Source organism: Ictidomys tridecemlineatus, chromosome 6, assembly GCF_052094955.1.
Source record: "Ictidomys tridecemlineatus isolate mIctTri1 chromosome 6, mIctTri1.hap1, whole genome shotgun sequence".
Classification (NCBI taxonomy): Eukaryota; Metazoa; Chordata; class Mammalia; order Rodentia; family Sciuridae; genus Ictidomys; species Ictidomys tridecemlineatus.
This window is the reverse complement of record NC_135482.1, coordinates 194,676,090-194,747,983: the sequence shown is the minus strand read 5'-3', so window position 1 is coordinate 194,747,983 and position 71,894 is coordinate 194,676,090. Positions and strand designations below refer to the sequence as shown.

General features: G+C 45.5%; 1 long non-coding RNA gene across 1 annotated transcript; it reads left to right on the top strand.

Moving 5' to 3' along the window:
• The first annotated feature begins 30,040 nt into the window (after window positions 1-30,040).
• Window positions 30,041-63,672, top strand: LOC144365213 (uncharacterized). The gene is made up of 3 exons (XR_013423516.1): window positions 30,041-30,379; window positions 46,588-46,717; window positions 61,190-63,672. It is a non-coding gene; the product is annotated as an uncharacterized LOC144365213 (long non-coding RNA).
• The last annotated feature ends 8,222 nt before the right edge of the window (window positions 63,673-71,894 follow it).

Genomic DNA, 71,894 nt, shown 5'->3' with positions numbered 1-71,894 from the left:
CTAAGGGACAGAAATGTGTTCATTCCCACTTCTGGAGACGGGAAATCCAATATTAGGGTTCTGCAGTCTGGCAGGGTCTTCTGCCTGCATCGTCACACGACAGGAGGAGAAGGAGAGAGAGAGAGCGAGAGGGAACAAGAGCGTGCCCCGGAGGGGTCTGACTTGTCTGTTTAGAACAGCACCATTTCCATCTGTGAGGGCAGAGTCCCTATGGCCTCCCCGCCTCTTCAAGGTCCTCCTGCTGCTATTACGATGGAGGTTGTGTCAGTCAGCTCTCCATCACTGTGACAAATAACTCTGACAATCAGCTTATAGAGAAAAGGGTTTCTTTGTCTCACTGTTTTGGAGGATCAAGCCCATGATGACTGTCCCTCTTGCTTTGGGGCCTGTGTGGGGGCAGTTCCTTATGGTGGGCAGTGCAGGGCAAAGCAAAACCTCGCATTTCTTGGCTGGGAAGTAAAAGAGAGGAAGAGGAGAGGCTGGGCCATTGGCTCTTCTTAAAGGGCACATCCCAATGGCCTGGAGACCCCCCAGTGAGCTACATCTTCCCAAAGCTCCACATCTTCTGGGGGACAAGCCCACATGGTCCTTTGGTCACACTGCAGATCTAAACCATAACAGCAACTAAGTTTCAGCATGAGAGTGGGTGGGGACCAGCACTGGGACCATGGTGGGCCACTTCCATTCTAGGACTTATGTCAGAACAGATCATTTTAGTAGACTGTATTAGTAAATAATACAGAGGAAGGCCCCAATGATTAACCAGGCTCAAGGTGGCAGGTCCAGTGGGACACTGGAGCCTGGCAGCCCACCTGAGGCTGCCTGGGCTGGAGCCGGTGCCCAGGTTGGGCACTGGGCACAGATCAGCCAGACCACTGGCAGACATTTATGTTTCCCAAATAGGGAATGTGGGCAGTCAACACTTTGAATATTTTTTAGGGGAAAAGCAAACTTGGGCAAAATATGCTAAAAATTTAAACTTAACAACATAAACAAAGTGATCCTAGTTTTGAAGAATTTCAATAAACGTAATTCAGATTTTTAAGCAAGTTACAGAAGCCCCTTTGCTAAAGGAATAGGACTGGACATGGCATGGACACAGCCACCGCCCGCCTCCTCTCCCCCGTTGGCTTGTTCCCTCTGCAGGGTGATGGTGGGGGCCAGCCAGGGACTGGCGTGGGCCGTGACGCCCGTGGTGCACGGTGTGGTCTTGGGCGGCTGCACTGCTCTGAGCCTCAACGCGCTCCTCTCTGGAGGGGAGGGCTGTGCTGGGTGCTCTTGCAGTTTCTTTCTGGATTTGAAAAGCTGCAATTTTTTTCATAACCTTCATTTATGTCTTTGCTTTCTGCTCTGTACCTAATTTCAATAGAAGAAGGGGAAGAGAAAAACCAGAGAAAGAGAATGAGAGAGAGAGAGAAATATTCAAATATTCAAGAAGCATAGATCAAATACTAGCCGCATAGACCAGTTATTTTATCTAATCCTAAAATATATGTAGGGAACAGTGCTGTTGTCACCATTTTACAGATGGAAGTGCAGAAATTAAATGCTTCTCCAGGCTGCACAATGAGCAAGCTGTTGTCTTGGCCCATTTGAGCAACTGCTGCAGAGTACCAAAGACTGGGCGGGGTTCCTAACAGCAGGAATTTATCCCGCACAGTGCTGGAGGCTGGGAGGCCCAGATCAGGTACCAGCACAGTGGGTCTGGCGAGGCCTGCATCCTGCTCCACCACGGTGGTCTCCTCACTGTGCCCCCCATGAAGGAAGAGGCATGGGGTCTCTGTGACCCTTCATAGGGACACCAACCCCCCTAGGAGTGCCCTGCCCTGGTACCTATTCACCTCCCGAGGCACCTCTCCTTGGCACCGTCACTCAAGGGCTAGGCTTCAGCATCTGGATTCGGAGGGGACACAGCCACTTAGTCCATGGCGGGACTCCAGGGCATCGTCCCCACCCAGGTCTGAGAGACTTCAGATGAACGACTTCCCCAGGCTCTGTCTGCTTGGCAGGCTCACTGTCTACCACGAGGGGGAGAAGAGGAAAGTCGGAAGGAAGAGGGGAGGTGGCAAAGGATCAGGGGAGACACCTGCGCTGCAGACAGGTGACTGCCAGCACAGCAGGGGCCGCAAGAGGCCTCCAGGGACCTGGCCACTCCCCTGCTCCCCCTCCTACCTGGTGGGCTGCGACACGCACTTCACTGGCCAAGGGGCTCACCCATGACAGGCTTGTGCTCCGGGCCTCGGGAGCTCTCCAGGGAGATGGGTGGCATTTCTTAACACCTTCTGGGTGCCTCTGGGGTGCCGCTGGAGAGGATCCAGGGGGAGAGGACGCTGAGGGAAGTGGGAGACAGTGTCCACCTGTCCTCCCCTGCCCCTGGAATCAGCATGATAAGGACTGTTCCCAGAGGCAATCCCAGCCTGAGGCGTGGCCCTCACAGGCTGCTCAGGTGCACACTGAGGCTCAGCTGCTTCCTGCTTCCTGCTCCCTCAGGTGTCATTACCACCATCCTGAGGTGTCTGGTCTCCGCCCTTCTTAGCTCCCCAGGTGTGAGAGGTGCCCATGGCTGGGGCGCTCAGGGCCGTGGGATCTCTGCGGGACGTGGTCCTGCCCAGACAGGGCTTGGCCCGGTTCCTTTGCGTCAGTCAGGAGCCCATTTCCGGAGCGCTGGGGTGGGTGCTGGAGGCGGAGTCTGAAGTAGGACCCTGACCGCAAACTCTCAGGGCACCTCTGTCAGGACAGGGAGGTGATGCCAATGTGCTTCCTCCGTCCCAGTTGGGGTCATCGTAGTTTTAATTATCTGTCAGTTATCCCCGTGGGTTCAACTGGATGCCGCGTCTCCACCGCCTGCCTTCAATTCAAACGCATCCCTGTTGCTAAGTGGAAAATCTTGTCCCACTCTCCAGATGGAGCCTGCTGTCCAAGCCACAGCCCCTGGCCTTTCCTCCTGACCTCTGCCCAGAGCCCTCTGTGACTTCCGTCAACATGGGCGGGTGTCAGGTGCACCCCTCCATGAGTCGCCCTTGCCTTCTCTTGGCTCCTGAAGAGAACGAGACAGAGGTGACTCTGAGGCCCAAAGTGCGGGCAGAGGCCCTGGTCTCCTCCCTGTCCACGGAGGCCGGGGGCTGCGTCAGGGACCTGCAGCGAGAGGTGTTCCCAGGCCAGGGCCTGGGAATGGGAGGGCACTCGGTCCCCTCTCAAAGCTGGAATCAGGCCCCCCTCCCTTTCGGGTCTCCTGGGAATGGAGCACCGAGGACAGTGAGAACACTCCGGCCACCTGCAGGGACACTCTCAGGCAGATGAGGTCCTGGGGGTGGGGGGGCCAGGCCTGCAGGGAGAGAGGAGTGGACAGGGCAGCAGCTGGCCCAGAGAGCGACACAGGGAGCGCGCAGTGGGTTGGCCGAGGAGCCTGAGAGAGTCCTGGCCATGACTCGGCCTCTGGGACAGCTCTCCCTTCGTTTTTAGGGGTTAAACATAGACCAGGCTTTCGCAGCCTTGGCGTGTCCAGAGCCGGATGCTCCTTTGTGGTAGGGACTGCCCCGAGCCTGGAGGGATGGTCAGCACCTGCCCAGCAGACCCAGGAGCACAGCCCCTCCCACCTACATACTGTGCCACCCAAAGTGTCTTGGACTTTGCCAAAGGCCTCCTGGAGGTAAAGCTCACCTGGTGGGAGGCGCAGGAGGCCGTGCTTCCTCTTCAGGCCACGTGGATGGGCTCTTCCTCACTGAGGACTTGTGCGAAGCAGAGGTGGCCCTCCAAACCCCTCCTCCCTCAGCCATGGAGAGATGAGCTGCTTTCAACAGAGGCCATTCCAGACCCTGGCCACCGTGCTGGTCAACCAGGGGACTCCTGCCTCTTGTCTCCCACTGCAGAAGGGCCATCATGGCTCTATCAAGAAAGGACTCTGGGTGGCAGGGCCCCGAGGTGAGCCTAGGCAAGAACTTTGAATCCCGGGCCATGGCCCAGAGACACGCCTCGGAGACTGACCACCGTCCTGAGGTGTCTGGACTGGCCTGTGAGCACAGGCAGCGCCCTGCGTAGGCAAATGGGCAGCTGGTGGCAGTGGAGTCTCTCAGACCTGCCATTCAAGCAGCTCCCACTGTTCACTGTCATTTGGACTCGGAGACACAGGGGCTGCCCCAGTTCCAGAAGGCAGGCAGCGCTCGGGGCCAGCTGGCCTGGAGAGCAGTGGACGTTCTAGGCCTGCGGCCACCACTGGTTCTTTTCTTCAGGGTATCTGAGAGTTGCTGAGAGAGGAGATCAGCTGAGCCTTCAGATGAGAGGTGGGCAGCCCTTGAGCTCCTGCCAAGACGACACCCGATATCTGTCCATGCTGTGACCCAGGGTGGCTCCGTGGGTGCATGGGGCCTTCCCCTAGAGCCCAGGCTGGTGTGTGGGGATACCGACTGTGCCTGCGTCTGTGTCACATGCCACAGGTGAGGGGCGGATCCCTGGCCCTGGGTCTTGCCGAAGCTGTGGCTGGGAGGTCCCCTGGGCCCGTGCGCTGCTGTGGCACTTCGACTCTGGGGACCCTGCTCTGTTCTCTCACTGTCCCCAGAGCCCCCTGCACTTCCCACCAGGAGCACTTTGGCGGCTTGTGTCTTCCCTACCCTTCTGCAGTTTTTGTTTGTCTTCAATGAAAGCTTTTCTAGAGTCTTTAAATTCTGAAGGAAAAAGTATTCTTCTCCAAGGGGAAACGATGATTTTTTTTTCTTCCCTTAAATTATGTAGATGGAGATGTGTCTGTACTTGGTTAGTCGCATGTCTACCAAGATGTCATTACTTACAGAGGAGCCGGGGATTTTCAAGAATAGTAACATGGTAATTTGTCTTTCAAATACTGTTTTACTTATAGCAGCAATAACAGGAAATGTATACTATTTTTCAGTGTTATAATCTGATTCACTCTTTGATATAAACAGCTTTATCTCATCTCATTGTTTATTTCACATTCCTATTCCTCTGGAAAGAACAATATTTTTCCCCTGAAAAGTAATATATTCTTGTCTAAGGGTGGCTTAAATAAGTAACAGATGGCCTCTTTTTGGTGTATCGCCTGCCTCTACTGCTCTCCACATTTGATGGGATATTAAAATCAGTGTCTTTGGAGTGTTGCACGTGCCCAAACTTAGAGATTTGTTACCAACGGGCTTCTGTTATTTACGGGATGCTGGTGATGCTTGGATAGGTTTAGGATAGAGGCAATTTAGTCAATTTATTTGTGCTTGTCAAATAGAAGGTACTTTTACAAGTCTCTTTCCTGGTTTCCAGTTTCCCAGGACAGTGCTGGGAAGAGATACTGGAGCATACCATGTGCCACGCCACATTGGTGACAAAATGGAACACACCGTGCATCTCTGTGCATGGATCCCACCAATCCACTTATGTACATCTCAGTTCTAATATTAAAACTTGTTCTGGGACCCGGACAGAATCTTTCTCATCATGAAGAAGTTTGGTTTGGTTTGGGAGAAGATAGAAGCTTAGGAGCTGGAGATGCTCTTTGTGGACTTGCCAGCTTGCCAATTTGGGAATGTCATAGGGTCACCTCCACTCAGGGTTCCTCACAGAATATGATGGCTCACCTATTGCAAGGGTAGTATCAGGTAATAGTTTTGCAAATGCTTTAAAAATCCAACGCAACTAAGCTATTTAATTTTAACATTAAAATCAAGCAATTAACTAAATATGTTGCATAATGAAAGGCTTTTGTCTATAACACTGCAGTTGGTAGACTAGCCTTATAGTCAAAAGGCATTCTTTCAAAGGTATCTTTTGTTTACAATGAGAACTTTGAGAAAAAAAAGAAAACCACCACAAATATGTAGTAGGTCCTTACTGTAAACTGTCACCCTGGGGCAGGTATTGAGACAAACTCATTTCTACTTAAACACTACAGTCCTTTGAGCTACATAGGTGCTTGAATGTATATTGAACAAAAACGTGAATATTGTTGTGGATAAGTCATTCTAAGGTTTGGTTTCAAAAAATCTTTAAACTTTGAAGTTATATAATTTTGCACTCTTGATTTATCCTTTTCTATAATCATTGAAATTGCTTTTTTCCCCTTACTAGATAGAAAGCTGAGGACATGATTATTATAGAAAAGTTGAAGAATACAAAAATACAAAAAAGAAATCACCATCTTGCTGTCTCCACAGATATTACAGGGACAGATCTCCAACATACATCAGTATATAAAAAAGCAAGTCACAAAACAATATTTATATATAACAGCAATTACATAAAGTGTATGTGTACATATGCATATGGGTGTTGGTGTGTCTATATAGTATGTCTGTGCAGATGGATGGATAGCAGAAAGACAGGAAGGACACATTGCAACGCACAGGGTAAGTCTGCAGAGAAAGTACCCTGGGGAAAATCAGAGGGAAGAGGAAGCTGTGAGCGGGAGTGTTTGGGTGCAGACTGATGGAAGGGGGTGGGTTTGAGATGAGCCTTGGAGGACAGCACAATCTTGAAACACAGAGAGGAAAGAGAAGAAGATTCCTGGTGAGGGTTGGCACAGGAACCGCCTGTCACACATGGCTTTCGTGTGGTATGTTTAAGTGCAGGTGAGAAGTCTGGTCTCCTACCCCACTGTTGTGAGGTGAGAGAGGTGTCTGGAAAGATGGATGTGGACACTGTGGAGGGAGGCCAGGGGCAGCTCGAGGCAGTGGGAACCAACCAGTGAAAGCTAAACGCAGGGGAGTGAAATACAAAATGAAGATTTCCTGAAGCCAATCTGGGGTGTTTAGTAGAATGTGTTGGAGGGGAGAGGAGGGAGAGGGTGGTTACCCAGGTGAGAAATGGCATTCACTGCAGAGGCCAAGGCCACAGCACATGCAGCAGTGGACCATGTGGATGACCTTCTGAGGCATCATAGGACTCGGTGCCTGATAAGATGGGGGCGGACAGGAGAAAAACGATTCTAAGGTACAAGCTGCAAAGTGTTAAGCATGAGTGACTGAAATGATGGGGCTGTTGCCAGAAGTGAGGAGACGGAAACTGTGTTGTAGGGAGGAGAATTGATTATTATATTTTTTACTGGAAAAGATCTAAATGTCAGGAGTTGTTATGTGGTTTAAATTGTCAAGATTTGAGACTGCTGGTTCTTGGAAGTGTGATATAAAATGCTGTAATGTGGTATGCTGCTGCAAATTAGCTTTATTGATTTGGTATTGTCAAGAAATATAACACCTCAAAAATAGGCAGACCAGCTAAGAAAAAGATACCCCACTGGCAGGTGCGGGTACCACTGTATGGTTTTCCAGCAACAATGTCCACAAAGAGCTGGCAGTGTTGCTGCTGGTGCAAATGATATTGAAAGCACCCTTACCTTTCCCCAAGTCCACTGGATGGGAAGTGTGTCCATCTGACATTCCACCCTGACCCACAGGTTCGCAATGCAATGCATATGGCAGCCCTTAGTGGCAGATGGGAGAGGAACAGAGGACCTGTTCCACTGTTTTGTCAACAGGGTTTTGCAGGTATGCACTAAGACCCTGATTCATTTTTGACCCAGAAAAAAGGAGATAACTACAGGCTGTAATTTGAGGGCTGGGGACAAAAGGGCAGCCCCAGGGGGAATGAGTCAGAAATGACCAAGAGTGATCTGGAAATGTATTTATTGGCTTCCTGGAGGGCTTGTGACTTTTGTTGCTCCCAGCCCCACCCCAGGTAGTCTTCAGACTAACACAGCTGTCCTTTAATGGCAAGTGGGTGTGGGAGGATCTGTTTGTGCAGTATGTTTAAGTGTGCTTTTTTTTTTTCAGCATATTTGTGTAGTTTATGGCTTTTACACTTTTCTATCATTTATTTAGCTGGGAGAGTGCTGTGAAAGATCTTTCATAGATTAAATTAATATACATCATGGAAAAATACAAATTTAACATATTTACCTAAAGTGTAGCTTTGTAGTATCTTGAACAAGCCATAAGTTAGAACAGTTATGATCACAATAAGAACTCTTTTATAGTAAGAAGAACTTTATTTTTCAGTAAGAAGAACTAGTACATTTATTGTTATTATCATCCTTCCCTGAACATAGTTACTGGCACTTTGAAAACTAGAAAGTCATTTAGAGGCAAGTGAATTTTCTATGTTTCCGTGTTAATTAGAGACTATTTCTAGTATTATGAGTAAAACTAGGCAAAGAATATGTTTCCATTTCAATTTTTAAAGTAAAATTGTCCTGTCTCCTTCATACCTTTGTATTGGACATTATTTACCTACCAAAATGTATTGTTTTGCTCTTTTCTAACATTGCCATTTTCACAAGATGGTAACCCTCTAAATTCTACCTGAAACAGGCTGCAGTTGGTAAGTTGAAGCCTCATGAAGGGCACGGGATCAGGACCTAACGTTACTTGGAGCCCTGATCTCTCCAGGTGCAGCAGCCCATTGGCTAATTTCCTTCACTGAGCCCAAGGACAGGCCAGGCTTCAGGCTGACCTGGAGACCCTGTCCTGTGGCCACTTCTCTTCAAAGGGACGCCGGCAGAGAGGCTGTTGGCCTCAGCGACTCCCAGCCCCAGAGCGCTCTCTGCAGTTGTTGTGTCTCCTCTGGGTAGAGTTGGCTCTAGGTTGGGGCCTTGGGGAAATACCCAAGCTCTCCTCTTGCTGACCTGGACTAGGGGCACCTCCTTTCCCTGCAGAACAGCTGTGTGGGGCATGAACGTGTAGAGCACGCTCCGCAGAGGGAGCTAGGCCTCGGGCAACAGGAGCATCCCTGTGGGAAATGCAGGGAGCCATCCTCACACAACTGTCTTCCTTCTGGTTGACCTCAGCAAGAACCTGGGCCCAGCAAGATCCTCAGGGGGTCAAGGCCACCTGGTCCAGAGCAGAGAGGAAAAGAGGTCTGGAAAGGTTGGTCCTGGCCACTCCCTCCCCTGGGGTCCTGAGTCTAGGCCTCTGAAGGGAAAGACCTAATGCTCCTCATTCCTGTCCCCAGGCCACTTGCTGCTCTGGCCAAGACATCTGCAGTGCTCCTGTGCCTGAGGCCTGGCGATTCCAAGACATGTCCGAGACATGTTAAGACACTTCTTGAATCCCAAGCAGCCCCTGCCTGAGGAGCACCAAACATCACAGCTGAGGGGTGCCCAGCTTTGGGGCACCCCTCCCTAGGCCCAAAGACGTCCTCAAAGCTTTGAAGGCTATTCTGGTCATGCCCCATGCAATGTCGGTTTCTCCAGAAAAACGTGCAGGGCAAGAGTATAAATATCTGCTTGTTTTGATCACATATTAAACTATTTAAAGGTATACAGGATTAATATGTAGTTCTAAATAGATGTTCTTAAAAGATAAACTAAAATAAATCCAATTAATCCAAGGTTCTAACCCAGACTTATCACAGCTAATGGAATGCGCTTGGTATTCATTATAATTTAGCAGTAGGTAGAGCCACCATTAAATTCACTAATAGCTTTAGTTTTGAGCTACAAATTACATGTGTTCAAACTAATTAGGTACACAGCCTTTTCTTTTTTTCATATTTCTTCCTTGTTGATTGCTGATTTTTCATCCTAAGAATTAAAATAACAGCATCACTCATTTGCATTGGTTTCCTTTTTAGATAAATGATTTTCTGATATCACCTCAAACAACTTTAATGCCTTTGCTCTTAGTGCGCCTCTTCAAATAAACATGGGGCGTCTCCAGCCTTTCTCTGTGCTGAGAAGCGACTGCCGAATCCCTTAGAATGTTCTCTTTGGACATCATCGACCTAACATCTTTTTTTTTTTTTTTCATTATTCATTTTTTTAGTTGTTGTTGTTATTTCATTTTTATGTGGTGCTGAGGTTTGAACTCAGTGCCTCATGTGTGCTAGGTGAGCGCTTGACCACTGAGCCCCAGCCCCAGCCCTGGCCTGACATCTTACTGTTCATCTTTCCTATGAAAAATAGACCTTTCTTCTTACAAGTTTGGGACTTTAAAAATAACAACTACAAAGTGTTTTTCAATGGTAAATGCTCATCATAACTCATTATTTTTCTTGAATCCCTCTGCTCATTTCTTGAGGAAGAGAAGGGGGAGAAGCTTGGACTGTGGTCCACCCAGGACGTCACATTTGCTGGGGGTGGGAATGGGGGGAGTTGCTCACTTCCCGCCAAGTAACCGGGTTCCTCCTGCTGTTCTCAATACACAGACCTCCTGTGGGAGAGCCACCCCGCTAGGCCCAAGCAGGAAGGAGAAGCCAAACTCTGTGTAAAATCTGGGCCCTTCGACCCGTGAGGTTCCCTAAAGGCCCTGCAGACGGAGCTGAGTCCCATTGCCAAGCGGAACCGAGCAGCTGCACCCAGGGAGACCAGAACAAACGCCCTGGTACTCAGAGGAAGCTCGTGGGATGACCATCAGCGGCTCCACTCTTCCTGGGCAGCTTACTCTTTTGACCTTTCAAGGATCTTCTTGCAATTAAAAGCTCCCTGGAAACCAGAAAGAGCTGAAGTGGAAAACACCGAGATGCCCCCGCACTCAGCGCTGGCACACGCCCAGGCGGACCCCAGGGAGCAGTGGTAAAATGAGCCTCGCCCCCTGCGCTGTTTCCAAGGCTGTGAACTTCATGCCAAGGGCAGGAGTGGCCTGCAGCTGGTCAACGCCCATTCACTGGGCTCTCCCGAGCAGGAGTGCTGGCCTATTGAAAGAGGGCACCAGGCACACGCACACGCTCCCTCAGGATCGAGGTGCGTCCACTTGGTCTGTGGATGTCACAGTCCAGTGGTCACGTCAGCTGACCTGTAGAATATCTACTCTCTTGTCGACTCTAGACGCCGGAGACTGAGCCAGGGTCAAGGCTGAGACTCCTGGACAGGAGCTGGGAAGCCTCTGTGGCGTCGATCGCTTTCAAGCCTGCACTCTGAACTGAAAGACAAAAACAAAGTCCAGCCAAGCAGCTTGATTGTTACCCGATTTGCTAGTTTTGTGCTCCAGGTTCTGGCGACAACTGTACCCACGTCAGGATCTGAGGGTTTTTGAGGTGTGTCCACACCAGGATGCTCACACCATGGAAACGGGCGCTTCCCGTTGCTCTGGGGAAACAGTTGAGTTAGGAAAACATTTTAAACCAGACATCAGGCCTTGAAGCCATAAAAGAAGTGATCAGTTAGACTCACCAAAAAGTGAACTTTGGTGTCAGAAGACTACCACCACGTCAAAACAAAAGACACACTGGAAACAAACTCTGCAACACGATGGGGAAGTTTACTGTTAAAATATAGAATTAGAATTTTACTGTTAAAATTATTATAGGCAAGTCTCAAACTAATTTGCATATCTAGTAAGAGTATAGGGAATACCTGTTTACCCAATTCCCCGATAGCAAAAATCAAACATTTGGATTTATATGTGCCTTTCCAAGTCAAAATATGCCATTGGCATGGCTTGGAGTTCATGAGGGTTACAGGTCCCGTACTGCATATGTGCAGTTTTTATTCCACATGCCTGTTCATGTCATTTGCCCTTTTTTTCCTGTTGCCATCTTAATCACAGACTTTCAGAATGTCTTTCCAAATCGTATATAATAATAGAATTTTAACAGTAAAATTCTAATTCTAAATTTTAACAGTAAACTTAAATGAGCTTTAGAAACTCACACGACTGCATTAACAAGAATATATAAGCTGTAGCAATTGTTTGTAATGGTAAAAGGTTAGAATTGACCCAAATATCTATTATTGCATAATTATAGTAAAAATAAATATTGTGAAACTAGTCATTTATCTAAGAGACAGACTTCCACTTACTGACATGAAAAGGCTTAAGTGACTTTCAGAGTGGCAGAGATCCCACTTTTTCCATAAGAACATATTTTTACGTATTTTACCCATGAAACAATTTTGGAGTAGGTTTCCCTAGACTTCTTGTATGGCTGCCACCAAGGTGGGAGGAAAGTGTGTGGGGTGGATGAGGGATTTTACTGTTAAAATTCTATATTTCTTTTTTATATCAAGAACATATTATTTTTCAAATCAGAAAAATAATGCTATAAAAAGTGAAGACAAAATGGGTGGCAAAGTCAGGATTACCCGCAGCCGGCCACCCATTGTCAGTACACTATTCAATATCTAATGGCAATCTTCATCGTCTCTGAGTTCTTCCAACCTGTCAGAGTCGCTGGAGGAGATGATCGGATGGTGAAGCACTTGGCTCCTCCCCTCTTCCTTTTTTCCTCCGTGTTGAAGAGGGGTCTAATTCTGCTCATCCTGGTGGCCCGTTTCTCTGCTGACCTGTGGGTGGTTCTGACAAAGGCCAGGTCACAGACCCTAAAAAGCCATGTGGTCTAGTCCACTGCTTGGTATTTGTAAACTCCCTGGCGTTGGCTGGTGATGCTGGTGGCATTTGGCCCCTCCCAGGGATGGCTAGGACCCCTTGATCTCAGGTATCTCCAAGTGGTCCTCTCTGGTTTTGTGGCCAGGGCCCTGGAGTGCTTTCTTTTGTCCTGTTTCCCCGTCAGGATTTTGATAGCCAAGCACCATTCTGTCCTCACTCTCCTTTGCATCAGGTTCTGGATTTTTTTTTCATCTCCTTAATAAAATTTATTGCTTTTCTGCTAGTAAGAATAATCATTTAATTCTTCCTATTCAAGGGTAAGTGACTGCTGATATTTTAAAATGTCCCTCCTTTCTGGGGGGTATGGGCACAGAGCCAAATCAAATGCATCAATTATTTAAAATATTTTAAAAGCAAATACATTAATTTGCACAGGTGACACAGCTACAATCAGCGAAGGAAGGAGAATACGTGGTGGGCGGGTGGAGCGGCAGGAAGGAGGAAGGCTGCCTCCCAGGTAAGCTGCATCTCGACCTGGGCTTTGCTACTCCTCTCCATGTGTGTGCCGGGACCCTTAAGTATGCATCTATGGCTGATCTTTAGAATATCATTTTACAGCTCATACATGGAGTGGGCATTTCAAGTTTTGGTGTCTGAATCTCAGCATAGGCACACGTCTGCACCCGTCACCATGACACGGATATGGGACACCAGTGGCCCACAGGTTGGCCATGTGGCATGTGTGGTTCACCCATCGCCCTGGCATCCACTGCCTGGCCATGTGCCCTGAGGCATAGTTTGGTTTTTGGAGGATGCCGTGAAAGTGGAATAATAATACCGTGTGCAACCTCTGTGCAGCTTACCCACCGGGGTTCACAGAGCTGTGCGCTATGGTTTCTTTTATTTCCTGGCCAAGTTGGGTGGAGAGGAACTCCGGAGTTTGTTACCCACTGGGGAACATTGGAGTGCTCCGGTACTTGGTGATTATGAACCCATCTGCTATAAACCTTTGGTTCACATTTCTGGGTGAAGTAAGTTTTTATTTCTTTAGGGAAAATAACCAGGTGTGGGATTTCTGGGTTCTAGATATGTACGTGTTTAATGTCACAAAACACTGGATCTTTATACATAATGTTGCGTTTTTAAATTTGATTTTTCCAATTGTTTGTTGCTATCCCTGGAAATGGAATTGGTTTTTGTGTTATTGATATTTTATTCTATAATCTTGCAAAATCATTTATTGGTACTTAGGAGGAGGTTTTTATTTATCTTATTTTTTTAAAATCTTTGGGATTACTTAAAGACTGTCACATCCTCTGAGTGTAGGGATGGCTTTTATTTCTTCATTTTCAGTCTGTATGCTCTGAATTTCTTCTTCTTGCCCATTGAACAGGGCAGGGGTTCCAGTCTGATGTGAAACAGGAGTGAGGAGAGATGGTATCTTTGCTTTCTTCTTCCTCTTGGGGGAGTAGCAAGCCGTTCACTGATAAGTACTCAGCTGAAATTTTGTTCTTTTGATCTGTTTGCAAATGTCCTTGATCACGTGTTCCTTTCTGTTGTTTAGTTTGCTAAGAGGTTTTTTTCCTCTTTCTTTCATATCCGTTTACAGTAGATGTGAAGTTTCATTAAGTATTCTTTTTTCATCAATTGATGTGATCCTGAGCCTGAGCCTCTTCAGACTGTTAATCTTAACGGTTCATTTTCAGATACTGGCCAACCTTGCATTCCTGGGATAAATCCCACCCGCTCTGGTTCTTTTTTCATGCCACTGTGTCACCCGCTCTGGTTCTTTTTTCATGCCACTGTGTTTGAAAGGCTAACACTTTGCCCTGCAGCGTTCTTTTCTTGCACCCTCTCTGTCTGCTTTCGGAGTCTGGCAATGCTGGCTTGTCCAAGGGCTTCCAGGTGTGGCTATTACCGATGGTCCTGCCATGAACTGGTTTGATGTCTCTGGGGCACAAACGTGCAGATCCACAGAGGAAGTCTGAATGACTGCTCTGAAGAAACTTGACCACAACATCATGTGTGGCGGATACTGCTGGTGCCCAGCTGCTGGTCCCTGTGCCTTTCCTCCGTTGGAGGAATGCACAGACCCACACCCCTTCGGCCGGAGGTGACCAGATGGTCTGGTGCTGGCCAATGAGATTCAGATGGAAGTCTTTGGAGTTGAGTTTCTAGAAAAGGGTTAGTGATGCTGATTAAAGTGACAGACTCCACTGGAAACAGCTTGTTTCCCTCCTGCCTTCTCTCTGGAATCCCTGCTGATGTCTGGGCGTGGAGGGTCACCTTTAACTATGAGCATGAATGCCCCTCTCCAAGGACGAGGCAGGGGAGCCCCTGGCTGGCTCGTGGTGGCCTGGGACTGTCTGTCTCTGGACTGGTGACCTGGGACAGTGGTCTCCATATCATTTGCTCACCTACCTGCCACCAGGTGCTGCTCCCTGAGGCCAAAGGCAGAATCCAGAGAGCTGGCCCACCTGGCTCCACTGTTTCTCTGAATATCTCCTGGGACAGTGTTCTGCAGCAGAGAGGAATTTGTTCAGAAAGGAATGTGAAGGCCATCTTGCGTCTGACCATCTCTAACAAAGACACCAGTGCTGAGAGGGGCTCAGGGTGGCATGGCGTTGGCTCCAGGACCTGCAGGACTAGGCCTGTACATGCTGATGCATCCCATCCACCTCCAGGGATCTCGCCAACCCCAATTACATCGCATTGAAAAGAAATCTATCTCCGTCCTCATAAGGTTAATGTGAGGGTATGCAAAAGCTTATCTTCCTCCGTTTCATAAGCCTTATTTCAGTGGAAAATCAATATGTTGTGACTTGAATTGGTATTAATTATCCTCATTGGAAAATGGTAAATTTAGCAAAATACATTGGATTTCTGTTTAAAAATATTGCCTGAAGTTCTGCCATGTGGCAAACACCAAGCTTAAAGGGGCCAGACAGTCAGGCCCTGCCCACCCTCACAGCCTCACAGCCCAGAGGTGGACACACAGGGGACCCAGCACGCTGAGCCAAGGAGAACTGAGTCGAGATCGTGGAAAACAAAAGATTATGTCTTACACTGTTGTCTCCCTGGAGACTCCTGTGCAAAGCAGCCTACATGCACAGACGGAGTCTGCTCTGGGCCCAACAGACACAAAGCTACTTCTCAACATCATTTTAAAGATACAGAGAACCCAGTGGAGAAATGATAATACTAGGAAAATCTGAGAAATGCCACGAAGTCTCTGGAAATCATGTTTCAACCTTAGAAAGGAAGCACATATTCTCGGAGCACTTGCTAAATGTGGGTTTATCCTCACAGTCCTAAGTGCATTTGAAAAATGGAAATATCCTGGTTGATTTTTGTTCCAACTTTGTTTTCTCCACATTCTGACATTTTCTTCTGATTTCTAGAAATGTGGGTGCTGGCTGCAAACCCAGATATTTCTTCTGCTCAATGAATGCTCGTCTTTTTTCCTCCTAAAGAATTGATATTGAAATGTACACCATCAGGGGTGATGGGATTAAAGAATTTAATGAATTACAGAAGTATTCTATTAAGGACTAGAGATCATTCTTATAAACCATGAATTAATTTTTATGAATTAGGTCCAAAGAGCTTAAGTAAAATACAGCTAATATTTCATAAGTAATTTCAGCCCTCTTTAATAGTACAAGTCTCTGGTGTGTAATATTTAGGTAATGATTATCATAAAATAGACATCTTTTGAGGGCAATTATGTGTTCTCCGTACCTCTTTGTGAGGGAGCTGGGAGGAGGATGTCATTACATTTGACAGTATATTTATCTCCCCTAATATGCATGATATTCGGATGGAAATGTGGTTATCTTCCTCTATAGGAGGGTAATTCTGGGAGCCCTGAATACCAATCATGTCCCCAAACCTGCTCAGACGTGAAAAACAGCACAGCCAGACTCTCACAGTACAGGCTGTTCCTGGGGATAGGGAGTCGCTGGTTTGGTTGATGAACACAGAGGGCTGTCTTCCTGGGGAGGGGGTAGGCCCCAGCAAGGGGAGAGATGGCTTACATCAGGGAAGTGGTGAACACATTTCAAGGTGAGGGTGAGACTCCTCTGGGTTTGTGTTTTCAAGGAGAGTAGGATGACTGAAACAGGCCCCCAGGGAGGCCGTGAGCTCCATCCCCTGCACCTGTTCTGTCATTTTTGTTCTAGAACTGATGGTCATGGTAGTGGTGGTGCGGGTGGGGGTGGAGATGGTGGTGGTGGTAGTTGTGGTGAAGGTGTTAGTGGTGGTGGTGGAGGTGGTGGAGGTGGAGGTGGAGGTGGTAGAGGTGGTAGAGGTGGAGGTGGAGGTGGAAAAGGTGGAGGTGAAGGTGGAGGTGGTCGAAGTGGTGGTGGAGGTGATGGAGGTGGAGGTGGAGGTGGTGGAGGTGGTGGTGGAGGTGGAGGTGGAGGTAGTGGAAGTGGTGGTAGAGGTGGTGGAGGTCGAAGTGGTGGTGGTGAAGGTGGTGAAGGTGGTGGTAGAGGTGGTAGAGGTGGTGAAGATGGTGGTAGAGGTGGTGAAGGTGGAAGTGGTGGTGGTCATGGTAGCGGTGGAGGTAGAGGTGGTGGTGGTGGAGGTGGAGGTGGTGGTGGAGGTGGTGGTGGAGGTGGTAGAGGTGGTAGAGGTGGAGGTGGAGGTGGTAGTGGAGGTGGTGGAGGTGGTAGAGGTGGAGGTGGAGATGGAGGAGGTGGAGGTGGAGGTAGAGGTGGTGGTGGAGGAAGTGGAAGTGGTGGTAGAGGTGGTAAGGTGGTGGTGGAGGTGGAGGTGGAGGTGGTAGTGGAGGTGGTGGAGGTGGTAGAGGTGGAGGTGGAGGTGGAGGAGGTGGAGGTGGAGGTAGAGGTGGTGGTGGAGGTAGTGGAAGTGGTGGTAGAGGTGGTGGAGGTGGTGGTGGAGGTGGAGGTGGAGGTAGTGGAAGTGGTGGTAGAGGTGGTGGAGGTGGAAGTGGTGGTGGTGATGGTAGCAGTGGAGGTAGAGGTGGTGGTGGTAGAGGTGGAGGTGGTGGTGGAGGTGGTAGAGGTGGTAGAAGTGGTGGTAGAGGTGATGGAGGTGGTGGTGGAGGTGGTAGAGGTGGTGGAAGTGGTGGTAGAGGTGATGGAGGTGGTGGTGGAGGTGGAGGTGGAAGTGGTGGAAGTGGTGGTGATAGAGGTGGTGAAGGTGGTGGTAAAGGTGGTAGAGGTGGTGAAGGTGGTAGTAGAGGTGGTGAAGGTGGAAGTGGTGGTGGTGGTGGAGGTGGTAGAGGTGGTGGAGGTGGAGGTGGTGTTGGTAGTGATTTGTAGTGGAGATGGAGGTGGTGGTAGAGGTGGTGGAGGTGGTGGTGGAGGTGGAGGTGGAGGAGGTGGAAGTGGTGCTGGTAGAGGTGGTGAAGGTGGTGGTGAAGGTGGAAGTGGTGGTGGTGGTTGTGGTGGTGGAGGTGGTAGAGGTGGTGGAGGTGGAGGTGGTGTTGGTGGTGATTTGTAGTGGAGGTGGAGGTGGTGGTAGAGGTGGTGGAGGTGGTGGTGGAGGTGGAGGTGGAAGTGGTGGAAGTGGTGGTGATAGAGGTGGTGAAGGTGGTGGTAAAGGTGGTAGAGGTGGTGAAGGTGGTAGTAGAGGTGGTGAAGGTGGAAGTGGTGGTGGTGGTTGTGGTGGTGGAGGTGGTAGAGGTGGTGGAGGTGGAGGTGGTGTTGGTGGTGATTTGTAGTGGAGATGGAGGTGGTGGTAGAGGTGGTGGTGGTGGTGGTGATGGAGTTGTTGTTGGTGGTGGTTGTGGTGGAGATGGAGGTGTTGGTAGAGGAGGAAGTGGTGGTGGTGGTGATAGCAATTTGCATTGCTGTTGTGTCTTTAGGCTTTCACACCAGCCTTGGAATATTTTATCTGCACCTTCCAATATTCCAATGGGACAAAGATACTCTGGTTTTTTTTTTCTCATTAATGGAGAGAAAAATCAAAGCTTAAAGCATAATCCAGTTAGTGTATGATGAAATCAGAACCCTGAACCCCAAATCCATAGTATAAATCAGATGTGGGGACTGTGTCTGAAACATGATTTCAACTCCAGGGATCGACTCTGTGTGTGTCCTGGGTTCTGTTGTCCCAATTCAGCTGTCATGTTCAAGAGGCCTGTACATAAAAGTACTGGGCCATCTCGTGGCTCAGAAATGTTCTGATTTCAGCTAATGGGATCATGAAGTCAGTTATCCAGTTGTGAAAACATGGGAGTAGAAAAAAAAATAAGTAAATTTTTGTTTGTTTGTTTGTTTTGTTGGTATGTTGTTTTTTCGAAATTCAGAAGAGAAGGCCTACAGAGTCTGCAAAGCTAAATATTTCACTTTCTAGACTTTGGTAGTCAGGAGAAGCATTAGGGCATAGTCTGGACCAGTGAGACGCAAGAGTCGGTCTCTGGCAACAATTTTCCATCCCTTATAAAGAGTAGAAGCCCAAAGGAAACAAAGTCCTTCACCCTTCATCTTTCTTCCTGTCTAGCATTTGGACCTCGTGGCTGGAAGTGCAGCCACCATCTTGTGACTAGGAGGCAGTGACCTGTAGGACAAGGTCTATGGAGGTAGAGAGACACTGGCCAGGTTGCTGAACCCAGACCAGTGGCCACTGACCTCTGCCCGTCCAAACCCGTTCATTGAGGTTCTTACTAAGCCGATGTTCTGAACTGATGTAGTGTACATCACACCATTTCCTAGCCTGTTTTTTTTTTTTTTGATGACAGAGTAAGGGTGATATGCCAGATATGAAGGAAGACGCTGCAAAAGGCGCTAAGTATAATTCCTTGTCTTAATTCCAAAAAATTATTCAAAATTCACTTCTATTTCTCCTGCCATCGGATTTGTTTCTTCAGCATGTCCTGTGAATACCTGCCGCCTATATGGTGGTGATGTGCCTTGTCCAGTGTTTGATCCACAATGCCACCAGAGGGGAGGGTGGAACTTTCTGTCCTAGGAGGCCCAGACCAAATGACACATCCCCCCCTTGTGTATATTGAGTGTGCTCTGTACCTACTTTTACACTGTAACCCGAGTCCCCCTCAGGCCCCGTTAATAGTGAAGATTCGGTTCCATGAGCTCATGGTGCAGCACCCCCTACATCCCACCCCCCTCACAGCCTCCACACCCCATTCCTGGGAGTTGCTGGGGTGTTTCTCAGGGGGTCTGGAGCAGTCCTTTTTCCCCCTAAGCTCCACCCCTTGACTGTAATAATGCCAGCGGCTCTGACCCGCCCCGCTCCGTGTGCTGGCAGGGCCACTGTGAGCTCAGGCTGGCTCCTGGGGCTGCCGCTGGGCCAGGCCAGGCTGAGCCACAGGCGCACACAGAGAGTGCCCTTTGTCACCTCTACCCAACACCAAGTGTAGACTCAGGTGGGGACCTGTATGTACCCCAAAAATGAACACGTGCACATAGTGGGCAGTAAAGCAGATAAAATTTCAAATAAATTTTAAAACAATGGTACAAAATGATGGAACTAGTGAAGGCCTTGTTGGATTCCAGGAGCTCCGCTCCTCTTTCCCGTCCCAGAAGCACTCCAACCCCACCCTGTGTGGGCCCAGGGCGGCAGGGCCTGTCCCCATTCTGGGGTGAGTCCCGGTGGTGAAGCCAGTTAGATGGGTCACTCACGGTATGCGTGAGTGACAGCACCTGCCCGGGAGGCGGAGCTGCAGCGGGGAAGACCGTGGGAAGCCAGTCAGGGCAGGCTGCAGGCAGCAAGTCCTCAGTGTGTCAGGAGTGTCAGGTGGCCCACGGACAGCAGGGTACCCCCACACAGGCACTGGACACCAGGTTTCCTGCTCCAAACGTAATGATCACTTATAACCATTGTGTCATGGATTACTTTTGAAGCAGTTAATGATTTAAAAAAATAAGTTCCCATTTTAATAATATTCAGTTTCAGTAAAATTGTCTGTATGGGAACTGCAGTTTGCACTTATCAAATAAAAAATCTATGAGTTTGCACTCAATTCCACATCTCTAGGAGGGTGCTCTTGAAGCTGCAGGGTAGTAATTCTGGGTGTGGCAGGGCTCCATGCATGTGTGTTAACCCACAGGGGATACGGTGTGCTCAACTGAGGTTCACAGACACTGCTGTGCTCCACTGTCCTACAGTGACCACCGAGGACTGGTAGAGCCATGGTCTTGTTGGGAGGGGTCCCGCTTTTCTTGCAGACAGTGGTCACAGGAAGCAGACTGCAGTTGGTTTTATTATTGCCTCCACACTGACCACAAAAAGCACAGCCTTGTATCTGCCACTGGGTGGGCAGCTCCACCTCTTGGCCCTCGACTAGACCTGATGATCCACTGGCCACTTCGAGGTCCTGGGAGCAGCTGTCCTGAGGTCAAGGCCACTGTGACTGGGGGAGAGTGGGAAGGAGCGTGGTATCCTGAGGATTCTGGAAGCCTCACAAGGACTCAGTCCTGTCTTGGGTGTGTCCAAGAGATACTGTCTGTTCCTTCTTGGGGAAGTCAGGGTACTCAAGTGCTTCTGAAACACCAGAGAGCACCAGGGCGGGACAGAGAGGGACAAGAAAAGCCTCCTGGCCCAGTAAGCTGGTGCGCCTGCATTCTTCTCACCAGACCTGTTATAGGACCCTAATAAAACTACAGGAGCGGCGGGCATGGTGGCCCACGCCTGTAATCCCAGCGACTTGGAGAGAGGCGGACAATTGTAAGTTTGAGGTCAGCCTCTGAAACTTAGTGAGACCTTGTTTCAAAATAAAATATAAAAAGGGCTGGGAATGTAGCTCAGTAGTTAATGGCCCTGGGTCAGTCCCCAGTACTACCCCCACCCCTCCGGGAAAAAAAAAATCCTGCTTTGACAGAAGCAGAATGTTTGCACAAGGTGAAATTGTTACCGGGGAGGAAGTTAAATAAACCCTCTACAGGCTGGGGCTGGGGCTCAGTGGTAGAGCACTTGTCTGGCATGCGTGAGGCACTGGGTTTGATTCTCAGCACCGCTTATAAATAAAATAAAGGCCCATCGACTATTAAAACAGTGAAAATAAACCCTTTAGCTTCATTTTTCTTTGTCCATTTAAGGATCAGCAAGGTTTGGAGGTCACAGCTGGACAGTACATTGTTAGTCTGCACTGGCTCTGCTGTAGGTCACCTCTGACGTGGGAGTATGAGGATGGTCACCGGGTTACTCTCAGAGACTCGGGCTGCTTGGATGAAGATGCCCTCTTCACTGGTGCCTGTGGCTGTCCACTGGGCAGGTGGAATGGGACAAAAGGCTTGGCACCTCTGTCTTTATACTCTGCCTGTGCCCTTTGCTGCCTTAGCGTAGGTCAGAGTCACTGAGCTCCACATGTGGACATGCTGCCTGCTGTGGGAGCTGGTGTGTTCCTTCTACCCCACCCTGTGCCTTCCTGGCACCCACAGCAGCCCAGGCACCGACAGTCCTTCAACCCTGTCACCAGGCCTCAGTGGAGCCATGAAGACAGGAGGTTTGTACAGGACAGTGGTGCCAGCTGTAAGAGTCACTCAGTGGACCCCAGGATACGTTGGCTGTGCACACTTAGTGGTCTGAGTCTGTTGCAAAAGAAACATCTTTTGAAACTCTGTCCCTGGCCAGTGGGAAAGGACGGAACTCTACTACCCCAGCAAGTGAGCCAAAGCCCCAGCTGCCTTTGCTCAGGGAGCAGCCTGCCCCCGTCAGTGCTGCCTCCCTTCCACTGAAACCCCCGTGCAAACCTTGCCTGTAATTGGTGCCAGTGGCTGGGTCTCATTTCCCCCTCGGTGGGTCAGAAGCCATCCTCTGCAGCAGCGCCTGTGTTCCCACCATGCTAGTGCCGAGACCCCAGGTCTGGCTGCTTCCAGACTCAGCCTGCTCTCACCTGGGAGGCCCACCTCTTGGGTGGAAGCAACAGGCTCTCTTGCCCTCTGGCTTCTGGTGGGGCTGGCAGTGGGAGCCCGGGCACGATTTGGGAGGATGTAGTAATTCTCCAGTGCTGCAACTCCTACCCTGCGTGGGGCACTTCAGGAGGGCTCAGCTCTTGCCTCCCCAAGCCAGCATCATGCTGTCCCCTGGTCCCTTTAGACATGGGTGGTGACATAACCATCTTGCTCCTGGTGGTATTGGCACCCCTGGTATTGCCCTTAGCCCTGCTCCTCTTCCAAGTGACCTCCCCATGAAGGTGCTGCCTGGGGACGTTGGTCAGGGAGCTGTCATTCTGCCACTCTGCCTGATAAAATAGTCAACTATTTCTCCTGGGTTGCTCCAGTGCCTCCTTGTTAGCAGGTGCTCTCCCTAACCTTACTCAAAGGCGCTAATTAGAATATCAATGACCTTCTAAGTCTTTGTGGATTCTATCATAATGTTAGATTCCTTAGAAGCTCCACTTTTCTCTCCCCTGACAAGTTACCGCCAAATCCTACTACAGGTCTTATGCCGAGCCAATCACTTCTGAGACGCCCCCTTCTCTATTCTGTCCGATGCAATCTCCCCTCCGACCTGGAGGCGATAGATAGCCCTGGTGGGGCAGTCCCTCCTCACTCTTAAAACCTGAGGCCACCTCTGGTCTTCCGTTTCTCCCGAAGGCCTCTGGTATGAGACAATCCTCTGCTCCGGGGGGCCCTTGCTCCTGCCTGCGGCAGAGCCGGAGCCAGGCTCTCTCCTCTGCCCAAAGGTCCACATCACCAGCAACAGCTCCTGTCCTGGCAGCGGGTGACTGCGGGTGTAGACAGTTTTAACCCAAATGGTTAACAAGGAGAGGGTTGGAGATAAGACATTCTAGAACAAATTAGTCACAGCTCTTGAGTCTTCAAATAAAATTGCTTTGTGTGTGGTTCTCTCTAGACTCTATGGGCTTACCCATGGCAGCACGGGTCTTGACCAGAGAGCAGGTTCACAGTGCGCTCCAGGGACACTGAATCAACGCCAGGTAGGGGTGCCCGTGGCTGAGTCTGGGGCCAGCCAGCATATTTAGCACAGCTCCCTTGCTCACTGTTGGCCGACCTTGGCTGGGCAGCATGTGAGTGTGCGCGGGGCTGGCCTTTGGTCTCCACGCTGTGCTGTTCCTGGGGTCCATTCCCAGCTGACGTCTGGAAGTACCCGCCTTTTGAAAGCTACTTTAGTTGGTTTGTGCTGCTATAAAAGACAAGACCACACCTGGGTGGCCTGCCACAGGAAAGTGCTCCCTCCCTCACAGCCCTGGAGGCTGCAAGCCCAGGTGTGGGCAGGGCTGGTCCCTCCTGAGGTCTTGCCAGGGTGGCCTCCTCCCTGTGTGTTCACACGACTTTTTGTCTCTGCACATGAAACCTTGGTGTCGTCCTATGACAACAGTCCTGTTGGATTACAACCCCACCCTAAAGGTTTCATTTCATTTAATTACCTCCTTAAAGGCCTCATACAAGAATAGTCACATGAGGTTTGGGGTTTAGCATATGAATTTGTGGGAGACACCATTCAGGCTATCATAAAAGTTCATGCTTGCTGTTCTTGCTGGTCAGGTTGGGCCCTATAGGTTGGGCCTCAGCAGCCAGCAGCACCGCAACCTCAGATTCGCCTGCTTTTCCCTCACTGTGTTTGGATAGTTCTGGCTGGTTCTGGATGGTTTGGTTGGTGTGGCTGGCTCACCAGGGCAGCTCTCTCACCAGGCCACACTGACTTAGTGTAGGGAGGTCTCTGCAGCAGCCCAAGCCCCTGGTCAGGGCAGGGGGGATGTGAAGGCGCACACTGGCCCCCTACCCTCTGGCCCCGAAGCCATGCATCCACCTGTGCTCACTCTCCACGGGCCATAACTGGTCTTGTGGTGCTGCCCACCCGCAGAGCGCTGAACAGTGGTCACTGCAGCATCTCAAAGGAAAGAGCAGAATGTTGGTGTGGGCAGGAAAGCCTGTCACTGTGTCCCGCACGAGGACAACAGCTGTATTGTCGTCCTTCCTGGGCATCCAGTGGCAGGCACTAGAGTAAATAATGCACATGCACTCTTCAGAGTTCAGTCAGCACTAAAACTCTGGAAGAAATGATTGGTTCCTCGTGGTGAAGAACTGTTATCCCCAAGTTCTGGAAAAACAAGTTTTCCCAGGAGGAACAGAAGGAAGGCCAGTCTGTGACACACGAGGAATCGGGTTTGGGAGGTGACTGTGGTCATTTTGCAGAGGAAGCTCAGGCTGTCCTCAGGAGCTGGAGGATGGGGGGCCACTTTCCAGGACCTGGAATGTGGGGAGCTGGCGACCATCACACTGGTGGCTGGTGGTCGGTGAGGAGCTCCCTGGGGTGGGCGATGGCACATGCATCTCTGGCTTGCGTTGGGTTTTGTGATTTTCCATGCCAGCAGGGCAGCTCCCTGAGGTTCTACCCGATCTCCAGCCGAGGTCCTTTTTAGTGGACAGAAAAGCTCTGTGTCAGTTTTGTGGGTGGCAGACAGGCGTGGCAGGCAGGCAGCCACACAGGGAAGCCAGACTGGGAGTGATGCGTTGGGCTGACTCCCAAAACAAAGGAGTAGAGGGGAGAGAGACGAAAATCATCCACTTCAAATAAATCAGAGGGGTGGCCCTCATCGGGGTTGTGTGCCCCCGGCCCTCAGGAACATGTTGAACTTCTGCTACGCTGTGGGATTTGGCGCTGACCATTGTGTGTGTACCAGAAATCTGGGGGGTTCTGGGTCTTCAGGCAGGAGGTCCGGGCTGTATGAACAATGTAAGTAACCAATGTGGCGTGTCCTTAGGGATGAAGATGGTGGTTCCTTTCAGTTACATATTTTTTCTGAGATGGATAAATGGTGTGAATAGGTTTTCTCTATTCAGAGTGTCTTATTTGACTTTTGCAACTAAAATAGTGGACCTGAGATTGGGTCATTTGTTTATTTTTTATGTTTTTTAATTTAATTGATTTTATTATTTTTTTAAATACATGACAGTAGAATGCATTACAATTCTTATTACACATATAGAGCAGAATTTTTCGTATCTTTGTATATAAAGCATGTAAAGTATGTTCATGCCAATTCATGTCTTTATACATGTACTTTGTTTTTTTTTGCATTACAATTCTTTTTACATATATATACCACAATTTTTCACATCTTTTTGTATATAAAGTATGTTGACACTCAATTCGTGTCTTCATACATGTACTTTGGATAATGATGTCCATCACATTCCACCATCCTTGCTAATCCCCTGCCCCCTCCCTTTCCCTCCCATCCCTCTTCCCTATCTAGAATTCATCTATTCCTCCCATGCTCTCCCTCCCTACCCTACTATGAATCAGCCTCCTTGTATCAGAGAAAACATTTGGCATTTGTTTTTTTGAGATTGGCTAACTTCACTTAGCATTATCTTCTCCAATGCCACCCATTTACCTGCAAATGCCATGTTTTTATTCTCTTTTATTGCTGAGTAAAATTCCATTGTGTATATATGCCACATTTTTTTAATCTATTCATCCACTGAAGGGCATCTAGGTTGGCTCCACAGTTTAGCTATTGTGAATTGTGCTGCCTTAAACATTGAGGTGGCTGTGTCACTGTAGCATGCTGTGTTTAAGTTTTTTGGTATATACAGAGGAATGGGATAGCTGGGTCAAATGGTCGTCCCATTCCCAGATTTCCAAGGAATTTCCATCCTGCTTTCCATATTGGCTTCAAGAGATTGGGTCATCTGTAATGAATAGAGATTTACTTCTCACAGTTCCTAAGGTGGGGAAGTCCAAAGTCAAGGGAGGGTGGCATCTGGCAAGGGCTTTCTTGTGGACTCATCCTGTGGCAGAAGGTGGAGGGAGAGTGAAGTGGGGGTGCAGGCTGGACCCCCATTTCTTCACAAACCCATTCCTGTGGTGATTAATTCCTTCACTCTGCCTTGAAGGTGGACTCACTTCTCTTCAGGTGTCACCTCTCAACACCATGGCTTTGGGGTTGAGCTTACAACACATTGTTTTTGGGAACAATTCAAACCACAGCACAGGAAGAGGCTCCCCCTCATTGCGGCTGTCCAATCTTCAATAGCAGACTTTTGCAACTACAACAGTGGACCTGAGATTGGGTCATTTGTCGCCCCCCTTATCGAGCATCCTGCCTTTTTCCGGGGAGGTGCCTACTGCTGCTTCTGCTCCCGTGTGTCACCTTTCTTGGTAGGTGGAGCCACTCTAACTTCAGTTATTGTTATATTTATTTTAAAGAGCGTTTTCCCTTACTAGCAAAAGAAACATTTTCAATAGCAAATTAAAGAAAAATTCAAATAACTTCATTATGATCAAGCAGATAAAATGGTCTATACCAGTGGTTTTTCAAAAAGCATTTTGGCTTTGGAGTCTTCTTGCCATGCCCCCCCCCCCCCCCAATCCCCTTGTAAGAGAAATTTTACCTGGAACTTCAACAAGGACCACAGAAAAGAGCCTCTGGCCTGAGCACTCTTCCTTCTGTTTCCCATGTGGGGTGGAGGTGGCCAGTGGCACACCTACAGAGGAGGGTCCTGAGGTCCCTTTGTGGCTCCCTGGCCTCAGGAACAAGCCGCTGGGTTCTGGCTCCATGGTGTTCTGGAACGTTCTGGCAGCAGGTCAGACCACTCTGGGACACCCTGATGCAGGGTGAGGAGAGGTCAGCCTGGGAGAGCGGGATGATCCATCACTGAAGGGGATGATGGGGTTAAGAGCATTCTTGGTGAGGTTGTGTCTACAAAGTAATAAGCTGTCAGAGTGGCTCTGATTTAGGAGGGGTGTGTGCAAAGATCTTGTTTTGCCAGGGTTAGACCCGTGAAGTGAGGTGGGATAGTGAAACATGTTTCTCCTTTTTTTTTTTATTATTATAACAATAAAAAGTCTTAGAGTCTGAATTATGTATCTCCCCTTTACTAGTAATTAAGTAATTCATTAGTGAAGGAAAAGAATTAATCTCCAATCTGAACAACATATACTAAAACCACTCTGCTGTTGAAGGCGTGTTTGAGGAGAGACATTCATTTCAATAACATTTTACATTATTCGTTTGTATTTTTTTTAAAGTAAATGGGACTTATTTTTAAAGCAGATTTGGGTTTATAGAAAACTGGTGTGTACAGAGCTCCCCATACCCCCTCCGTTCCCCACCCTGACTCACTTCCCCTGTTATTAACATCCTGCATAGTAGAGGACAGCTGTGAACAATTGATGAGACAAGAACCGATGGTTGCTATTAACTAAAATGCATACCTAAGTTAGTGTTCCCCCTGTGTTGTCACAGTCTATGGGTTTTGACAAAGGTATTGCGTCATGTATCTACCATGTTTCATAGGGAATGTTTCACTGCCCTGTAAACCCCTATACTCTCGCTTCTCATCCTTTACCCATCCCTCACCCCCATGGAGAAACTGATTTTTTTTTTTTTTTTTAATTCTCTTAGCTGTCTCCTCCATAGTCTGCCTTTTCCAGAATGCCCTGCAGTTGGGAGCAGGCAGGACTGGTCTTCTCATCTTGCCTTCTTGCAGTCAGCAATAAGCATTCAAAGCTCCTTATGTGGTTCTGTGGCCTGAGAACTTGTGTCTTTTTATCACTGAAGAATATTCCACTGCGTGTGATAGCTCTGCTGCTTATCCATTTACCCACCCCAGGGCATCTTGGTTACTTCCACATTTCAGTGGTTATGAATAAAGCTGATGTAAATATTCAGGTCAGGCTTTGTGAGGATATAAGTTTTCAACTCCTTAGGGTAAATAACAAGGAGCACAAAAGCTAGGTTGTATGGTGAGAATTTGTTTAATTTTTTAAGAAACTCCCAAACTAGACTTCAAAATGGCTATTTTTAATATTTTGCTGTTGTTGTTGTTGTTTTCCTGCTTACAACACTGGTCTCCATCTTTTTTGGTAGTTAATTGCTTGTTACACTTATCTTCTTTTAATAGAATCTTCTATTAATTCTCTTACCTATATTCTGCTTTCTTAAAAATATATATTTTTAATTTTAAAAGTAACAAGTAAATTGAGAATTCAATTTTTTGTACATACTAATTTATTTTTAAATAAATCTAAAATTTAATTTTAAAATTCAATTTTTAAGATGCTGTTTCACAAGAGCTTTCCAGGACGCTGGGCAGCACTTGCTATTATTTTTTGCTTTGTCTTAGCTTATGTACCTTGTTAGGGAAAGACCACAATAGTAGAAATGTCCAGCTCTCTGTGCGTAACAAGATTGTCACAACCAAGTCCCCAGAGTCACATTTTGGCGGCTAAAACTATGTCTAGACTTCAGGGCTCCAGTTTGGTTTTTTGATACTTTATCAATTAAACGCCCTGGCTTTCCAAAAGGGAGGCTATCAAAGGTATGTATATATTTTGTTGAATGCCTGATTCCAGATCAGAGCGAAGTTCCATTTCAGTCTGATAAAGTCTTATCAGGCAGAGAGAAACAGAGCAAGCAGGAAATTTGAATGATGAGATTAGTTCACTTCTGAGGGCTTCCTAATGATTAGCCTCCTCTTTGAAAAGTGTTGGTGATGGGGCTCAACCCTCCTTGATCAGTGGCTGTGATCTGCTCTGCTGCCAGCAGGCATGGCTTGCACTGGGAGACCCGCACGTAGGTGCTCAGCCTTCAGGGCCTGCGGGCCTCCTTTGGAACTCTTTAGGGATTGAGTCTTTTTTTTTTTTTTTTTAAGGCAAGTTTGGGCCTGGTGGTGAATACATACAAAGAACGTTCAGCAAATTGTTCGATTGAGGGAAAATAATAAAAACTATGGATTTTATATCATCAGGTCTCAATGAGCTAAATCAGCGAAGTCAGAAAATAGACCAGAGTGCACCCACAGAATTGGAGCTTTTGAGGAGTCTAGTTCTGAGGACAAAGCCAGGCAGCCAGGCGACAGGTGGCCTGAGGAGCTCACAGCATGATGTGACATTGGGAAAATGGAACTGGAGAATTCCCTCCGGGTGGCTGAATTTTGTTTCTGGGACTCCAAGGCGATGTGCCTTGCGCATTTCATATCGGTGGAGAGCCCTGGGCGAGGACGCGGTGGATGTCACCTCCTCACCCCTTGACTGCCCCGAGTGACCCTTCTGTCAGTGCCCGGGATCCGAGAGTGTGCCCCAAGACGGTTTCCGGCCACCACCCGGACCTGTGGAAGAATCCACGGTCCCTCTGTGCTCCGCAGCCTGCCCGGAGCACAACTGCTGGGCGCCAGGCCCACGCAGCCCCGCGCGGCCACGGCCTCGCCTGCGGGTCCAGCTGCCTCGCCTGAGGGTCCAGCTGCTCCGGGGAGGCAAACTCAGCGTCTCTGATCCGGCGTCGGGTGTGCGCGGCACACGTGGGGGAGAGGCTCCCGTTCAGGTGCTTTTCAGGCAGCCTGGGGGCGGGGAGGGGAGGCGACCCAGGGTCCGTGGGGCAGTGGCCCCAGCAGCCCTGGCCCCGCGCCTCGCAGAGCCGGAGCGAGGGCGGGTTCCGCCTCCTAGGACACGCGTTTTGCCACCAAGCTGCAGGTGTGGCCCGAAGAGCTGATTTCCACGTGTGGAGAGCGGCGACTGCTCTCTCCTGCCTGCCAGGCCGTCACCCAAGGTATTTTTGGAGGTCAATGACCCAAAGAGACGAGATGAGGCAGGAATCTTAGAACGGGACGCCCGCACACCCTGACCACGCGGGAGCGCTCATTCAAGACCCCTCACTCTGCTGACTTGAACACTTCATGCTTTTTCCCCCTTAGAAAAATTGGAAGGAGGCGTGTGACCCGTGTCGCCTGGGGACAGGCAGGGGTCCTACGGGGACGCGGGCGCCGGGGTCCCCGGGGTGCCCCCCTCTGCGGCCCTGGTGCGGCGTCGGGGTGAGAGGGGGGGTGCCTGCGGGTGTCAGGCCGTGTCACTAGATCTTCCACGAGGGCACCGTCAGCGTGTGCCCAAGATTTAGAGCGTCATGGAGAAGTTCTCGCTCGGGCTTCTGCCGGCCAGGGACTGGACACCCACCGAGGCGCCCTGGCGCTGCTTTGCACGACAACAAAGGGGAGACGACAAAGGCAGCCCGTTCTGCTCCGGTTGGGCGCCGGCGGTGGCTTTGGAGTCACGTGAGCCAGGCGGCGGGCGGGGGCTGACGACAGCCGCGCGCTCCCGCGCAGCTCTGGCCTCGGGGTTGGCGCTGACTTGCGCGCGGCTGGGTCACTTCGCCTCCCGGTGCTGACCGCGGTTGCGGGCTGGGGGAACCGGGTCCCCTGTGGCCAGCGAGCCTCTTCCAGGTATCGCCCGGCTCCCCGGGGGCGCCGGTGTGCGTCGGGTCCCCCTCCGTCGCCGGGCAGGTCGGAGCGCGCGGCAGCCCTGGGTCGTGTAGGCTGGCGGCGAGGCCCGGGGCCGCGGGACAGCGAGCGAGCGCGGGGCTGGTGGCTGTTTTGACAAACGGCGGGTGTTTTTCTGTCTGAGTCTCTGGCGGCGCAGGTGAAGCGCTGGCCGCTGGTATCTTGGCTCGCCGCTGGCTCTCAGGCTCTGCAGGGAGCGGCGGGCCATCCCTGCAAAACGTTCCAGCAAAGCTGTGAAAACAAAGCGGGCAGATTAGCTGGACGCGCTGGCCAGCTCCCGAGGGTTAACTGCCCTGGCTGCCCTCGCTTCGCAGCCCTTTCCATTCTTTCCTTTAGCAGCGCCCTTATCAATTAGCACACGGGGTCGCAGGTATTTTTCTTCTTCTTCGTGGAGTTCCACTGTGTTTGGCAGGATCTCTCATCCTTGGGCCCGACACTAATGCTGACTGTCAGATTTTAATCTCCAAATACAATACATCATTTATTTATTTATTTATCTTTTAAATAAAGGCAACTTTCATGATTCGGAAAAGCAACGCCTGTTCATTAAAGAGACAGTAGAGGATGCAGATGAACCACGGGGAAAGTTCAGAAGTGTGCCTACCTCTGCCTGCATTGCTTCCCTGGGTGCAAGCCTTGTGCGTGATCTGTGTTGCACCACGTTGAACTCAAATCCTCTCGACTTAGGCCGTGGCAGATAAAGGCTGTCAACTTCATTTTTAAAAGATACAGTTCAGCACGTGTAAACACCACTGCCATTAGGTGCGTTAGGGAGGGGCTCTTCAAACTGCAGACTGGACTTTTTCCGAGTCCGCCTCTGGTTTGAAAACAGAGCCAATCTGGGATAAAGCGAGCTTGGTTCCCTTTTGAGGTGAAATCAGAGTGAATTAAAAAGAGTGATTACGCCTTTCTTTAATCAAAAGCTCCAGAGATGATGTTTCTTTTAAAAAAGGAACATCAAGGAACAGGCCTTGAAAACGACTTTCTGTCTTTTCTGGAGCGTTTCAGAGCTGGAGTGCATTTTAAGAGTTGCCATTTGTTCTTAAATATCAGACTCTAATATCACCCTTTTGTCCATGCCTGTCCTTCAGTGTATCAGAAAGGGCTGAGCTGGCTCTGGCTTTGTTGTGAATAGCAGAAGCTGTCAGATGACTAATGCTCTCGAAATCTCACTGAGACATTTATTTTGCCTCTGTTGCTATGAATCCTGTGTTCTTTTGTGGCATGTAACAATACAGGTTACATATCTAAAGTATGGCCCTGACATGAGGGACTTGGTCATAGCATCTTCATTTTGCTTAAAATAATAATAATAAAATGATTCAATATACTACTTAACAAATCTGCTGTATACCCTTGAGTAGGTCGTGCACTGTGCAATGAAAAGAGATCCATTCTTTTATTACTATCCAAACAAGTTTAAAAGCAGCAGTGCCTGTTTGTATTAGTCATATGGCTCAATTAACTTGAAATAGTGTTAAGTGGTAAAATAAAAACACACTGAAATTCACAGGAAAATGTTTGTTCAAACATTTTGCAACTACTTCAGGAAAACACTATTTCTTTAGGTAGAAAAATAAAAACAATCTATACACAATCATTTAAAGAATTGACATTCATGTTAAAATCTTCCTTTGCATTACTTAAAAGTAGATAGCCCATTTATTTTAGATAAAAGCTTCATCAGAACACAAACATTTTTGACTGATAAGCAAATTTAAAAAGATAAACATTTCTTGTCTCTTTCCAAGAACTTGATTTGTCGGATTCTTCCCAAAATGCCTGGTTGGGGACCTCAGATTGGCGAATATTTTAAAAAAATAAAGTAAGAAAGAAAAAGTGTTTTTGTCAGAAAGTAAATGTGTGCTTGCTTTTTTAACCTGAGACATTTAAAAATTAGTAGATCCAGAATTAATTAGTGCCAGACTTCTCTTACATTTTTTGGCTTTTATTTTACTTTGTTGGTGCCCATTTTACAATCACACTATTAACTTTACCTGGCAGGCTGCATTCCAACTGTCCTGCTGGCATCCGTGAAAAGTGGGACTGGATTTTTTTTTTCTGTAATAACTCTTCAAGATTTAAAATCTAAAGTTAAAGACTAAAAATTATATTACTTTTTGATTCCATACATAATTACCATCTTAAGTATTTAGATTTTAGAGAAAACTTGAGTTTCAGTCTAAAATTTTTACATCTTATGAAACTATGAGAAACTTGAAGTTGAAATAGGATCCTTTGATTTTTTTTTTATGTTACTCTATTCACTGACCAACTTTTAAATTTAAGCATTTAAAACATAAACCTAATATTCCCAATTTTGTCATAGTTCTTGGGAAATTGTGCGAATGATCATAGATAGCATTTTAACCTCACTCATTTTATTGAGTCATATTGGGCATACTTGCTAAGATGAAGCTAATTTTTAAAAATTGCAAAAATAAAAAATTTGTATTAGACCCAAATTTGAATTAAATTAGTTTTGAGACATCAATAGTACCTCAGAACTGACCTAACTTATCATTTTTATTCATATTGGTGGTTATTTCTTACAATTTTTGACTTCTCTTCAGGTCATCCTTTACTATTTCTAGAATCGAAACCAAAAGTTTTACTAAAAGAGAGATGTGAAGTCCCCTTATTTCATTCTCTGAAGATAATGTGCTCTGTATGTCTTCCAGTTAGTCTCATATAGATTACATTATGCTCTATAAGCAAAAGCAGTGCAGTAACATGAGAATGCACACATCAGAGCTGTTAACAAAGTAACTTTACTGGTTAGTGTTTAATTAGACGTAGCTTAATTTTTTTTTTTTTTTTTTTTTTTTTTTTACCATTAGTAATAACATGAGTACTTTTGCATCTGATTCGTACACAAAACACATGTTAAGTCTGTTGGAAGGACTGCTCCCTGGTCCCCAAGCTCATTTCCTGGGAAGGTGGAGGGGGATCCACTACATACAGTGTTCAGTCTTTTACAAAAGAGTAAGCCTGAGTGTCAGCTGCCACTGCAGAATTTTCTTCACTGGGCAACTTGTATGTGAGGTTAAATTTATTTTTTCCTTTGGGGAATTGAGCCCAAGAGCATTTTACCACTGAGCTACACCCCAGCCCTTTTTATTCTTATTTTTAATTTTGAACAGGGTCTCAAAACATTACTGAGGCTGCCTTCGAACTTGAGGTCTTCATGCCTCAGCTTCCTGAGTCAGGGGTATTAAAAGCTTGTGCCATGGGGCCTGGGAGCTGCCTTTCCACAGAAAGCACGAGACACTGACTTCTAAAACGTAGGTGTGCAGACTGAAGACACTGCTCAGGGATGGAGTCCTTGCTTAGCATGTGGAGGCCTGGGTTCTATCCCCAGAACCCTCAGAAATAAAATAACATCTTAGTATGGCTTTTCCTAAGTCAGTAATTACATTATACTTTCAAATGGATGCAGAATTTGGATCCGGACAATATTGATACTAGTCTTTTAATGACTTATTTTATTATTTCTTAAAACTAAAGTTTAGGTAAAACAAAGAAATAGAGCGTTTGCCGTCTCTGGCAGTCTCTTTAATCAAATGCAAGACATTGCAGAGAAGGAGTCAGCGCTGAGGTTCTTGGACATCACACAGTTTTCCTTGGCCTCCTTCTTCGCTGCCATTGCATGCAGGGCCACAGCAAGGCTTGGTTTTTATGTGCAGCAACAAAGCCTGCCTGGATAAGTGGCTTTGATTGGAGTAGTTATCATGCATATTTCTATAGAACGCTCATAATCACCTATTTTTCTTGGCAAAAGCATTACATATTTGAACACATTACATACCAAAATATCCCTCGTTTGTGTGAAACTTAATTCGTTATTTTAAAATATACTCCTTGCATATATAATAACTTGACAAAGAAACTTCTTAAATTGGGGCTAGTTTGACATCTCTGGTTATCAATTAGGGTTATTTTTATGAGATAAGGCCACTGCGTGACCTCACATGTCACCTCTTCACTGAAGGATCTGGAAGCAAGCTGAATGGCAATTCCTAGACTACACGTAGTGTAAACAAATGATCGCTCTACCTGCCTGTGGGGACTCGCAGGTGATGTTGGCACAGTCCCCACCTCCCGGAACCAGTCTTTCTGCACTCCACATTTATTTCCCATGATTGAATCAAAGCAGCAGCCTCGTGCTAGAAATGATGAGGCTGGTCCCTAGAACTGCTTCATTCCACCCTTTCTTCTTTTCCCTATCAGCAAGCATTAGGCAAACAGTGCAGGATTTTTCATTAGGTTTGGCTTGCTTATTTATTTCTTTATTATTTTTTATAAAAATGGTGCTTATACATACCAAAAAAGAAGGTCTTGTCAGGTTTTTGGTGATAACCTCAGCAGACATCATTAATGTGGTTGCTACCCAAATAAACTCTCCAGACCTCTCAGCCTTGAGGTATCTCATGTGTTAAGAATCAATATTATATTTAATGTTTGATTTTTTAAAAGTTTATTTTAAAAATTTAATGGTTGTAATTTCTTCCAGGGATAAATATGCCCTCATTATATAACTTCTGAGTTAGTGATTTAGTAATGTTTTATTGGCTGCACAGGGAAATTTCCAAGGAGGTGAAACCATAAACTTCTAAGAAAAGATCCTTCAGAAATTAACTTGCTCCAGAAAATACAATTCCAGATTTCAGGAAGCAGCAACTTGGAGCAGCTGCAAAGAACATTCAGGCTGCTCTTCTGATGGTCTTTCTATGAAAATGAACTCAAGCGCTGGTGAGGTCGGGCTTTGTTTGGACAATTGCTTTTCCTGCTAAGGGGGCAGTTAGCTGTTCCCTCCGGCAGATTCGCTGCTGCACTCTCTCTTATGCTCCTTTATAACAGTTAGATTTTTCCCACTTCATAAGACTGGTGCAGTTTTAAAGAAGCAGTTCAGTGTTGAGGACATGCACTGGGTTTTGGCGGTGTTTCTCAGAAGGCTCCCTGGTCCCCAAGCTCATCTCCTGGGAAGGTGGAGGGGGAGATCCACTACATACACGAGAGCATTCAGTCTTTTACAAAATGAAATAAGCCTTATTTATAGTTTCAAAATCCCTGGCTGTTTCCGCATCTCTGAATGCCAACTTGCTTGTAGAATTCCCTGCTTACAAATCAGAACCAGCATTCTTGCTTGAGAAATCCTAGAAGCCCTCAGCCAACCCCGTAGCCTTGTGGGTCTCTGTTTTCCTTTACCCAGGGTTAAGTTTTTATGGTCTTGGGTGATAACTTTAAAGGCCTATCATGAGATCCAATGTTTGTCATTCTGATTTGCTTCTCTTCAGAGGAAATGCAGTGTATTTCCCTTTTAATGTAAATGGAAAAAGCGAGTGAGAGCCCTGTAGGTCCCAGGGAGTTAACTCCCAGGCTAGATCTGAGTATGCCTCAGGTTAGGAGAAGTTTTTCACCGGCCCTGTATATTCTGCAGTGACAGCTTGATGTTTTGATTCTGAGGCAGAGAGAAAAGACGGAGGTTCCACCACGACCACTGTTCTTCTACTTCCCCAGTTTACAGCCGGCTTTTGGATACCTGGGGCTCCCTGGGGCCAGACCCCTAGAGTTCTGCAGAGTAAAGCAGGTCCTGCAGCCTCAGAAGTCTTATCTTCGCCCAGGTCAAGGAGCCATCTCTAGCCCACATCGCCAGGATCTGTGGTTGGGTTTAGTGGCTCGGCCCTATCTTTATTTCTTGTACCTGGATATCAGTCGCCTCTAAGTTGGGCAAAAGGCTGCAATCTCCTTTGATAAGGGGATTTTGGATGTCAAGCTTCAGAATGCAGGAGTAGATAGATATCGGTTACAGGGGTATCCTTGAGGGAGTAGATAATGGGACATATCTCCATTTAAAGCAAAAGGCCATGTTTAAAGTCAATAGGATAAGTGGAACTTAAGCAGGAAAAGTTAGCATCTGAATCGGTTTAGGATATTGGCATCTGTGTTGGGGGATGGGGAACTGCGGCTGCCTATCTGTGCAGAGCACAGCCTGGATTCTGTATCTCCTCTCCCAGAGATCAAAGTCAACTTGAATATCAACTTATGGAAATGGATTTATGATCAGGATTGCTGTCGGTTTCTTCTGGTCCCTTATCACCTTCCGACCTTCAAATCTGGGGGTAAAAAAAAAAAAATGCATCTTAAGGAGGTGAAGCCTTGGCTCATCTGGTACCACTGTATGCTTCAGTGTGAGCCTGCAACATGCCTGTGGGTTCAGGAGCCTGGAGAGCTGTGTGATCCTGGACAAGGTGACTACTGACTCTGTGCCTCCTTTTCTTCTCTGTAAAGTAGATGATGGCAGCGCCTACCTCGCAGTTAGGAGGCCCATGCCTGTTAGTTCATACAGCCCTTGGAGCAATGCCTAGAACACAGTAAGTTATGTAAATCATCTTTTATTTCTTACCTGCCCTGTGCAGTGGGAGGCATGCTTAACACCTACCTGAGCCTTGGTTCCTCTGAAAGCAAAGCCTGTGACACATAGGTGACCTCAGAGAGCAGGAGAAAGGGACTAGGGAGGCAGATGGCAGGAGGCATCGCACCAAGGCAAGGACGCTTGGGGGGGGGGGTCCTCCAGCCTGCACACACTTGAGAAGTCTTCCTGGAACCGCACTGGGCTGCACAGTGGGGCCAAGTTTCCATTCACTTCTGTCCTGTCCATAGGGGTTGGTTTGGCAGAGATTTGGCCCTGCCCCTCCCGTCCCCATGGCACCTGGGTTAGTATGTTCCCTGGGTATCCCACACTGGGGTGTTAGAGAAACCCTAAAATACTGCCCCTGTGGGCCTGCTCAATGCTGGCGAGAGTCAGGTGGAGCTGTGCTCTGGAGCAGTGACCAGGGCCAGGGGTCGCTGGGTTATCTAATGTCAAGTGCAAGTACATCTCCACCATGCAAACCCCGAACCATGCCTAAGAGAGTAACCCGGAGCAGGGGTGGCTCAGGAGGAGTGCTTGCCCAGCACGCACAGGCCAAGGTCCTTCTACCCCCAACACACACACACACACACACACACACACACACACACACACACACCCAAGCCACCTCATTGTTAGCTGCCAACCCCAGGTTTTGAATCCCAGGACCACCCAGTTTGGAAGCTTGCCGTTTGCCTTCTACCATTCCATCTCTAATGGTGGGCAAATCTCTCCTACCATTTGAGGCTTTATTTCTGCTTAAATCTGTGATTTTTAGCACTCCTTTAGATGATTGGGTAAAAAAAAAATTAGTCAAATGATTGAAAAAAGGCTGAGGTTCAAAAAGAAAAAGAAACTTATATTGCAGAGGGATTCCAAATGTAAAAGCTTTAGCACAGGATGAACACCTCCATATCTTAGCTAACATTTTAATTTCTGTTGAAGCTTTATTTTTAAAAAAATGATATTTAATATGAGTAGAGATGAAAGTAAGTTCAATGGAAAATGGAGATATTGCCAGTGGTTAATTTTTAGTCTGAATTTATAATTCCTGAAAAGTTTTCTTATTTTTCTCTCTTTTCTCTTTGCCCTATAAGCAGGTGTGTGTGTGTGAGTGTGTGTGTGTGTGTGTGTGTGTGTGTGTGTGTGTATTTGTTTGTTTTATATTTACTAGGGGGTGTGAATGTTTCCCAAGGAAAGAATACAATTATGATGACGTTTTCAAAAAAACATAACAGAAACCAATGGTTTAATTCTTGAGCCATACTGATAAAATTGATAATTCTAAGGCAATTGTATTAGCAGTAGAGTTATGATCCCAAATGCAATCTGAGCAATATTTAAGATAGGATATGATGAACTCTGGATGGAATATGTCATTTTCTCTCAGAAAATTGCATATGAGAAAGTTCTAGAATTTTCAGTGACGGTGTCTCTGACTGGGAAGAGTACATACAAATGTGATTCTGCGATCAGGGCTGATTCTTCCTTTGTCCCCCAGGTATTTATGGTGCACTTTGTGCTGGTGCTGAAGATGGAAAGATAGTTCTCGGCCCACAGATGCGCATCGTGTTGTTCAACAGTAAACAGCTGTGGAGTTGGGAGGCTCATCCTGTCTGGCTGCTACCGTGGCACTTCCTGGGTCTTTCTACTTCTCACATCCCTACCTGCCCTTGAACCTCTTCTTGCCACCTGCAGCTGCTGCTCCCTGCCCCGACCTGTTATCCGACCCCTGCCCTGTACCAGACCCATCTGTACCTGCTGCAGGAAGGTGTTGGCCTTTGTCATGCTGTTTGTTGCCCAGAATTCTTCAGCAGCCCCACTTGGGGTTCAGGATGAAGGATGCGGCTCTTTGGCAGGACACCTGGCTACTGGTTCTGCTCTGGCTTTCTCTCTCCAAACCTCTGGCAGTGATTCCTGTTGTTCTTAAGCTTCTGCATCTTCTCATTTCTGCCTAAAAGTGTGTGTTTTGATGGTGGGTGCATTTGCTGATCTTGACGTAGAATTAAATAATTGCTCTTGATCTTTAGGTGCTTTTGCGTGGTTTCATTTGCTGTTCTTGTTTACAGTTTGTTGGCCGCTTGGATGTGTAGGTTTCTCACAGCCAGTCCAGCTGTGCTATGGTCAGCAAGGCATGTCTCTTTACATCTGTCACGTCTCCACCTACTTGTGTGTTATGTTCAAGGTAGTTTAATTGAAGGTAGCATTGGATCTTGCATTTTTATCTAATTCAACAATTATCTAATTGATGTGTTTAGACCCTTTATATTTAATGTGATTATCATTATGGTTAGATTTAAATCTATGTCACAATTTTATTTTCTTTTTGTCTTATTTGTTGTTTGTTTTCTCTCTCATTTCTTGATTTCTTTTCAGTCAGATTTATGTTTTTTGGCAACTCCCCTTTATCTCTTTTTAGCTCTTTGTCTTGATGATTTGTGTGTCTTTAATTCAGTGCAATCTTCATGAATAGCCCAAAAACCTTATAACTATATACTCCCATGACACCTGTTCCGATCTTTGTGCTTCTGGTTTAGCACATTTTACTTTTCTCTATATCATAAACTCCTCAAAACAGTGTTATTATTTTTGCTTCAGTTTATTACCTTTTAAGATTTTAATTGTTTTTCTTTTCTTCCATTATTTGAAAGCTATTGCTCCACTGTTTTCTGATTGGCAAGACTTTTCATTGAAGAATCCACAGTCAGTGATCTTTGGTTCTCTGTATTTAATGTGTCTCTTTTCAGGATTCTTGTAGAAATGTCTTTTTTTTTTTTGTCACTGATTTTGAGCAATTTGATTAGGACATAACCTGGTAGGGTTTTATTTTTTGTGTTTCCTTTGCTTGGCGCGTGCTTGGACATGTGGGCGTGTGGATTTCATCAGATCTTAAAGGCTGTGTGTGGGTCATTGCTTCTTCCTTACTTTTCATCCTCCTTCTCCTTCCCTCTTTCCGTGGGGACTCCAGCTGCACTTTATTAGGACTCCTGACGTCGTCCCACAATCCTGCAAACTCTTGCTCCTGTGGCGTCTCCAAGGGCTTCTAGTTCTGCCTCCTTAACCCACAGAGACTGCCAGGCCCTGCCTAGGTTGGCTCTTCTCCCTGTGGCTCAGCCTGGAAACTTCCTCCTGGATAAGCCACATGGTCCTACTGGCCTCCTCCGGCAGCGTCAGCCCCTGCTGTCTGACGTCCAGGGTCATGCAAGCCATTGCTTCATAGGAACGTCTCTGGTGTGTAGGTTTGTGGGTGAGAGGAGAAGGGTAGCGTCTCTCTGTCGCCTCTGGTTTGAATTGTGCTTCTTCCTGTATCTGTCAAAGTTTTAGGCTGTGGACAGACTTTTGCTAAAACTTTAGTAGGTAGAGAAAAAAGCTTAAACTAGAGAAGAAGTCTGAATGACAGCTTCAAAACCAGCAAATAATTGGGATTATTACTTGCTCAGATGGTTTAGCCTGTGTGGAAGAAGGCGACGGGAAGATGGCTGCAAAAGGAGGAAGAGTTGAGGTCACGTTTCAGCTTTTGCAGCTTGATGACAGGTTTTCAAAAACTTCAATATTTAGTGAGGAACATAAAAAATGTATGCTCATGAAGTGTTTGGGTTGAACCTGTGCTGACGAACACTAAACCAATGCAGAACACAGCGAGTTTCCTGAGAGCGGGACTCTGGATGAACCTGCCTAGATGCATCTCTACCGGTCATGGGATCTGAGCCGAGTCTTTTAACTTTCAGGCATGTCAGTTCCTTCCTCCCTCAAGTCTGGCTGCTGTGGGTATTAAATGTGTCCATGTCTATAAGATATTCGGACAAGTGCCTGGCTTGTGGCTGGTGTTCTAAGATGTTACCCAACACCAGCAAACAAAAGCAAAGAACACACAAGACAGAATGTTCTCAGGAAAATGCTCTTGGGAATCCTGGAGACCAGTGAAGTACAGGCAATGACTGCAGCAGTGAGGCTGCAGGTAAGATGGCTGCTCTCATCGTGGGGACTGGGAATGCAAGAGGGAACTTTTTTGGAAAGACTTTGCTGAGGGTAAGGGCCCAGATACAGGTTTGCCGCAGTCCGGCTGGGCAAAATAACCAGGAGGTGACAAGCAACTTGAAGGTTGAAGCGGGAACTGCTTTATGACGGAACAGCAGAGGTATATATACCCAACTGATCACACGCAGCCAATGAGGAATCCTCATCATCTTAATGGCTCGGTGGCCTTGCCTCACAAACCACTCCTCCTGGCAAACTGCAGGCGCCATCTTGATTGGATTCGCGGCCCTCTACACCGGATGTATTTGGAGCAGGATGAGAGGGAGAGGGGAGGGGTCGAGGGAGAATTCAGGAGAATGTCTGCAAGGCTGGTGGTGCCAGGGCCAGAACCAGGGACTCATCCTGCTGGGAGCCGTGGATATGGAAGGAGGAATGCTCATGGGTGGAGCGGAGCTCAGGCGGAGGATCCTGGCTGGGAGATGCCTGCACAGAGGTGGCCAGACAGGTGGCAGAGAGGAGGCCCTGAGAATGCCTTGTCACTCTGCAACGAGGCAGAGAGTTCTGGGGACATGAAGGAGCACACGTTGAAGGCCTTCAGGACAGCACAGTGTCGCATAATTCCTGGGACAGGAGTTTCGAGAAGGATGGAGTCAACAGGCCCAGGAGTGAGAAGAGGCCTGTGTGTGGACCTTCTGAGTGATCATGGGTGACTCAGGAAACCATTCCAGCCAAGTGTGAGGCATCCAAACCAGTGGTGCTGGGCGGGAGGGATGGCGTCCTGGAGGCCTTGCCAGCCTGCTCTCCAGGAGGACTCTGTGTGACTGGAGCCCAGGAGGGGGTGCGGCCTTTCCACCCACCTCGTCTCTACAGGGACGCCCCAGGGCAGGTGCCTAACAGCAGAATTTCAGGCTCCAGAGCAGGTGGCTGAGGAGGCCCCCTGGGAAGCAGGTAGTTTCTCAGCATTCTTTCTTTGACCTGACTGCCTTGATGTGGGCCTCTGTGTTTACCTTCTGCAGGACATTCTTGTTCATTGGCATGCACCTCACACTTGCCCTGGGAGCTTGTTAAAATGAAGGTGCTGGGACCCCACTGGAGAGATTTTCTTTCAGAAGCCCTAGGGGCCAGGAGACAGCACATGGAGATGGTGAGTTTGGAACAGGTAACACATTCACAAGGCCCAGATGGTGTAAGAGGGGTAGAGTGGACCTGGCCCCCAGTCACTCAGGCCCCTGGCCCCCTTTCTAACCTCAGGGAATTAAAAAAAAAAATCCCTTATTTTTCGTGAATGGGGAAACTTGGGAGGTACCGTACATGTTAGAGCAGAAGACCCTGGGTCTGACTCAGAGATGGGAATCACAGGTCACGTGAACCTCACCGAAAATCTCTCCAGGCTTCTCAGTGCTTCAGACTGCAAACAGCAGTGCACAGACCTGGAGGAGGCGACTCGCCCTCACCAGCACCAGCTGCAGGCTTGCCCAGATGTGGAGAGACCCTGCTCAAGTGTGAGCGTGTTTCTTCTTCACTATTTTTTTTTTTTTTAATTCCAAGCTGGACTAAGAGAGAGATTGAAGACTTGCCCCTGGGCTGTGAAAATGTGGCTGCCTTCCACCTCTCTGGAGGTCTAGGCCTGTGGTGGACTGGAAGGTACGACCTCGGGCACCGGGGACAGTGTAACAAATGAAGACAAGCGCGAGTGGCGGGGCTTCCTCCGTCTGTCATGTCCTATTCATCTTCCTCACCTCCACATCCTGAATAATCCCCTGTCAGCACTGGGTGTGCATGTTTCAAATGTCCCGTGAAGGTCGATAGCCGCCTCACTGATAAGATTTTCCAGTTCTTGACATATTTTGGGTAAAACAGAGTTATAAATATGTATCCATCATAAAGGGTGAAGAGTCTGAGAAGCTTGGCTTAGTTCTGCTTTGAGCCACCGTTAAGTTTCTTCTTATTTTGTGAAGGTTTTTTTTTTTTTTTTTTTTTTAAATAGACTTTAGAGAGTCCAGCTCCAATGATGAGTTTAGAGAGAACATTCCCTCCGGGCTCTCAGGCTAAAGCTCAGGATGCTACCAGCTCAGTTAAGACAGGTTCCGACGAGGCAGGGCAGAAATCTACCCTGCTTCTCAGCCCTGGAGCAAAATTACAGAATTAGTCCTGGAGATGGGCTGGGATGCGGCCTGAAGGGCATTTAAAATCTCAACAGTGACTGGGTGTTTCAGAGAAGAATAAGAGGGTTCAGGCAAGGTCAAATGGAAGGAAAAAAAAATCAGTTTTCAAGATTTCTCAACAATTAGTTTGTTGAGAGTGTGGTGATGGGTGTGGGTTTTTCTCACCAAGAAGATCAATTCGTGTTTCAAAATCTGAACCTATCCTTTAGGGGAAAGTCCATTTTAGTTGAAGTGAAGGACACTATTTCAGCTTAACTGGGGAGACAAAAAAAGAATGTGGTGATTCTTACAGCACCAGAAAGTGAAAGGAACATTTCTTCTTGTGTCTTTGTATTCATGTTGATGATATTTTTACTAACAGTAATCATATAAAATATTTCAGGGACATAATAGAAAATGGGTATAATTTGTTTTATGGCTTTTTATGTTGATATCTATGGGTAATATTCATAAACAGGAAAATTTGAAATGGGCATTGTATAGTACTTTCAAAAGAGATTCAAAATCCTAGCTTTAAATAAGATGTTGACATAACATGATTCTATTTTATTTCCTATAAATAACAAATGCATAAGCATTATAGATTATTTAATGAACTATAAAATAATTTTAGGTAATTTTGAGAAAACAAATAGTAGATATATTGAAAAGTAACATTTCCAATGTATTAATAAAACATCAAGGCATATTTGAGGCTGTATCTACCTTATGTTAAAACATGGGCAGCAAATATACATTATAAAAAAGTCTGTACTTCTAAAATTTATGTATGTATTTACTATCAAAGTTAATGAAAGCTTTGAGAAATAATTACAGTGTGTAATAAATGTTTACATGTAAATGTATATATTACATGTATTAAATATGTGTATATATACATATTTAGGAAGTAGAGGGAAGAACATCAAGTCTTGATCAAAACTGTTCTCTCAACTTGCCAATGTTAACAAGTCATGAACTTCTCATATGAATAGTGTGTAACTGTGGAAAATTGAAATTATGGAGGTGACTTACCACATTTAGTCCAGAACACAAAATAGCAAAATCCTCACCTATAAATAGAACTGATAAGGGAAGTAATGAAAACATACTAGATTTCAATCCCATTTGGGATCAGTTGTTATTTCCAGTGTGCCTGGAAGGTGGTGATTGCCTCTATACCCAGACACCATTACCCACTCCATGTCCCCAGTGGAAAACCACAGAGGAATGTGAATGAAAAACTTACTTTTGCTAGGCCAAGTGATGATCTGTTTTGTGTATTTTAATCATTATCCATAAGTTTTAATTTGATCTGAGGTATTAAAAAAATCTGTACTGTTTTCCTTGAAAAAAAACATCTTTGCGTGTACATTTTTTGATTCCATTGTATCCAAAAGGCCAAAGTTTTGCTACTTGAAAGAGGCTGCATTTGTAGCCCCTAGGGCAGCCCCTAGCATCTCCTCTTACCCTCGCTTGTGGCCCATAGTTCACAAGAGCCCAGTGATGACATAGGGCCACACCGTCCAGGAGATGGGAGAGGACTCACCGCAGAAAACTCTAGAAACGTCACACTTAGAAGAGCACATTTTAGTGTCACGTGGGCCGTCAGTCTTTAGACTTCTCTCGACACGCAGTTCAGGAATGGGAATTTCGTGATGCTCCTGCCTCGTCGTGTCTGTGGATCTAGGAGCCCCAAGTGGGATCTCCTAGACGGAAGGCAGAATTCACAGGGCAGCCGGAGGCCTCCGGGGTTCTTGGCACGTGGAGGTCCTTGAATTCCACGATGGGCACCATCTCCAAAACGTTCATGGCTTTTCCCACCAGCAGGAGATGCTCCTTGAGGTCTTCTGTGCGTGGAGACTGGACATGAGAGGAAACCCACCGTGACCCCAAGGGTCTTTATTGTCAAGGCCTGTTTTAAAACCAGAGGCAAAGTTGCCAGACTTCATGACCAGAAATGGGTGGTTGTATATGACAAGGTAACACTTTCTAAGAAGCAATCTTAAAGTTTTCCATTACGATGTCATAGAAAATTTGTCATAGATATTGTTCTAGAGGATCATTATTAACCTGCTTAGATTTGTTTTACCGTGAATGGCAGTAAAATGTGAAATAGTTAGAAAAATTTATGTTTATAAATATCTTAAAAGCACCATTCTTTCAAAAGGAAATTCGAGCGTCACTAGCATTTTTTGAAAGCGTCACCCATTTCTCAGTGGAGACCCATGGTGTATTCCGTATAAGCAAACTTTCATCATTCAGGCCGCTGAAAAATATTAAAATTATTTTTGCTTTTCATTTATCTGAATAAAAAAATGGAAAAAGTGCATCTGAAGTCATTTTTGAAGACACATGACTTACTAGTAGAGGAGGTGGCCTAATTTGGGCCTGCGTGGACTGTTCATATTTTACTCTTTTTCTTTGATGTGCAAGTTCTAAGGGGTCTTCTTTCAGTAGTTGAGAAGGCAGCTTGCTGTGGGGTGGGGAGAGGTGCTGATGCGGGCTGAGCGGGGACTGTGCTGTTAAGAGGGGCTCTGCTGACTGGGGGAGTCACCACTGCCTTCTGACTCGGGGACCGTCATTTCCCCGTGCTCCCTTCTCCCTCATCTTGGATGAGTGCCTCCCGGGACTTGTCATGCAGGACAGAAATTACAAAAAGCTCTGAACTGCACCACTGGTTTCTTCCTCCTTTTTCCTCTTATTTTTCATTCTGATGAGAGTAAAACAGAGTCCCCCCTCTGCCAAAAAAAAAAAAAAAAAGCAAAACAAAAAACCCTAATTAAACAAACCCTATGAACAACTCAACTTTTGCACTATTCAAGAAGTCTTCCCCTGGTGAATGGCTTGGAATGACCAATTTGCATTAGAATGAGGCCCGTTTGTCTTTTTTTGTATAACGGTAAAATCACAGTATTTCCTCCACGGAAGCTCAGACAGTGTATGGCTTGTAAAATCACCACAGTTTGTACAACTGGGTCTTTACTTCCATGTGAATTGGTCTCTCAGAAGAGCTCTAGCAAAGGGAAGGAGGACGTGTCCCCAGTGTGTGCGTGTGCCCCCCCACAGAGCTTTATTAGTGGAGCTCCAGAAAGTTCCACGGGGACGGTGGATGATTGGGCCTGCTGCGTGCTTCGGTCGTAGGGGATGACAGCTCAAAGAATGTCATAAAATTAAGTGTGAACCTGTCACGCCGGGAACCTTTTTCTCGACATAGATGGCACATGCTTGGCTGTTGCATGCGTCAGAAGTTGACTTTTTGAAAAGATTGCGGAGAAATATAAATAGCATATTTGTCATTTCAGTTGTTTGGAACTGTAAATTCAGTGGCGTTAGATACATGCACCAATGTCCGGTAACCGTCATCTCTACCACTATCCCAAACTTTTTCATCATCCCCAGCAGAAGCTCTCCGCATGAAGCAGGAATTTCCCTCTTCCTGCCTTCCCCAACTCTGCTAGCTTCCATTTTACTTCCTGACTATGAATTGGCCTGTTCCAGGAAGCTCATATCAGTGGAATGAGACACTCAGCATGTTTTCAAATCTATCATGTTTTACACATGTCAAATTGCATTTCTTTATAACTGAACAATGCCCCGCTGTGTGTGCATACTAGGTGTTGTTCATCGACGTGTCTTCCGGCTCTTTGAGTGACACCGTCTTGAATATGGATGCACAAGAACCTGCTGGAGTCCCTGCTTTCAGTGCTTTTGGATCAGGACCTTGGAGGGCAAGTGCTGTGTCACGTGGGTATTTGTGTTTATATATATATATTTTTTAAAGAGAGAGTGAGAGAGGAGAGAGGAGAGAGAGAGAGAGACTTTTAATATTTATTTTTTAGTTTTCGGCAGACACAACATCTTTGTTGGTATGTGGTGCTGAGGATCGAACCCGGGCCGCATGCATGCCAGGCGAGCGCGCTACCGCTTGAGCCACATCCCCAGCCCCGTGTTTATATTTTTTAACAGCTCAACAAACTCTTTCCCAGGGTGGTGGCACCTTTTTCTAAAGCATGAAAATGTAGGTTCAGAACCTGGTCAAGTTCCATAGTGCCTCTCGTCATTGCCAAGAGAGCAATCATTTTATTTCCTCTGAAGTCCTCTTATTCACCATGCTGACGTTAATGGAAATGTTCTGATTGGGGCAGAGTCTCCTGTTTTCTGGAAAATTCACTTAGATTGCTGCCCAGATAAAAGTGATTTTAATTAGATTATTCTATGGAGAACATCAGACACAGAAGTACAATTGTCTGAGCCTCAGCACGTTCCTGGACACATTCTCTGTGCTCTCAGTCCCCGTTACCTCTTGGGATCCGCTTTTCTCTTTGCCTCACTGACAGACAAAAGTTACTTTTAGTGATTCTTCATTTTCTGCAAAACTGAACTCAAACCCGAGGGCATTGTGCCTTGTCCTGCCCCAGTCCTCAAAAAATGAAATATTTCTCCCACCTGCTTCCTACCTCCAACCCTGCCTGCATCCAGAGCTGAAGGGTGACTTAGCCCGAGAGCACACCTCTCCCCTGCCTCTCGGATCTCAGCCCTCCAGCTGTCTCCTTCCTTAAACCTTTGGTTCAGGCCTCCATTGGCCCCCTCCACCCTTCTCAGTGCCTCAGGATGCAGAGCTCAGGGGCCTCTTTGGAAGGTTCCCAGGCTTTGGTTGCCTAGGCGGTGGGCGGGAGGCCCCAGGCAGGAACTCGGAGGTAGGCAGGGAGAGGGAAGTGGGGAACTGAGCCCTGGGCTCCTGCTGTGAGGGAACCCACTGCCTGTCTTCTCTGACAGGGGCCTGCTGCTGCTCCATGGGGGGCTCCTTCCTCTCCTGCCCCCTGCAGACTGGTTACTGCTGTCTTCACTTGGCCCTTTGACCTTAGGGTGGCAACAGCTCCTGCTGAGACTAGCTCCAGGTGGCCTTGTTGTGGTTTCCCAAATCCCTATTGACAGAGGTCCCTCTGAAGTTGTCCCTCCTGGGAGTCCCCTCAGGAAGTACCCCAGAAGCAGTGGGTTTCCTCCGGACCTTTCCTGACACATCTTTTGCTGTCACGTGGGGTGGAAATCAATGTCTCCTGCCCCCAAGTCCCTGTAGGGGGTTGTGCATCTTTTACGGAGCTTAACACATAACAGATTTTAGCAATTTATGCATATATATATTTTAACTCCCATTTTCAGTTTATCAAATTCCTCCTGGAGGACATTGTGTTTTCCTCTTTTTTTTTTACTTTTTTTTTATTCTTCTCATGAAATATGATTTTTGAATGAATACTATAGATACTATACTAAAATGAATAACTTTGGCTTTAGGTAAAGGATTTTGACAGCTATTATGGATCCAGTGTGACCGCAGTGTAGATTAGAAGGTGTATTCTAAAAGGTCATCCAAGAAAGAAAAACATTGAAATTTATTAAAAGCAAATGAATCTCATATTACTGAAATAGTAGTAATGAACTTAATTAAATTGAGAATTTGCAAATTAATAGCTGCTTCTGCACAAAATCATCAATTTTGAAGAATGTTGAGGTTGTGTTGTTTTAGGCCATAGCAAAATTATAATTAAATCCAGAGCAGAATATTTCTTTCATGTAATGTCTAGGTGCACATAAATTCCAGAAGCGGTTTTAGGCAGCAACATCATGGAGGTATCTGAGTTTAAACTGGGAATTCCAGTTGATTGCAAACACTGTTCCTCTCCACAGTATTATTTCTGGCAGCACACAGCCTGTGGTGTCACCTTCAAACACACAGCTCTTTTTCAGCTTCTGTCCCTGTAGAGACAGCTCCGTGCTAGCCACTCACTGTCACCAAACCCCACCTCCCATTTACCCTTTCATAAATTCATTTTTACCAAGTTTAGTCCCTGCCCCCTTCTCTAAGATAGTTCTGGTTAAAATCACTCAGGAATACGAAGCCCCATCTAGAGATCAGTTTTTGGTACTCTCATTTGATAACTCGGACTGGGTGGAGCAGATTTTCCTTCTCAAAACCTGGTGTCCAGCGTGCTCTTTCACAGCTCCCCTTCCTCTTCCTCTGTAGGATCTATACTGTGGGAGTGCCTACCTTCTCTGCCTGTGAGAGTGCATACTCCCAGAGGCACCAGGCACCTGCTGTACGCTCATGATGGAGACCCTAGCTCTAGAGCTCCGCCCTGGTCTGCTCACAGCTCTGTGAGAATGTCAGGCTGACTGTGTGCACCACCACCCTCTGTTCTTATTTGTTCCTCCACTTGTTTTTGTCTCCGTTGATCCTCTCAATTAATACCCAAGTCACTGGGTCTGGTGACTTATGCCTGTGATACCAGTGGCTCAGGAGGTGACACAGGTTCTCACAAGTTCAAAGCTAGTCTTTGCAATTTAGCAAGGTCCTACGCAACTTAGTGAGACTCTGACTTGGAATAAAACATAAAAAGGGCTGGGGATGTGCTCAGTGGTTAAGCACCCCTGGTTCAATCCTCAGTGATAAAAAAACAAAACAAAACAAAAAAATCATTACCCAAGGCTAATATGCCTCATTCAGGCCTTCCTTTTTCTTTTCTTTCAAAATAACTTTAAAAATGTTTTCCCCCTGTACTGAGGATTAAAGCAGGATCTTGCTCATGCTCGGCAAGTTCTCTTCTAAAGAACTAAACCTTAGCCCCCTTTTATTTTGACAAAGGTTCTCACTAGATTTCCCAGGCTGGCCTCAAACTCGTAATCGTCCTGTCTCTGTCTCCCAAGTATCTGGGATTACAGGTGTGCACCACCATGCCTGGCACACTGTCAAAATATTTTTACTTAGTCACTTGAAATTTATTTTGTGTATTGGTAAATGATGAATATCTTTCTTGTACATCTTATTTCACGCACGCAGTTCAATCTCTTTGTAGGTAACCACTGCTACCTATTTATCTGTGCTTCTGGAAATGTGTGTGTGTGTGTGTGTGTGTTGTGTGTGTTTTGTGTGTGTGTGCTGAGGACTGGACCTTGAACCCAGGTCCTATGCTATATGACCTGTTAAGCACAAGGTCTACCACTGGGCTACACCCCCAGCCCTAGAAATTTTAATGATTATGTAAGAAAAGAAAAATATGTTCTTACAAAAAAGTGCAGTAGGGCACTATCCAGCTGGGCTTTGAAGTCCAGGCTGTGTCTGCACGAGGCCGAGGCCGGCTCTCAAAGCCTGCTCCACACTAATGGTTGAATGGGGCAGAGCTGGTGTCAGAGCTCACCTCTGGGAACTGAGGTCCCTGGTTGCAGACTTGGGCTCCAGGGCTCCAGCAGATTTTGCTGCCCTCATCTTGGACTGCGTGGCCCTATGGGATGTTTCTGCTGGGCCCTTGGCTGGGGTCAGTCTTGCATAACAGCCCCACTGCTCCCCAGCCTTTCCTGACTTCCACCCATGGCCCTCCACACAGGCCCCTCTATAAGGATGTCCTTGCCCCTTTAATCCCCTCTTGGTGTCTGTTTGACCAAGGACCCTGACGAATGAGCTTCCAGTTTCCACTGCAACTCTGCCCTGGCTGCTGGAGTGCTCCAGCTGCCTTCTTGAACCATCTCTTGATCTCTTCTTGATCTCCTTGCTCCTCCCCTCCGTTTATCCTCAGGCTCTGAGAGGCTCTGTGGGATTCCTGCTATTCCTAGACATGGAAGATTCTTCCTACAGGTCTCTGCATGGCCCGCACCTTCTGCTCATCAAATCACTGCTGAAAGGTCACCTACTTGGGGAGACTTCCTTACCCCTTCCTCAGCCCCCAGACACAGATACCTACTGAGCATGTCTCGTTACTTCATAACTGACCCGACTCTGTGACTCCGTATCATATCTTGGTCGGTTTCTGTTGCTGTAGCAGAACACCTGATAAAGGACAACTTATTAAGGAGCAGAAGTTTATTTGGCTTGTGTTTCTGGAGGCTGGAAGTCTAAGATCCAGTAAGGGCCAAGTGCTGTGTTGTAATGTGGAGGAAAAGCAAAGGACAGAACATGAGGACCACCTTGCTTTGTGGCAGCCCTCTCTGAGGGCTGTGGATCTACTCCCGCATCCCTGGAGAGTGAGAAGCCACTCCTGCAAGAGCTCACCCAGACCTCCAGGGCCATGAATCATGGCCTTCATGACTCAGAACCTCCCTGGCCCAAGCACCTCATAGCAATCACCTTACAACAATGTTACATTGGGGGCCAACTTTCAACATGGATTTTGGAAGATAAAAACCATATCCAAACCAATGTGCAGTTATTTGTTTATTTGCTAATGATTAGTGCCCCCATCATAAAGAAGCTCCATGCTTTATATTTTATCTCCATCACTATGAGCCTTGCCTGACAGTTAGTAGATGCTGCATCATTATTGGCATAGCAAATAGATGTGTTTTAGGACTGATGAAAATGGCAGGTTGGATGTATGTGGCATACGCCGAGCAAGGCTTGGTGAACATATGACTTTTCTTTGTACTGGCCAAGGTCCAAGATGGGAACTGTGAGAACACGAGACAGCGTTTCTACATCCTGGATGAAGCAATATTTCACAGGACTACAGGGTATTATTAAATTCATACATTTGATTCTGAGTGGCTTGGGAGTTAAATGTGAAATTTCATCCGTGTCCTCAAATGTTATCATTGGTTTGATCATAAACCTCTTGGTAGTAACAAATGTGGAGGCATATTGAAGAGCAAAAGTGTAACTAATTTCTTATTAGACAAACAGGGCACCCTGGCTGGGGATCAAGGAGAGTGGTTACTGCAAAGACCGAACAGGTGACCAAAGAGGACAAGTTTGTTAATAATAAAATGTTCTTTTAGAACTTTTTACATGTTTCAGGCAGTGAAGATGAAAGGAATTCTGTATTTTTGATGGCTGTGTTGTTCCTGTAGGGCACCATGGGCAAATACATGCTTGTGTGCGCTTCTCCCTTTTCTTTTTTTTAAATGATCGTGATGATTCACGTTTCTTTACAGGCGTCCGTCCACATCTGCGACAACGGGAGTGGAACCAACGAGAGTGGGCGTTCCACTCCCACCAGGAAACCTTTGGGTGAATGATAACTCATCCTTCCTCTTCCTTGTTTTTCTTTTCTTTTCTCTCTTTCTTTCTTTTTTTTTTTTTGAGTCAGCAGAAGAGAAGCCAGAAAAATGATTGAGACTAAACAATGAACCCAACTAATTGCAAATTTCAGTTACACTTTTTCCTGGGATTGCAGAAATTTTTATTTGTTAAAATGTTTCTGACCCATTATTATATTGTTATTTCAGACTTTTGAACATTTCCCTAATATCTAGTAGTTTTCACAAATATTTTACATTTAAATATGTTCATTAAAATTTAGTCTTTCTTGGCTGAAGTTTATAAGCTTATCTCTAAAAAATGTCATCTCTGCCTGTTGCCCCAGGAATCCGCCTGAATTTGAGGATGGAGAACTTGTCTGGACTCATAATAAATAAAGTTAGTTTGGATTAAGTAGAACACATTTTATATTTTTCTAATAAATTAAGTCATCCCCAAAATGAGATAAAGAAAGTAACAGTGAAGTTGACTCCTGGGAAATTGTGTACTTAAATTTATTCCTTCTGCAAATGATGTAAATAAATCTGTTTGTTGCTTCTCTCTTAAAAATGGAATGAAGTTAAATCTAATAATTCAGAAAAGCAGAAAAAATAGGTCCATCAAGTGTGAATGTCATCTTTGAGGGGTGAGACCTGAATATTTTAAGAATTTTTTATTCTTTTTTAAAAGGAGTCCTCTCTTTCTTATGTGTGAGCACTGTGCTATTCTCTTCTCATAGTTTGGAACCAGGAATAACATGCAGATACATGCTTAATCAGAAACTTCCCAATGTAAAAAAATGACATTAAATTATTAAAAATGAACAAGTTAGAATAACCGGGTTAAGAAGAGAACTGAGGAATGATGCAGAAGGCATCACTTTTTGAACTCTTTCTGTGGTCAATTACCTTAGGATGCCTCCAAGTCTAAATGGCTTTGGCTGGGCTGAGTCAATGAAATATTTATGGATCAAAGGGCCCTGGAGATGCTTCCTATGGGAATGTGTATAATAATACAGTATTTATACAGTGCTGTCTTTGATGTGCTCAAAGCGTTTTGCAGACATTATAGACTTCATCTGCACCACCCATGAAGCAGGTTGGGGGTAGGAACGAGTCTTGTTTACAAATGGGTAAAAGGAGTAGAGGGCAGGCCTCCACCGAGTGTCACAGTGGGGCAGTGACTGAGCAGGAACCTCCTGTCTCTTCAAAGGTGCAAGGAAAGAGATTAATTTCATAATATCTGCAGGGATTTTTAACCTCTAAACTTCTGATTTCCCTGGACACCCAATACCTTGTGCCTCATGACCTTCCAGCTCCCTTCCGGTTATCGAATTCCACCACCGAACCCAGGATCGGCCTGTGTGATGGAGGGAGGAATCAGCCGTAGGATGCAGTTCTGGCCTTGCTGCCATCTGGGAGGAAGCTTTAAGCAAACCTGTTAATTTTGTCGAGCTTCGGTTTCTTCCTCCACCAGACGCAGTTAACATCTGCCCCTTGGGGTTGTGTTGATGACCAAGTGAGATAATGTAATATGGTCCTCAGGCAGGATCCAGCACACAGTAGGTCATCGGTGACAGATGCGAGTTAGAGTAACCATTTGAAGGTTCCAGAGAAGCTTCTTTGCTGCCCACCCTCCTTCATCAAGTTGGAAGGGCCTGGCCATCTGGGAGGTTTCTAAGGAATCTGATCCAGGGCAGCAGAGGAGTGGGATTCCGTCCTTTTTTTGTTACAAAGTTGGAAGTCAGTTACTATTTTAGGCAGAGTCATTACAGGGATGGCTTAAGTGAGTACTTAACTTTTGAATCAAGCGGGTACCAAGAAAGACTGGCGGGGTTTGGGGCTCACAGGGCAGGGCTGGTGGACAGTTTGTGTGCAGGCAGTGGCTAGAAGCAGCAGCCACTGTAGCTTTTCAAAGTCCCCTGGGTAACATGGAGCTGGAGATTGACAGGGTGAGAGGTGCGAGGACTCCTGTGACGACAGGGAAGGACGCACCGTTTACAAGGTGATGAAAACCACAGCCCATCATGCTGGACAGAGCCGTGGGGGCCTGCTGTCCAGTGCCCTCCCAGAATGCACTCCTGGGTGACAGGTGTAGCTTCCTCCTCTGATAACACATAGTTACCCCGGAGAACGTCAGTGGCACCTAATTAATAGAGCAGTTAATATCTGTGGTGTCAAAATCTGAAGGCAGTCACTATACTAACTTGAGATATCAATTTGGTATTAGTAATTTTAACTGTTATCATTGACTTAGTACTATATTTAGTGACATAATGTTAAGTAAAAGTTATTCTTTGACTTCGTTTCTCATTTTTTTGTACATTCTCTTGTGCAACATGTATGTTTTTATGTGAGAAACTCATAACCTTTGTTTTCCTGTACATATTATTATTATCAACAACATTTGATAAGCACATATCATATCATTTGTCAGTGAGCACCAGGAATAAATAGACACTTTGCTAACAGATGAGGTGGAAAAAAAAAAGATTTCTAAAGAGAAAAACAAAAAGTTCTCACAGAATTTTTGCATTATAGTACCTCCATCGTAAGTAGGTACTAGATCTTTGTTATGAGCAAATTCTAAGGGGGCAGGTCCAGGGCAAAGGGTCGAGGTGAGGGCCTGCTGAAAAAGTGGACTCTCAAAAGTGCAAAGAAATCCTCCTTTGTCCCCTTAGCTGAATTCCAGTGTGTAAACACTGCCCCAGCCTCCGGGGTCTATTTCAGGTAACCAGGTACGGCCACTGGGTGTGGAGAATGGAAGAGCAACCCTCCGTCAGCCTGCAGTGGGCCATGAGGTCTGCGCCTGCCCTCCCCTGGGCAGACTTCTACATGGACAATAGCAAGATTGGACCACACGAGGGAGGACACAGGAAACAGTAAAACCTGGCAAGAAGCCACAAAAAACCCCTCAGCATTCTGGATTTGTTTGATAGAGGAGCAAATAGAGCTGTTCTCCTCAGCACAAATACAGCATGGTCATTTATAAACTTGGTGATGCCCTGAATAAAAAGCAAGGCTAGTGCAGTGCTGAGATTGAGAGCAGCAACTCCCACGCGGTCTCTGGCCCCGTCCATCACCGGTGAGCTGGTAACTGCTGGTTCCTGGCCTCTTGGGGCCACGGCTTCCTTCTCTGAGATTTGGGTGCTCATTGTGTCCACCTCAGACAGCTGTTGAGAATTTGCAGGAGCATTTGGAAAGCATCTGACACATGTTTCATGGCTGGTTTTGTCCTCCCCAAATTTATATTTTGAAGTTCAGAAATGCAGCATCTCAGAATGTAAGCATATTTGGAAATGGGAGGGATTAAGTTAATTGAGGCTCTTGGGGTACACACAAATCCAAAGGGACCCGTGTGATTAGAAGAAATGGACTAGGGATGTGCCTGTGTCCAGGGAGTCTGCCATGCAGCTAGGTGGCCCTCTGCAAGCCAAGGACAGAGGCCTTGGAGGACTTCAACCCTGCTGGCACCCGATTTTGGACTCCAGCCTCCAGAACTATGAGAAATCAGCTACTCAGCGTATGGCATCGTGTTAAAGGCAGCCCTAGCAAATAACACACATTGCAAGATCAAGACCTTGATGACATTGTATTATTACAAGTAAACAATGTTTCTGTTGTCTTCCAGAATCAAAAGGAGTGAAAAATTGCAAGAGAGGAAAATACAAATAATAAGGTGGTTTGCAATATATGTAAAGTTAAAATGTAGATGTTTTCACCTTCTGTGAATAATCCAACTATTGTGTATCAGACTGAAAAAAATAAGATGTGCCCTAGAAACAAAAATGCCTTCTTAGAGGAAAGGGTGGAGGGTGTTGTTGGTATGGTGGTGTGCTGTGTGTGTGTGTGTGTGTTGAAGCGTGCAACCAGGTGTGCTTGAGCATGTGCAGCCGGGTGGGGGGACTGGCGAGGGTTCACAGGCTCAGTCAATCCCCTGCTTTTAAAGTATCCTCAAAGGCCCCACGGTTAAAATAGCATCACAGACCTGGTCTTGCTTTGCAGTGTGTTTCTGTTACACTGATTTTCTGGACTTCTTTTTCCTCATTTCAGGATTAAAGAAACTATAGCAGATTGAAAACACTCTGACCTCTTTAGGGATGAGTTCCCAGGTTAAAAGCCATTTCTTCAAGGATGAGATAAATGCATCTGCAACTCCCAGGAGAAAGAAGGAATAAAAAAAAAAAGGTCTCTCTTGCCTCCAGGCACTCCTGTGATGCCCCAGGCACATGCTGACTGGGCTGGAAGGAGGGACAGTCTCTCTTTTTTGCTCACCACTTCCTGCAGGACAAGCTCAGGAGGCCTAGGAGTATGCACTGTGAGTCGAGGCTACAGAGGAACCCAAACAAGGGCTCCCCAGCATCCCCGCAGAGCACCGTGGGATCTGCCCTTTGCACGCTCTTCATTAGAGCCATTAAAATGTGTCCTGCACTCTGACAAATGACCTGAACTTAGGAGGAAAGGATTGTGATTCAACTCTGTTACCTTTTAGAAATCCTTCAAAACAGAAACAGACCCGTGCAGATCAAGACAGCCAGCTGCACAGGCTCAGGTAGGTACTCCGAAGAGTTGATGAGAAACACTTCATGACAGTATAAATAATGAAGAATAATGAAAGCACTCTGCTTTAGAGAAGTAAGGTATATGTTTTAATTGAGGCCAAGGTTTCTCAACAGTTAAGGTGCTGACGAATCGTTGGTGGTTCTCGTTAAAATGCTGATTCTGGGGGCTGGGGTTGGTGCTCAGTGATAGCGCTTGCCTAGCATGTGTGAGGTACTGAGTTCAATTCTCAGCACTGCATATAATAAATAATATAAAGGTCCATCAACAACTAATAAAAATATTTTTAAAAAATGCTGATTCTGATTCATAGGCCTGGGTTCTGGGTGGGGCTGAGACTTTGCATTTCCAACAAGCTCCCTGGTACAGCTGCTGCTTTCCAAGGACCCCACTCTGAGTGCCTGAAAACCATCTTTATTCATCTTTGTGTGTCCAGCATTATAGTCTAGCAACCACTGCAGATTAGCTGACCTGATGGCAGATGTGTGCACGATGGGTGGGTGGGTGGGTGGATGAACTGGGTGTACATGTGATTGCAAAATGTAAAAGGGATAGAAGTGCATTTCAGTCTCACTCTGTTCCCGGGGAAACCTCAGCAGTTACCAACTCCTCATGGGTGGAACAAGAACCAACAGTTGGGGGCAAGGGGGAATTTTCTTTTTATTCAGAATAAGAAAACTCATTTCTAAGAATAAGAGCTTTCAAATTATGAATCATGAATGGCCTGAGGTTGTGAGTTTTCTACCTGAGAACTGCCCCCAAAGAGGAGGACTACTACCACTTTGAGGCTTATTATAATGCAGACTGAGCCAGGGCTGGATGGGCTAGAGAACATTTAAGATTTCATCAATCCCAACATCCTGGGGAGAGGATGGTGCGGGCAGGAAGTTAGCAAGGTAAAGGTGAAAACTAGCTAACAGTTTACAGTGCTTCATGCGGTCGTCTAAATTCTGCAAAGTTACCTCTCTACTTCTGGGTTTGCTTCCCTGAAAAAAAAGTGTGTTTTATTTGCGGTGTTGCCATTAGAATTAAGTGTGACTGTTTTTCTATGCAAGTAAACCACACATGCCACATGGCCAACACTCCTTTCTTCAGTGTAGAGCCTTGCCAGTCACAGTGGCTGGTGACAAGTGATCTCCCTTCCCTGAATTGAAGCGTGTTCTGGTTTCCACGGTGTGGGTATTTTCCTTGTATCCGAATTCGAGCCAGCCATGGTAACAGTCTGTCTGCAACAATTCTGGGAGTTTAATTGCTGGCTCTTGTAGGCCTCTGATGCGAGTCAGCTCCAGTGCAGGACTGTCTCCACCGCCACCTCCTCGTGACCTTTTGTGATCCGCAAAAAAGGGCATCACTTCATCCACTCGTACCCCTCGCCACGAACCCACAGGCGCAGCTTTTTAATAACCTCTGTCTTGTCAAGCAAGGAAATGCCAGGACAGAGGAGGCTTGCCGGGGAGAGGCTCCTGGAGGCTGACTGAATACAATGGGGCGGATGAGACAGATGTCCTTACCGAGCTCGGTGGCTGCACAGATTTGGGGGTGAAGGACATTGAAAGATAATGAGAGCCAAAAGGAAAATTGGGATCGAAACCAGCCAAATAGTGGGCAGGTGTATTAACACAGATGGCTTTTTTGAATGTGTGCTCCTAAAATTTTCAATGTTTAAAACTCCCTTATGTGTTTCTCAGATTCAATTGCTATATTCATGAGCATAATTACTCAATAGTTCTTTGTTAAATGAATTTTGAATTTTAAAACCTTATTCTTCCAAATTAGCCATTAAATATATGAGCATTTCTATTTGAATTTAATTCCATTACCTGACAAGTGTTAGTTCTTCATAATAATGACAAAAGTGTGATTAGATCATTAAGTTCAACGCATCAGAACAATTTTCAAATGATACGCGCTTCATGCATTTGTATTAAGATGTGGTCTAATCCAAGACCAGAAATCATCGAATACATTTCCATCTTTGCTAAGTGAATGACATTCTCTGGCCAGGTTGATGTCAAACCATTTGAGTAGTTTCACTCTTCCATCTATAAAATGAGGTGGTAATGGTTAATGAGAGTGTTGGACAAGTTAATTATTTAATACAGAAAAAAGTCTCTTATAATGAAAAACACCACTCACCTGGCCTCAACAACCTAGTGTCAGTTTTCTCAGACTTTAATTAGTCATCCTGGCTTTACACAAAATAAGCTTGTACAATTATCAAGTCGCTCAGATTGACTTAATCAGAAGTTAAGAGAAATTGTTTTGTCCAATCTCAAATCATGCCCAAATGGATAGCTGTGAATTATACTTAAGCTTTCTTCATTGAGGCTATTTATGAATCATAACTTTTTTGAAGGTAATTGCTGAACTTAAATAGCTGAAAGAAATTACACCATGGTAGTTTTGATGTCTTGGATACTCATTATGGCCTTTAAAAAAACACACACAAGTCCAGTTGTTTCTTGAAATTGTATGGCTGGCAAAAGAGGTGACATTCACACATGGAGATGGTTCCGCTAAACCCATTCTCTCCAGATGGGGCTCTACTTTGTGGTTTTAACCTGCCCCTAGGATGTGATGGAAGTTGAGCTGGTATTTTGTTGTAATATCCATCTAGCTTCTTCTAACTTGAGGTCTCTAAGCAAAACAAAAGGATTCGTTGAGAAGAACTGAATTCTCTGGGATGAACTACACAGAGCTTCATATGGTGTTTAAAGCAAAATCATGTGCAAATGCTTGGAAAAAAAATGACACATAATTTAGGGCAAAATTGACGCACGAATTGTGGGCTGACTAAACCGTTCTCTTCCCTTGGGTGCTGATGCAGGGCTCAGTGGGCCTGGCTGGGAGTGTGAGCCTGGGTGGCCTCTCTTCTTTTGTCCTGGCTCTGGGTCTTGGGTGAGTTTCCTCTGTGGTGCCTGGCTGCCGAGGACCCCATCTTGGCATTTGAACCAATCTGTTCCTCTAGACCATGCGGTTTTGTTTTCTTTCTCATGGGAGTTTTCAAGAGCAACAGTCGTGGTATCAGCCCCCTTGGTGATGATCTAAAAACAGGTCCATCGCATTTCTGAAATACCTGCCACCGTGAGTGGGTGCCTGACACTCCTCTGCTTCAATCTGAGCGGGCCTGAGTGGTGCTCTGTGGCAATGAGGCCCATGACCTCCGGAGGCCAAGCCAGCAATGGCTAGATGGCTTTAGCCAGTTTGCTGTGGGACACATGCAGGAAGTCCAGTACTCCTGAACCCTGCATGGCTTGAAGGAGTTGCCGGGCCCCTGGCTGTGTGAGTCCTCCCTCCTGCCACACAGCAAAGGGCTTGGAGGTGGCCCAAGCCTCAGGCTCTCCTAGCTGTCCTTGGGGGAATGACCTGAAGCAAGCACTGCCTGAGGGAGCCCTGTCAGCCCCCAGATTGGACAGCAAGATAAAGGAGTGTTGTTGATTTAAGGGACTGCGTTGGAGTGTTTTGTTTACTGCTCTGAAGGAGCACAGCCTGTTGCTTCAGGATGATGATGGATCCCATATGCTGCAGTTCATCCTCTGACCTCCGTCAGGAAGGATCACTGAGAAGCCCGTGTTCCGATGACGGGGCTGTTTACAGACACGCGGTGTCTGTCCATAACCATCCACGTGAGCCCGGTGCTCGGGTCTGCTGTGCTGTATTTGAGGAACCAGTTGTATGTCACTCCAAATGAGTGTGACAAAATTCTTCGGTGACTTCAACTTGATCAAGTAGTTTCTTGGTTTTCAATGACCAAGGGGATTTGGGAAGGTCAAGGATTTGCAGACCTCATCAGGAGGAAATTTCTGGATTTGGATGCTGACGCTTGAGCACTGGTGTCCAAGGAGACCTATGTCTCAAGGTTACTGCAGCTTCGAGGAGTGAACAGGCCTAGCCCCCACTACACTGTGCTTCTCTCTTTTCTGACTTCAGATGGGTTTCCTCTTTGTGTGAAAGAAAACACAATTTTCTTCTTTGTTTTTAATTATGAAAGTCCAGGATGAAGAGCAGAAATTCTTTGCCACAAATATAGAACACAGCCAACTTGATTTCTATCACTGTTACTAACGTTCCTGTTCCCTGTGACACACACTGTGGATGAGTGGAGAGAGGCGAGTCTATTTACCCTGGGATGCAAAGCTTTCCCAGAGTGATTTCATGAAGCCTCAGAGGCCGTGGCCCAAGGCCCGAATCTGTTGCCTATCTCCTTGCCAGGGCTCCTGAAGGATCTTGGCCTACCATGTCAGGTCTCCGAGGGCCTTGTTGTCTGGCTGTTTCCTATCTCTAAGAATTGGTCATTCCTGTTGGTTTACAACTGCTGTGTCAATACAAAACGCTCAGCAAACCTTATCTGGAGAGTTCTGTAAGTGTGATTGATGGTTGGGTAAATGGCATTGGGGTTCCATTGTGTGTGAGTCCCACACTTTCATCTCATATCTTAATTGATTGCAGCCAAAGGTACCACTCATCACACGTGAGGATGAACTCCTGTCTCCCCTCCCTGGCCCCAGTCCTGGGGTGCAGGCACTCCTGAAGACCTGTGCTACTTGCAGCCAGGATGTTTTACGCTCAGATGCTGAACTGTGATGTTGGGTATGTAATGAAGGGAATATTTAAAAAATCATTTAACGAGCTCTTCTCTTATTATTGCCACAGTGAATACGATGCCTGAGCTCGCCTGACCCAAAACATCCTGCTAAGATGGCTGCTGGAGAAGCTACCGAAGGGGCACAGTTCCTGAGGTCTGAAGTTGAATTGTTTAGAGGCACCATGACATTGTGAGCCTTGGGGCCAGGGTCTTAAGGATGGATTTCCAAATCCGTTTATTTCCACATTGGCCATATTAGCAACTGGGCTTGGAGGCATGGGCGGAGTGCCCTGCTGGTTAGACAGGCTACACAGTTTCTCTGCACATGAGAAGGAGGGCATGATATAAATTTATTTTTAAGATTTATAAGGCTTTCCGATAGTGATGAACTCATGAACTCAAGGTTACGGATCATATATTGAGTATAAAGTAATTGGAACCATTTCACAACATAGCAACCATGATATGCGTTTTGAGGGCTTTCCCAGAATAAAGAGGGCACTTCAGGTTCTGTCTCTTCCTTCTGTTGGCACAACTTCTACCTATCCTGGAACCCGTAGGCCCGTTGCCAAGAAACTTCAGGTCAGAAAAAGGAAGGCAGCATCAATTTTGTATCTAGCTATTGCAAACCACCAGGACCACAGGTAGAAACAGAATTCACTCAGAACCGGTGGTGAGGCTTTAGTCCCCTGAAAAGGACAGGTGTCGGATGAAGGAATGAAGGGAACCCCCAGGCGTGGTGGTACCTGAGACCCTCTGCAGAGGGAAGGGCTCCCTGGCTCAGGGCCCAGAAGATGAGGCAAGGAAACGGTACCTAGTGAGACTCTGAGGAGGAGGCCCACCGGGGACAGCTGCCATGGCAGACAGCAGGAGGCTGACCATCTTGACCTCACCAAGCCCTGAGGTTCTGGAAAAGAAAGAGGATTAAGACACCTGCAGCCTCGCTTTCTGGGAACCACTTACCGTGAGGAGCTGTTGTTTCCTGTTAGGTATCCAAAGGACCCGGGTGAGACCCCGTACCTGTTTTACCTGTGACAAAGCCAGATGCCCACCCTCCTAGTTCTCATTCTAGGCCATCGTTAGCCTACCTGCTTGTCCCCACCAACCAACGGGAACAAAACGCTTGTTAACCAGAACTTGGTGAATTCCTCTGCCCCCGCACCTGCACTGGGGCCTGCACTAGCCTGAGCCAGGGTTCTGCTGGTGTTTCTTGGTCAGATGATTCTTGGATGCAGCGTGGTTAGCTATAAAGATACAGACGTTAAACATTTTAATTGATTTCGCAGTTTTTCCTTCCAAAAAATTAGCCCATTTTTATCCTCCCACCAGCAGCACGTGGCAGTGCTTGTTTTCTCGCATTCTTGCCAACACCAGGGATTATTAATCTTTTAACTGCTGCCAATTGTGGTAGTTGAAAAATGATATCTTATTGTTATTTGAATTTAATTATTTGTAAGTTTGATCAGTTTTTCAAATGATGAATGGCCACTTCCGCTGTGTCCCCTGTGAAGTGACTCCTTGTACCTCTTAAAAAACTGGGTCCAGCACCTCCCTCTGTTGACTTGTAAGAAAGTTCCTAAGTACCAAGGAAAGGTGCCTGTTTTCATGTGTTTTGAACCTCTTTTCCCTTCACTTTTTAAAATTTTGCTTCTATTTGTCCCAGTATGAACCTTCCATTTTGCATATTATATATACCACATACCTATATAATAATTATGCATTTTTTTTACTTTGTGGTCTTTGTTTTGGGCTTAGAAAAGATTTTTTAGGCTTAACTTACACAAATATTCAGAGTCCCCCTCTGCTGAGAGCCATAGCCACGTAGGAATGACGCATGGCGATTTCCTTGTCAGCCTACCCAACCTTGCTTAGAGGGAGGGCTCTCCATTGTGGAAATGGGCTTGCCTTGGACCCTGGTCATTTGCAGTGACATTGCATGAAAGGTGACCTTGCTCAGGGATTAGGGCAGATCGGGTTTAGGATGGATCCTGCTGGGAATAGGGCATATCCTGCTGCCTCAGGCACCCACTCCTTGAGTTCTTGGGATTCAGAGAGTATTTGGTACGCAGAGCCCGGTGGAGGGAGTGGATTTTCCCCAGAACGTGCGTGTAGAGTGCCGGTGAGAGTTTGGGAATAAAGAGTTGCTGTTGGAATCTATAAGGCTTGTGTGGTGGCTCAGTTATTTTGTGCCCAGCCAGACTGCGGCACCCCTCCCTTCCATTTTCTTAATATTTTACTCTTAAATTTTGTTCCATCTGGATTTCGTTTTCCCCAGTGGCCACTCAACGAACCCCAGGGGAGGTAACAGGCACCTTTTTTTCTTTGCAAGCATTTGAGGCTGCTCTTGGCCCCACGCTGGGTCTTTACCTGTGGGTGAAGTTCCTTCTAATCTGGGCTCCAATTCCTCCCATCCCTGTTTCTCTGCATCATCACCGCCACCATCATCATACCAACGAAGTTATTTCCAATTTTGCTGTTCTCTTTGTTCCTTGTAATGTTTCTTCATTATTTGGAAATATATCCTTTCAAATAAACTTTGAATTTGAAACAACTTTATTAAATTCTGAAAGATTCATTTTCGATGTTTTATTAGAATTATGCTCAACCCAAATATTAATTAGTGGAGAATTTATATTTTTACAATTAAGTCCTCACATTCGCAAACAAGTAATAACCCTGTAAGCCATTCAATTTAATTGTATCACATGCTTCATGCAGTTCGTTTAATTTTCTGATAGCTTCGACTGGTTATTTATAGAAAATATTCAGACCTGGGAGCAGAATTGAAAAGGACTTGCAGATTTTGCTTCTGTCAGTTTGCAATATTCTCTTTGTGGAAGGCAGATTCCAGATGAGTTGAAATGCTGAGTCCTTCACATGGGGTCACAACACAAGTGAACATAGATTCTCAGTTGCCTAGGGGCAGTCTCTAAGGACCTGCTGAGTACCAAATCAAGCAGAGCCCTGGGCACTGATCCAAGTCAGGCTGTTGTCTACACTGAGCAAGAGGAGAACCCCTGCTCTCCATGCCACCTGGAGAGGAGAAGCCCGGGCTTCGGGTCCTCTAGTCACCTGCTGATCCAAGGTGGCCATCCGTTCCTAATATAGAAATGAAAGTGGAGGGAAGTCAGGAAGGGGAGCAAGGTGGGCATTTCCCCAGTGACGCAAGACGTAGCCGCCCTTGAAATGTGGATTTGGAATTCTGTGTTGTGAATCACGGGAACATCAGACACATGTATATGAAAATGTAAGAGTGAATTTCCATTCCAAATTCAATTATATGTTGGATTACCCACTGTCTTTAAATATTTCCACAACTTCACTCCACTTCCAGTTCCTTCATTCCCAATTCCCTACCTATAATTCTGTTTCATACATAAACAGATTAAAATATGTGCTCTTTCTTAGAAAAAAAAATGTTGGCTTAAAAAAGGGTGAGTGGATAATTTTTCTTGTCAAGCTGCTCCTAGATTTTTATTGGCTCACTCTTGTGCATGGGTGCCAACCTTTTACCAGTATATCCACATTGCAAAATCCAGTACCATTGAAAAAGGAAATTAATGTGAAAATTCCTTATAAATTAGACGTATTTCGCTCTGCCTTCTTTTAGTGTGTGAGGACCCAGCCGTCATCTGCAACGTGAGATTGTGATTCCAAAGCCAAGTGAGGGAGGGAAAGAAGCTCCCACAAAATAACATAGATCACTCGAAGGGGTTCCCATACTTTCCTGAACTGCAGTCCTTATTTCATGCCAACAGTTTTCTTTGCCAAAATAGACTCTGATTATGGCAGTACATTTGGATAACTTATGTTACATTTTTTTTGGAGGAGATGAAAGTCACAAAAATACAGTTTACAAAATTAAGAATGACTTGGAAGCCACAATATTAAAGAAAAAAAAAAATCAGAAAGCACACAAGCGCCATTTTTCACATCACTTGGAGCTATTTCCTGTCATTTCTTCCTGAAAAGTTATTTTCTACATATTTTATCACTGATACAGTATGTAGTTCATCAGTCTGTATATAAAGAAATATAATCTTTATCAAAAATAAAGATATTTTAAAAATAAGAAAGAAGAAAATAATTATTTTTATCTTTTGTGTATAATATCAGATCATCTAGGCAACCAGTCTGATAGTAATATCTGTCTTTTACTACATCATGCTATTTCTTCTCTTTCAAAAAAGTTACAAATAATACTGCTTCTCCTTAGCACAACTTCAATTCAATTTTATTTTTTATACTTGGGATTGAATCCAGGGTCAGTCTACCTCTGAGCCACATCCTCAGTTCTTCTTCTTCTTTTTTTTTGTTTTGAGTAAGAAAAATGTGTGAACGCTCACAGATACATGTATTACTTTCCTACAGCTTCTGCTAATAGACACCACAGACGCGTGGCTTTGAGGCCATAGAGATCTACTCGTACAGTTCAGGAGGTCAGAATCTGACACCTCTGTCGCTTGGACTGAAATCCTGGTGTTGCTGGGATTGACACCTAACCCAAGGAGCACTACTTCCCTATGTCATCTAATAGCAAATCCCTGATCACCTTTTCCTAATTTGTCCTTGGAATGTCCTTTTAGAACCAAGCTTCCCACATCTCACTGGTGTGAATCCCCCCTTTTCCTCTGAGACTTTAGAAGAGAATTTGTTCTTGTTCCCTTCCAGTTTCCACTGGTTGCTGGTGTTTTTTGAGTTTTGTCTGCACTTTTCCAGTTTTCACGGTGAGCATCTTCCAGGACCGCTCCTCCCCACCTTGCCATTGCTTCACCTCTGCCGTCTTTCATAGAGATACATGTGATCGCATTTAGATTTCATCCAAATAGTCCAGGAAGATCTCCCCTTGGAGGCCTTTCATGTAATCACATCTTCAAATACCCCTTTACAGGTCCCCAAAGTGGCCCTGGGACGTGGTCTATTGTGGGAAGCCAACCATTTCTCAACATTCAATGCTATTATCAGGATTTAATTTCTGAGCCATTGTTTTTGCTGCATGTATTAAGTTATTTGCAGCGTGACATTTACCCTTGAATATTTCATGCTGTACTGCAGAGAGACAACACGTATTTACATAGTTAAGATTCTGTAATGACATCTAACAGAATTAAGACTTATTCCTCTGGGGGCATCTAATAGCAAATCCTTAATTGCCTTTTCGTAATTTGCCCTTGAAATGTCTTTTATAGTTTTATAATCCAGGTTTCCACATCTCACTTGGTATGACTCCCTGTATTCCTTTTCCTCTTAACCTTGGTATGATAAAGAAAGCTGGAATTTTTTTCTGTAGAACATCTCTTCTTCTGGTTTTTGGTGACTGATTCTTCATGGTGGTGTTTAACTTGCTTCTCTATCCACTGAATTTTCTCTGACCTAGAATGTAGATATAAAAGTTGGATTTCATTCAGACAGAGTGTTTTTGCAAAGAGGTTTTCATAGATGCCAGGAACTCCATACCACAGCACAGGAGGTATACAATGATGATGATTTTTCCCAGTGTTAATACCCGAAGAGTGATCACTACATCAGATGGCTTGGATTTAACTGTATTTATATTTCTATCTACTCTTCCCTTTGTGAGTCTCATGAATATAGTCGTCTTTGTTGCCATCCATTTAGAAGACAATCATCCATTGGATTTTAAAAAATGCTCTTACGATGACAGCGATAATTTACAATAGTTGTGAGCACGGAGAAGGGACAGGAAGAAGCCACTGTGAATTGCCTTTTCAGTAACCTCTCTGTGTGTCCCTCTATCCCATAAGGTGTGTGGCTAAATTAGGAAAAAAATTTTGGCCACTAGCTAACTATGGATTTGAATTTTTTAGATCAACTCTTAAAAATGGTTGAAATCTGGCTCAAAATTGATAGTTGATATTTGTTAAGAGGACATTGTTCTTGATGATACATACAGGGATTCATCAATGTTAAAAACCACTCAGCCTTTTTCTGGACTCAAAAATCCTTTGGGGGTTGTCCTTCCCTCATTTTTAGGAAATCACTGTTTTGAAGGGAAAAATGGTCCCATTAATGCAGAGACATAAAAACCATGGGGACAGATGCTAATTATTCATGGGGGTGTGTGGGGACAGTAACAAAGAAATGATACAGAGAAAAAGGATGTTTTCGATGGAGAATAAAATCAGAGAAATTGTTTGATGCACTTTTAATGGAAAACAGGTGAAAAGGACTTTTGATCAGAATAAACTATGTACAAAGGCAGAAAGTTTTTTTTAATTTGTTCTTTATTATGTTTTTGTTATAGAAAATTCTAAAAGGAAGACAGAAGAGTATACTAGACCCCAGCATGTCTACTTTTCATGTTCAATAATTGTCAACTCACAGCAAAGTGAGCACTGCAGTTCCCATTGATGTACTTGGATGTTTAGAGTCTCCTCTTGTTCTTAAGCACCTTGAAAAAACAATGAGGAAGAAAGCAAAGAAAAAAATCTGATTTCATACATAGTTGTCCTCATATTAATGAGGGATTGTTTCCAGTAGGGAATAATGTCAACACAGAAAGTCTGTAAATGCTCATAAAAGACATTTTTTCCCCTGAATATTTGCAGCTTGCAGTTGGTTGAATCCATAGATGTGGGAACTGTGGATATAGAGGGCCAACTGTATGTTTCTATCCACCTCTAACACTCCTTATATTATTCAGAAGCCAATTTTGGAAGTAGGGATTATTTCACCATGAAATATTCAATGTATTTCTCTCAAAGCCATGAATTAAAAAATCATTATTTACCTAAAGCAAACAACAAAAATTTCTTAATGTCATCAAATATGTAAGTCTTACATTTTAACTTTTGTTGCATATGCTAATTTTTAGGTTTTTTTTTTTTACATTTAACCTGGATCTACGTAAGGTCTATACATTGCCATTATTTGATATGTATATACTATTTTTTTTTAAATTGAGGATTAATCACATAGAGTGAATTTTCAAGTCTTAAATGTGTAATTTGGTTTGATGAATTTTGACAAATATATTAACACTCAATCAAAATGATTGTTAATATCGATTTCTCCACCCATGAAGTTCCCTCACACCTGTTTCCCATTCTCCATCTTTCATAGACATCCATTGAAGAAAATAGAAAAAAGGTTTACTTTCCCCAAAATATGTCATAAACATATTAAATGAAATGATCACAACTCCTGTTTTATGCAGACTCTCTACCTCACTGTTTGTCTGATGTATTTTCCTCTCATTTTATTTCTAACTTATGTCTTTATATTAAAATATGTGTCTCTCATAGTTAGCAAATAACAGCTTTTTGCTTCCCTCCCTCCATTCCACAGTCTGAAAATCTTTAACTTTTAATTGGAATATTTAGTTCATTTACATTTAGTGTAACTATTGACATAATTAGGTTTATATCTGTTTTAATTTATTCTCCAATTTTCCTGTGTTTTTTATTTTCTTCTTCATTTTCCCTTATTCTGGGTTAATTGTATATACATATTTTTAGCACTAATTGTCAATTCCTCTATTGATTGTTAAGTTATGTCTCTACACTACTTTCAGTGATTGCCTTGAAGAATATAGTTCATACTTAGCACCATCTATTTAGAGTCAATGTTGTAACATTTCACAAAACTTACAACTGTAGGATTCGTTCATTTAACCTTCAGTTTCCTGCATCTTTTTTTCTCTTATTATTATATAGCTGCATTCAAACTCATTGAAAACTGCACAATACAATGTCAACATTTTTGCTTTTAATAATCAGCTGTCTTTAGAAACAAGTAAGAAAAAAATGGCCTTTTATATTTACCTTTTTTTTGGAGTGGGATATTTTTAATTCTGTAGAGAAGACCAAGTTTCCTCTTAGCCTGAAGAATTTCCTTTAGCAGTTAAGGTTGGTTGACAACAAGTTTGTTCAGATTAGGCTTATCTGATATCTATATTTTAGCCACATTCTTATGGACATTTTCTCCTAGATACAGAATATGAAAATGGTTATTTTTCCCTCAATATTTTAAAGATGTAATTAATGCAATTTCATTATTTTTGACTTTAATTTTTCTTTAAGTTAGATACCCTTTATGTTACCTTTTATATCCATTGTGTGTCTTTTATCTTGAGTATTTTAACAGAGCTGTGTTAGTTTGCTCAAACTGCCACAACAAAATGTCAGAGAATGGAGGGCTTAAACGATCAACTCTGTTTTCTCAGTTTGGTAGCTAGGAGTCTGAATCCAGAGCCAGAGGTTGGGTTTCTTCTGAGGCCACTCTCCTGGGCTTGCAGATGGCTGTCCTCCTGGTGTGTCTTCACACGCTCTTTCTCTATTGTGCACTTGTCTGAAGTCTTCCCTCTTCTTGTAAGAACAGTCGCATTGGAATAGGTGCACCCCAAAAGGCTCCATTTTAACTTAATCACTTCTTCAAATGACCTGTTTCCAAATCAATTTCATTCTAAATTACTGAGTTCAATATATGAATTTTAGGGGGATGCAATGCAGCCATGACCCAGAGCTGTGCATCTTTAGACACGAGCACTTCTTTTTCCTCCTTTTCACTGTTTAGAATGCAGGAGAGTCATGCCAATAAGAAACACTTATAAAATTTTAACCAGAATCCCACACGCAAATGAGCTTTGGTTTATGCAATGCTAACATAAAGGGGTTATGGGTGAATAATTTGATGATTCATCTGAAATTTGTTTAGTTATATAACACTAAACACCATAGTTTTTAAGATTTCTTTATCTTTTCCATTCTCTGTCCTGTCTCCTACTTATGTTAGACCAAACAGCAGACTGACAGAATATATTATTTTACTTTTTTGGACATTTAAAATAATGCATACTAACACTGCCAAAATAAGCTTGAACAGTAATATGAAATTTCTTTTTCCTTTTTTTTAGTGTTGCTGGGGCTCTAACCCAGGGCCTTACAAATGCTAGGCAAGTGCTCCACCACAGAGACACACCTCCAGCCTGAGATGTTCTTCTAAAGGTTATGTTCATGTTCACCAGTGGTATCAAGGGGAAGGAAAAATTGCAAGTGTCCATGAGTTTGACCATGTGTATTCCAGAGCTTTGTAGTCTTATAAAAATGGGTGTTATGTTAAGGTCTTGTACTTCCGCATACTGAATAGGTCAGGGATAAAAAAGGAACATAGAGAATTTGTTCCTGGAATGTTATGCTAGTAGACATTCAGTTGGATTTATAAGTTCCCTTAAAATGCATGGTCTAGGGAGGGTTATCCTATTAGTCATTCACATCTTAAAATAGATATTCCAAAATGACTGTTTTCCTCCAGAATGTCTTGTTGAGCATGGCTGTCATGAACACAAAGACAGCTATTTGAGGGGAGGATAGTGCTTGGAATTGAGTTGCCAGAAGGTTATTGCAGGAAGGTAGGTCGGTGAGCTGCAACCTGTTGCCCTTCATATTCTACACTGGATGGAAATATGAAGATCCTGAGGATTTTGAGAAGATACAAAGAATTCACATTATAAGATAGGAGAACAGTTCTCCCAGGATCCTATTGTTCTGAAAATCACAACTATCTCCTTTATTTGAGGTAGACCAAACATCTGCACAGCAAAGTGAGCACTGCAGTTCCCATTGATGTGCTTGGGTGTTTAGAGTCTCCTCTTGTTTGTAAGCACCTTGAAAAAACAATGAGGAAGAAAGCAAAGAAAACAATCAAGCTCCCACATTGCAGTAACTTCTGTGATGCTGAAGAGCTAAACTGGCGAGGTTTGTGAAAAGATGTATCCAACTTAACGCTTTTTCTGTTGATGTTGTGGATCCGTGGGCGAGGGCCTTCCACGGGCTAGTCTCCTGCTCAAATCTTGGGTCTGAGAAGGTCTGCTGAAGAAACGTTCTTGCTTTTTGGATTTGTCCTTCCTAAGAAACACTCAACCATTTTATTGGACTGAAAGCTATTCACCTAGTGCTAATAATAGGGAACTAAGAATTTAAATGTCGGTATTTCAACATTTTACAATCTCCATGGTGTCATAGCAATTTGTGGCATTCTGATTGATGTTCTCGAGTCTGCATGGATGTTTCCCGTACCTCAGGGTGCTGATTTTATACCCATCTCCCACGACCCTCTGACTCTTGCTGTACAGTCCTCCTCCTCTTGGTACTCCAGGGCTTCTGCTCCTATCCTCACCCTTCCTAAGGTCAAGCATCTTTGATTTTCATCCACTTCTAATCCTCTGTGAGAAGGCAATTGAATAAGTTGAATAGGAAAATAACAAAGTAGGTAATAGATCTATGTAACAAATAACAGGCTTTTAGAGCTTATGTATGCTTATTATTGTCACTTTTCATGATTAAATTACGTTATAAAATCAGGGTGATCCATGTGTAAGCCCTCCATTTAGAAACATCTCTAACGGTAGACAGGCTACATTCCCAAGATGACTTGGGCCGTGGTGCTTGATGGGGCAAAGGAGCTCAGGTGTGGAGAGAAAGAAGGAAAGGGCTGCCACACAAATATTCAGACTGATGGCTCAAGTAACAGATAATGGCTTCCTCGTGTTTCTGGAGAACGGCAGGCCAAGGCCGGGTGTCTGCAGGGAGGTTCCTTCTGAGGCCCTCCCCTCCTTCCATGGCTTCCACATGGTGGAGCCTGTGTCTGGGTCCTAACAGCCTCTTCTTTGAAGAACATCGGTCTGATTGGATCAGGGTCCACGCACATGACCTCATGTTAAGGGAACTTCTTCTGTAAAGATTCTGTTTCCACCTACGGTCACATTCGCAGACGTGGGGGTTGGGACTCCAGAATGCGAATCTGGGACGACAC